General features: G+C 39.2%; 1 protein-coding gene, 1 long non-coding RNA gene and 17 other non-coding genes across 19 annotated transcripts; 12 read left to right on the top strand and 7 right to left on the bottom strand.

Annotated features, from left to right (window-relative positions):
• Positions 1-16,569: 16,569 nt before the first annotated feature.
• On the bottom strand, positions 16,570-17,582 carry LOC120733180. Its single transcript, XR_005695751.1, has 3 exons — positions 17,411-17,582; positions 17,191-17,279; positions 16,570-17,051 (listed from the first exon to the last, which is right to left on the bottom strand). It is a non-coding gene; the product is annotated as an uncharacterized LOC120733180 (long non-coding RNA).
• Positions 17,583-26,262: 8,680 nt separating this feature from the next.
• trnad-guc lies at positions 26,263-26,334 on the top strand. Its single transcript has one exon. It is a non-coding gene; the product is annotated as a tRNA-Asp (tRNA).
• A 639-nt stretch (positions 26,335-26,973) lies between these two features.
• Positions 26,974-27,045, bottom strand: trnaq-uug. The gene has a single exon. It is a non-coding gene; the product is annotated as a tRNA-Gln (tRNA).
• Positions 27,046-27,850: 805 nt separating this feature from the next.
• Positions 27,851-27,923, top strand: trnav-aac. The gene has a single exon. It is a non-coding gene; the product is annotated as a tRNA-Val (tRNA).
• Positions 27,924-28,522: 599 nt separating this feature from the next.
• trnav-cac lies at positions 28,523-28,595 on the top strand. The gene has a single exon. It is a non-coding gene; the product is annotated as a tRNA-Val (tRNA).
• A 459-nt stretch (positions 28,596-29,054) lies between these two features.
• Positions 29,055-29,126, bottom strand: trnaq-cug. The gene has a single exon. It is a non-coding gene; the product is annotated as a tRNA-Gln (tRNA).
• Positions 29,127-29,277: 151 nt separating this feature from the next.
• On the top strand, positions 29,278-29,349 carry trnad-guc. Its single transcript has one exon. It is a non-coding gene; the product is annotated as a tRNA-Asp (tRNA).
• A 1,723-nt stretch (positions 29,350-31,072) lies between these two features.
• Positions 31,073-31,145, top strand: trnav-aac. Its single transcript has one exon. It is a non-coding gene; the product is annotated as a tRNA-Val (tRNA).
• Positions 31,146-31,743: 598 nt separating this feature from the next.
• On the top strand, positions 31,744-31,816 carry trnav-cac. The gene has a single exon. It is a non-coding gene; the product is annotated as a tRNA-Val (tRNA).
• A 468-nt stretch (positions 31,817-32,284) lies between these two features.
• On the bottom strand, positions 32,285-32,356 carry trnaq-uug. Its single transcript has one exon. It is a non-coding gene; the product is annotated as a tRNA-Gln (tRNA).
• A 151-nt stretch (positions 32,357-32,507) lies between these two features.
• On the top strand, positions 32,508-32,579 carry trnad-guc. The gene has a single exon. It is a non-coding gene; the product is annotated as a tRNA-Asp (tRNA).
• A 579-nt stretch (positions 32,580-33,158) lies between these two features.
• On the top strand, positions 33,159-33,231 carry trnav-aac. Its single transcript has one exon. It is a non-coding gene; the product is annotated as a tRNA-Val (tRNA).
• Positions 33,232-33,830: 599 nt separating this feature from the next.
• Positions 33,831-33,903, top strand: trnav-cac. Its single transcript has one exon. It is a non-coding gene; the product is annotated as a tRNA-Val (tRNA).
• Positions 33,904-34,362: 459 nt separating this feature from the next.
• Positions 34,363-34,434, bottom strand: trnaq-uug. Its single transcript has one exon. It is a non-coding gene; the product is annotated as a tRNA-Gln (tRNA).
• Positions 34,435-34,585: 151 nt separating this feature from the next.
• Positions 34,586-34,657, top strand: trnad-guc. The gene has a single exon. It is a non-coding gene; the product is annotated as a tRNA-Asp (tRNA).
• A 582-nt stretch (positions 34,658-35,239) lies between these two features.
• Positions 35,240-35,311, top strand: trnav-aac. The gene has a single exon. It is a non-coding gene; the product is annotated as a tRNA-Val (tRNA).
• Positions 35,312-36,448: 1,137 nt separating this feature from the next.
• On the bottom strand, positions 36,449-36,520 carry trnaq-uug. Its single transcript has one exon. It is a non-coding gene; the product is annotated as a tRNA-Gln (tRNA).
• A 151-nt stretch (positions 36,521-36,671) lies between these two features.
• On the top strand, positions 36,672-36,743 carry trnad-guc. The gene has a single exon. It is a non-coding gene; the product is annotated as a tRNA-Asp (tRNA).
• Positions 36,744-42,820: 6,077 nt separating this feature from the next.
• LOC120732867 (C-type mannose receptor 2-like) lies at positions 42,821-59,084 on the bottom strand. The gene is made up of 7 exons (XM_040030741.1): positions 59,037-59,084; positions 58,648-58,696; positions 57,587-57,943; positions 56,907-57,251; positions 56,394-56,485; positions 55,284-55,374; positions 42,821-43,281 (listed from the first exon to the last, which is right to left on the bottom strand). The coding sequence occupies exons 1-7, from the start codon at positions 59,058-59,060 to the stop codon at positions 43,262-43,264; spliced, it is 978 nt and encodes a 325-aa protein (XP_039886675.1). The 5' UTR covers positions 59,061-59,084; the 3' UTR covers positions 42,821-43,261.
• Positions 59,085-60,948: the final 1,864 nt, after the last annotated feature.

Below are 60,948 nucleotides of genomic sequence, written 5' to 3' on the forward strand. Positions count from 1 at the left end.
TGGACTCTTTAAAGTAATCGACATAATGAAGTAATAGATAAACAATTAAATGACAGGAAAGTTTCTATTTTTTTCCACAAGCTACTATAGAAATTCTGTTCTTTTTCTTTTGTCTAGAGTAAAATAAGTAAATAAATTATTTGTCTGGGCAATAAGACTGTTAGAACAATTTTTACTGTAATCTTTAAACATTTATTTATTACTATTTAAGTAAGTAATGTAGTGTGTTCTCATATTATGTTCTTTTTTATATATTCCCAAAGAAAACTTTTAAAGTCATTATTTTCTGACTTTATTCTCATTCTCAAAAGCATGCTATGTCATTCTTTTGTGGATTAACAAATCAGAGAAAACCGGGAACAGATATAATGAAAAGTGGCTTTAAAGTTGTTGGTTTTTTTTGTTTGTTTTTTGTTTTTATTTGTGTTGACCTATATTCCTCCTCTCGCCAGTGAAATCCGAAATGGGCTGTTTCCCAAAACTGACTCTCCTTCTCTTTGGTAAGATCCCCAAATTTGCATAATGGAAATGTGTGATTTGAATTGTAAAGTTGAAAAAGAAGCCATAGCAGGACATTTTCCATTACCTCAAAAACAGTGTGTCAAAAAAATCTTATGTTTCATTTTGTTAAAACTTTGAGGAGGTGCAAAGAGGCATTGAATGAACCCTACAAATGATCTCTATTCCTCAAAATTAAATATAGAAATCTAAAGCTATAATTTTGATTCTGTGCATAACATGAGCTACTCCCATGCAGACACTGCCTCAACTTTCACTCACAAGTTTTCATGAACAAGAACTTTACGTCTCTCTTCTAGTATTTTATGAGCATCTGCTCTCCTCCATGTGTCTGTTTCAATGGAGACCAGCAGAGCACACATAACCACGAGTTGAGTAACATTACTTTTATGGGGAACTTACATTAAAGGTAAAATGTGACTTAAGTTATTCAGCTACCTACAGAGAAAAGTGGCTTGTTGAAGTGCTTTCATGCAACTAAAAATAAAAACTGTTTTCAATTTAGCTTGCACGTCAATTAAGCCCATATGGGGGAAACATTGTCTCTTTTTATAGTCCTTGTCATTACCCTTGCTTCAGCATTTTGGATCAGCTGAAGGTTATGAAGAGATATTGTGTAAATGCAAGAAAGCATTCCAATATATTTGTTTAATATGCACACAGAAGGACATATACTGGTGAAAAACGATTTCATGATTCCTCACAGTGTTACAGTGTTGGCCATTGTTATTTGAACTGGAATCCATAAAAGAGACCAAAATCAAGTCTGCAGGAGCAACTCAGCGCTGAGTTGCTAAATTCTAAAACTGAATGTTAGCTTTCTGACTAAATAGGAAAATATGCCATGGTTGAAATAAACCTGAATTATTGTTTCATCTTCAAGTAATCCAGTAGTTATGACCCCAGCAACAAAGTAAAATATGCTAGGATATGGCAATTCAATGGCAAATATTGAATTCAATATTGATCTTATAATATTTGGGCATTACTGCAACATTACTGGCCTCCTTGTTTTTATATTAGTAGACTGGTACCCCTGTGTAGCCTGTAAATGTAGTTACAAAGATCGCACTAAGGGCTCTTTAATGTTTGTTTATCCTTTTCTTGTGTGTATTATGCAAATAATTAACTTAATACTACTTATACTATCTATTACCAATGTTAGGGTTTAGTCTCTGCTCCTGCTCAAAGTTCCCTCCTCGTAAGTACTACTACGTTGACAAAAAAATGAACTGGAAAGATGCTCAACAATACTGCAGAGAGAAGTACACTGACCTGGCCACCTTCGAAAGCATGGATGATATAAGCAGGCTAAATTCAACTTTTTCCTACGACTGTGCATGGATTGGACTGCAGGATGATCCCAAATCCTGGAAGAATACGCTAGGCAATGACACCAACTCCTGGAGATGGGCAGTAACTGGTGAAACGAGCAAAACTGTTTACAACAACTGGTACTATACCAATCCAGATAATTATCAAGGAAATGAAACTTGTGTAATGATGGGTCTTGAAGGAAAGTGGTTTGATAAAAACTGTGGCGCAAACACAAGTTTCGTTTGCTACAATGGTAAGAAAATATTTTCATTCATGGGTTTCTGACCTCACTAATGACTTAACCTGCATTTTTTACTAGTAGATTTCACAGAAAACATCACTGAAGATTTGTTGTATAAAACATAAGAAAACCCCTAACTCAAAAAGTTTGAGTAGTGATTTGAAAACATTAAATTGATTATCCAAAATTTTTACTCTTTCATTTACAATGTTAACTATTTGATATCCATAATAAATTCAGCATCATTTGTCATCTGCCATGATTACTTGAATGCTTAAACACTTTCTTTCCCGCTTACTGGCTTATTTTCTATCTGCTGCAGTTACACAGCAAAACAAGAAAAACTACATGTACATCTCTATTGCAAAAACATGGCCCTCTGCTCGAGAACACTGCATAAAACTAAGCATGGACTTGGCAGTGATCGAAAACAGTGAAGAGAACGCTGAGGTCAGTTCATTAAAACCAAACAGCAACTACATTTGGATCGGTCTGTACCGAGTGCCATGGACCTGGTCTGACAAGAGTCAGAGCTCCTTTAAAAACTGGCAAAGTTCCAGCCCAAATGACCCTCAAGGTAACCAGCATTGTGTGGTGGAGAATAACCTCCACAAGTGGGATGACGACATATGTACAATGAATTATGCTTTCATTTGCCATCAAGGTAAATGTTCAATAACACACACAAAACAAATAAACAAACAAACAAAAAAACATACCCTGACTAACAACAACTCCTGTTTCTCAGTTTGTCAAAACTTACTTTTATTTTTTGGTTACATGTTTCCTGCTAAGTTGCAAAGTTGAGGACGACAGTGAAGATTACGTTTTTGACTGATGTTGACTTAACTGACTCTGCAATTAATGTCCAGATACTCCAACAGGTAAAATTTTTGTTTTTGCTTCTGGAAAAATTTAAAGTAAAGCAAACAAACTACAAAGAAAAAGCAATGGATAAATATACTGACAGATAGCTTCAATAAAATGATGAAACCACCTACTTATCTTTCTATTCTGTCACAGCTAGGAGCCAAGCTAAGAAATCAAGGATTGACTGATTTCAAACTGCAGTGGAAGATTCAACCCAAGAAACAAGAGAATGAGGAAAACAGAGAAACTTAGAGGAACTAGGTGTGTTTTGGATCACTGCTCAGCTTTGTAACCCAAGTGTGCTTAAGATTCAGGACAGAAATTGATGGCCAGATATTCTCCTTCAGGATTTTTGAATTTTTTAGAAAAATTATTATTATTATTATTTTCCAATTTTAAAATACAAAAAGTCATTCAGATACCAAAGGAGAAAAGCAGCCCCAAAGGATTACACTACCAGCACTATTTTTGTTGATGTGATGTTCTTTTCAGAATCAGAATGGGTTTTATTGCCAAATGTTGAGCAGTTTACAACATTAGGAAATTGCTGTGGTACTTAGTGCAAAACCTACTGTCAGACAATGCTTAAATAAACATAAAAATAAAAATTAAAAGTGCTAAGTAGATAGATTTATACATGAGTGCAGGTGGTGATCAGTGCAAACATGGAATGATGCAGTGAACACAGTGTAGGATCACGTGTTAGTGGTGGGAACAGCTTGAACAGCTTTTCACTTGGAATAGCACGGTGAAAATCTTCCAAAATGTTCAACTTTTAACTCATTAGTCCAAATGATATTTTTCAAAGGTTTTGGGGATTAACATTTTTTGTAGCAAATGCGGTGTGTTGTGAGTAGTGAGTAGTGGTTCTCTCCTTGGGACATATTGGGACAATGCACTTTTGGAGTAATTTCGGTAGGCCAGCCATGCCTGGGAAGTTTCACCACTGTTCAGTTTTCTCCATTTGTGGATAATCAAGTTCATTTAAAAACAGTCCTTTGAACCTTGATAGCTGGATGTACATTGTCTAAAATTAAAAATTAATTATGCAAAATATTTAAGTGTGGGAAATATGCAAAAAACTAAGGAATGCCAAAGGGGGAAAATTAGTTTTTCATGGCACTGTATATGCAACATATGCCTTAAACTTTGCCACATTATCAAAGAGATGCTGATATGTTGCTGTTATTTAATATTGTCCCCTTTATTAATGTATTATATAAATTAAAAGAAATAGTTGGCAGTAAACACAAAAAGGTTATTATATTCAGCCGTGTTCATTGTTGATGTTTGAGGAATTTGTATCGTTGCAATAAAATTGTTTTAAAATTGTGGGGCTGAATTTACTATTTCAATGTCAGTAAATAGTCTGTAGGTAATCGGTCTGGTAAACCAATCACTATGATGACAAATAACACTATAACATGAAGTAATGCTTGTTGAGTAACTTGGGGTAAAGAGACCCCTGGCTGAATTGCAGCTTTCCAAGCTTCTTGCTGCTTCTCCCAATATTAAGAAGGTTTGGGGTCTCTCTATACTCCTGAAGGATTGAATATTCAATGCACCCTGCTTCCCTGTTAGATCCTTTCCATTAGCACAGACACAGAGATAAGGACATCTGTGGCCAAAGTGTACTCATACTCTTACCAAAGATAAGAACAAAATCAGAGTAGGTTAATTACATAGTATAACTGATGTGATTTCATTATTATTTTGTGATTATTCTTGTTTTTAATTCTGCTTTTACTTTGTCCTGCCAAATTGCTTGAATACATTTTTCAAAAATTTTCAATGACTTTTTAGCCCTTTGTGAAACAGTAAAAGAAAAAAAATGTATTATTACCAACACCACAAAACAACAACAACAAAAAAACAAACAAAAACACAAAACAACCCAACTTTCCATCATGGCTGTAGAAACTCACTGTTCTACTTCTATACTCACTTCCTCCGTATACTTCCATTCCTTAAGAATGGCTTCTTGATACTGACAACCACACTTCCCTGAAAACCATTTTTATGAGATTTCAGTGAATAGTCAGTGGATCAACTGAAGTGCCAGATGCATCTCTCAGGTCCTATTTCAGGTCTTAACTGCATTTTCCCCCACTTCTTAAGAACATATCTTTCAGATACTGTTCATCTCTCATTGACAGTATCAAGTCCTGCCATTCTTTTGTTCTCCACTTCTCCAGTTTTCAGATGTTAACTTTAAGTGTAAATATTTTAATTGACTGTTCTTCGATGTTTTAATTTACAAAAGTTCTCAGCAACAGCCGAGTCAAAGTTAATTCTTATTATTGCTTTTGTCATGGTCCTGAGTCTGCGGACTCATTGGTTTTTGTTTTGATTATTATCTTGTGTTTTAGATTCATTCTTGTTGGGAATTTCTTGCTCTCAGGTTTTGTTTCTGTTTTGTATTTCAAGCTCCTTTTGTTCTGTGTCTCTGTGCCTGCCCTGGTCCCACATCTTTCTGTTCCCTCCGTGTTGACATATCTTGTGTTAAGTTTGTGTCTGTGCATACCTGTTGTATTTCCTATTTTACTTTGAAGCCGCCTTGTCTAATGTCAGTGTGTTCAGTTTACGTTTCCCCTGTCTCATCAACTCTGATTTCTCCCAGCTGTGTTGCTTTCCTGTATCCCATTCCCTGATTGCTCCTGTGAGTATATAAGCCCTGTGTTTTCTCCTGCTTGTTGCTGGTCTGTGTTATTTCCCTGTGTTTCCACCGCATGTAGGTTTGAGGTTAGGTTTCTCTTTATCCTGTTCACTAGTGATGGTGAGATGAAGCCTCACATGAACTGAAGCTTTCCACCCAATTGGTCGACCAATGGTTCGAAGCATTGTGATGATTCATTTGCTCTACTGCGCCATCAAGTGGACAATTCAAGTGAAGCGGGCTCTGTGATTATAATGATGTGTAAACCTCTAAACTGAATAAATAAATTGTTTTCTTGGTTATTTATCCCGAATATTGTCTCAGTATGTGTGATACAAAAGAGAAAGTGGAAAGTATCAGGACAGCGTTTTGGTATGATTGTGTAACTGTTAGCCTCAGACAGTCAGTCAATAGTATAATTCAGATCATAGATCAGGACATTTGCATATTTGTATAACTATAAAAAGAAAGCTGACACTTTCGAGACTTTATCTAATGTGTAAGCATCACAGCAGATGCCTTTGTGTCAACATAGCTGAGGCTAAAACAGAAAAACGATTTTATAAAAATATTCAGCAGTAGATCAAAACCAAAAGAAAACCATCAAACAAATGAACATTACCTGATGCTGCTGAATTGAAGCAGAGCAAATAGAGGTTTTATTAGAGACACACCTTAACGTTTTGCAATTTTGCATAATGTTAAAAAGTTTAAATTATTTTAGTAGCCTATTGAACGGCAGAAATTAGGTTTTCTTTTCGGAAGTATTTAAATGGGAAAGAACAGCGGCTGACAAACAACGGAGGTCTTATGAGTAACAAACAAGCGAATAATGCAGAAAACAGATTTTTAGATGGGAAACTGTTCTTGAAGTGTGTGTGTGTGTGTGTGTGTGTGAGAGAGAGAGAGAGAGAGAGAGAGTGAGTGAGTGTGTGTGTGGGAGAGAGAAAGCTGTGCATGAAGTGTGATTTTATCCTGGTGAAAGCAAAACAGCAAAAGTCAGAGGAAATTCATGACGATGTTTATGTGAAGCGTAGTTTGGATCTCCTTTTTCTGCTGGTTCGGTCAATATTGTTTGAAGAGAAATAAAACCTGCAGCTTCAGAATCAGCGCAAAAAAGGCGTAAACACGAAGCACGGACCCGCCGACGGATTAGAATCAGTGAACTGTCGGCTTTCAGCCCCGACCGTGCCCGTGCTGTCTGGTGAGAAAGGCGACATCTCACTGATTCTGATCCGTCAGCGGTCCGCGCCTTGTGTTTAAGTCTTTGTGCAGAATCGGTGTACCTCCTCTCATTTACTGTTTTAGCTGTTTGGTGGTGGTTGAAATGTAGTAATATTTATATTAAAAATCGATTCAGGATTTTAATGAATCGATATCACGTTATCCAAGCTAGAATCGATTTTAATCGATAATCAAAACCCGCTCCTAGTACCTGTGTAATCATGCTTATGTACATCTGGATAATGACACAAACTAGTGTTTGGTGCTTCACTTTTAATAAACTAAAAGACAGAAATCAGATTATAGGATGTGTAGTGTTTGTTGATTTATATTTTGGTGTTTATCATTTGTGATATTTATTACTGTGTGCATACTTTATTAGGAGAGACAAAATTAAAAAAAAAAACCCATCTTTTCCTTTCTGGTTCCATCGAAGAAGAAATGCACAAGTAACTATGTAGCCACGTACGTAATTCAATTCCACAACACAGTGTGATGGGGGAATCAGCTGTTTTTTCTGCCCATTTTATTTCGAATCTGGTGCGAACCGGTGAACCAGTCCCTGAATCAGTCACGTGGTACGGACTGCCCGCGAGGCCTCGAACGTCACTGCATACGTAATCAATGCAAGCCTCGATACGCGCTTCACAAAAACGCCCCCGAGATTACCCGACACACGATTCGACGCTTCGACACACAGGACACATCACTACTGTTCACCTCAAAAAATAAAGCTCACTCTCACTCGCATCTACGTAAGTGCCTGTGTTTTCGGCCCTTACCACAACCCCAGACATCTGCCGTTGCAGCTGTGACAGCTTTGTTACATCGTCTGGGAATAACCATAGAGAACAAAAATACCCGTGGATGTCATGTTTTACTATAAGGAGACCATACATTTTTATTCCTTGAGAGCGAGAGATAAAACCTACAGCTTCAGAATCTAGCACTAAACACAAAGCACGGACCCACCGAAACATCAGAATCAGTGAGCTGTCTGTGCCGTCGGGTGAGAAAGACGACATCTAGCTGTTTGGTGGTTGCTGAAATGTTCTGAGGTTTAACCTGAGATTCTGGCATTTCAGGCAAAATAAATTAAATGCCCACCACAATACGAGAGCTCAGGTGATTCTTGGGTCTAGTGGGCTACTATAGCAGTTTCTGCCAGAATTTGTCGACAGTAGTGGCTCCTATAAGTCATTTGTGCAGTATAAATGGAGAGTGTCAACATGTATTTAACTGTGCCAAGTCTCTCCTTTGCAGTGCCCCTATACTGGCTCCAGGTTTCAGCAAGGCCTTCAACGTGTAGCAGTACTGCTACACGATGAAGCAGATGGCATCAGTCACCAAGTTGCCTACTTCTCAGCTAAGTCCAAGCCTCACCAACTTAACTACTCCACCATTGAGAAAGAAACTTTAACCATTTTGATGTTTATGTAAGATCCACCGCAACTCCTGTTATGGTGTATACCGACCATAACCCTTTGGTATTTCTGGAGTGCATGTACAACCACAACCAGAGATTGATAAGATGGGCTTTGCTTGTTCAAGAATACAATCCAGACATCAGACATAAGACAGGTCAGACTCAGAATGAGTTTATTGCCAAATGTTGAGCAGGTTTACAACATTAGGAAATTTCTGCGGTACTTAGTGCAAAACATACTGTCAGATGACGCTTAAATAAACATAAAAATTAAATTAAAAGTGCTAAGTAGATAGATTTATACATGAGTGCAGGTGGTGATCAGTGCCAAACATGGAATGATGCTTTGAACACAGCGTAGGGTCATGTGTTAGTGGTGGGAACAGTCATATGGTTATTGTTCATGAGTCCAACAGCAGAGGGGAAGAAACGTTTCTTATGGCGAGAGGTTCTGGTGCGAATGGACCGGAGCCTCCTGCCTGAGGGGAGCAGGTCAAACAGACTGTGGTCCAGGGTGAGAAGGGTCAGCTGTGATCCGAGCTGCACGCCACAGGTGTCCTGGAGGTGTACAGGTCCTGCAGAGATGGGAGTCTGCAGCCAATCACCTTCTCAGCAGAGCGCACAACACGCTGCAGTCTCCTGTTTGTCCCTGATAAGAGGCTCCAGCATACCACACGTTGATGTGATGGAGGTGGACTCGATGATTGCAGTGTACAATTGCATCATCGTCCGTGTTGGCAGGTTGAATTTCTTCAGCTGCCTCAGGAAGTACATCCTCTGCTGGGCTTTCTTTATGACGGAGGTGATGATGGGCTCCCACTTCAGGTCCTGGGTGATGGTGGTACCCAGGAAGCGGAATGAGTCCACAGAGGTGATGAGGGTGTCAGTCAGGATGATGGGGGGGGGGGGGGGGGGGGGGGGCTGGGGCTGTGTCCTGAAGTCCACAATAATCTCCACCGTCTTCTGGACATTCAGCACCAGGTTGTTGTGGCTGCACCAGGACACCAGACGTTCAACCTCCCTCCTGTAGGCAGACTCATCCCCGTCCGAGATGAGCCCAATAACGGTGGTGTCATCTGCAAACTTGATTAGCTTGACAGACTGGTGGGTGGAGGTGCAGCAGTTGGTGTACAGGGAGAAGAGCAGAGGAGAAAGAACACAGCCCTGAGGGGAGCCGGTGCTGATGGCCCGGAGTCCGAGACATTCTTTCCCAGCCTCACATGCTGCTTCCTGTCCGTCAGGAAGTCAGTGATCCACCGGCAGATGGGATCAGGCACATTCATCTGGGAAAGCTTGCCTTGGAGATGGTCTGGAAGGATAGTGTTGAAGGCAGAGCTGAAGTCCACAAACAGGATCCTGGCGTAGGACAAGAACTTTACGTCTCTCTTCTAGTATTTTATGAGCATCTGCTCTCCCTCCATGTGTCTGTTCAATGGAGACCACAGAGCACACATAACCACAGAGTTGAGTAACATTACTTTTATGGGGAACTACATAAAGGAAAATGTGACTTAAGTTATTCAGCTACCCTACAGAGAAAAGTGGCTTGTTGAAGTGCTTTCATGCAACTAAAATAAAAACTGTTTTCAATTTAGCTCACGTCAATTAAGCCCATATGGGGGAAACATTGTCTCTTTTTATAGTCCTTGTCATTACCCTGCTCAGCATTTTGGATCAGCTGAAGGTTATGAAGAGATATTGTGTAATGCAAGAAAGCATTCCAATATATTGTTTAATATGCACACAGAAGGACATATACTGGTGAAAAACGATTTCAGATCCTCACAGTGTTACAGTGTTGGCCAGTTATTTGAACTGGAATCCATAAAGAGACCAAACAAGTCTGCAGGAGCAACTCAGCGCTGAGTTGCTAAATTCTAAAACTGAATGTTAGCTTTCTGACTAAATAGGAAAATGCCATGGTTGAAATAAACTGAATTATTGTTCATCTTCAAGTAATCCAGGAGTTATGACCCCAGCAACAAAGTAAAATATGCTAGGATATGGCAATTCATGGCAAATTTGAATTCAATATTGATCTTTATAATATTGGGCATTACTGCAACATTACTGGCCTCCTTGTTTTATATTAGTAGACTGGTACCCCTGTGTACCGCTAAATGTAGTTACAAAGATCGCACTAAGGCTCTTTAAGGTTGTTTATCTTTTCTTGTGTGTATGCAAATATTAACTTATTATCTATTACTATCTATTACCAATGTTAGGGTTAGTCTCTGCTCCTGCTCAAGTTCCCTCCTGGTAAGTACTACAGTTGACAAAAAAATAACTGGAAAGATGCTCAACAATACTGCAGAGAGAAGTACACAGACCTGGCCACCTCGAAACATGGATTATAAGCAGGACTAACAATTACTTTTTCCTACGACTGTGCATGGATTGGACTGCAGGATGATCCCAAATCCTGAAGAAACGCTAGGCAAGACACCAACCCTGGAGATGGGCAGTACTGGTGAAACGAGCAAACTGTTTACAACAACTGGTACTAACCAATCCAGATATTATCAAGGAATGAAACTTGTGTAATGATGGGTCTTGAAGGAAAGTGGTTTGATAAAAACTGTGGCGCAAACACAAGTTTCGTTTGCTACAATGGTAAGAAAATATTTTCATTCATGGGTTTCTGACCTCACTAATGACTTAACCTGCATTTTTTACTAGTAGATTTCACAGAAAACTCACTGAAGATTTGTTGTATAAAATATAGAAAACCCCTAATCAAAGTTTGAGTAGTGATTTGAAAACATTAAATTATTATCCAAAATTTTTACTCTTTCATTTACAATGTTAACTATTTGATATCCATAATAATTCAGCATCACTGTCATCTGCCATGATTACTTGAATGCTAAACACTTTCTTTCCCGCTTACTGGCTTATTTCTATCTGCTGCAGTTACACAGCAAAACAAGAAAAACTACATGTACATCTCTATTGCAAAAACATGGCCCTCTGCTCGAGAACACTGCATAAAACTAAGCATGGACTTGGCAGTGATCGAAAACAGTGAAGAGAAGCTGAGGTCAGTTCATTAAAACCAAAACAGGAATATTGGATCGGTCTGTACGAGTGCCAGGGACCTGGTCTGACAAGAGTCAGAGCTCCTTTAAAAACTGGCAAAGTTCCAGCCCAAATGACCTCAAGGTAACCAGCATTGTGTGGTGGAGAATAACCCCACAAGTGGGATGACGACATATGTACAATGAATTATGTTTTCATTTGCACAAGGTAAATGTTCAATAACACACACAAAACAAATAAACAAACAAACAAAAAAACATACCCTGACTAACAACAACTCCTGTTTCTCAGTTTGTCAAAACTTACTTTTTTTTTTGGTTACAGTTTTCCTGCTAAGTTGCAAAGTTGAGGACGACAGTGAAGACTATTTTTTGACTGATGTTGACTTACTGACTCTGCAATTAATGTCCAGATCTCCAACAGGTAAAATTTTTGTTTTTGCTTCTGGAAAATTTAAAGTAAAGCAAACAAACTACAAAGAAAAAGCAATGGATAAATATACTGACAGATAGCTTCAATAAAATGATGAAACCACCTACTTATCTTTCTATTCTGTCACAGCGAGGAGCCAAGCTAAAAATCAAGGATTGACTGATTTCAAACTGCAGTGGAAAGATTCAACCACAAGAAACAAGAGAAGGGAAAACAGAGAAACTTAGAGGAACTAGGTGTGTTTGGATCACTGCTTCAGCTTTGTAACCCAAGTGTGCTTAGATCAGGACAGAAATTGATGGCCAGATATTCTCCTTCAGGATTTTTGAATTTTTTAGACAAATATATTTTTTTTTTCCAATTTAAACTACAAAAGTCATTCAGATACAAAGGAGAAAAGCCAGCCCCAAAGGATTACACTACCAGCACTATTTTTGTTGATGTGATTTTCTTTTCAGAATCAGAAGGGTTTATTGCCAAGTGTGAGCAGGTTTACAACATTAGGAAACTGCTGGTGGTACTTAGTGCAAAACCACTGTCAGACAATGCTTAAATAACATAAAATAAAAATTAAAAGGCATAGTAGATAAGAGTGCAGGGACAGTCATGATGAGCATAGTGTGACGAGACCTTCTTCACTTGGAATAGCACGGTGAAAATCTTCAAATGTTCAACTTTTACTCATTAGTCCAAATGATATTTTTCAAAGGTTTTGGGGGATTAACATTTTTTGTAGCAAATGGGTTTGTTGTGAGTAGTGAGTAGTGGTTCTCTCCTTGGGACAATTGGGACAATGCACTTTTGTGAGTAATTTCGGTAGGCCAGCCATGCCTGGGGAAGTTTCACCACTGTCAGTTTTCTCCATTTGGGGATAATCAAGTTCATTTAAAACAGTCCTTGAACCTTGATAGCTGGATGTACATGTCTAAAATAAAAATATTATGCAAAATATTTAAGTGTGGGAAATTGCAAAAAACTAAGGAATGCCAAAGGGGGAAAATTGTTTTCATGGCACTGTATATCAACATATGCCTTAACTTTGCCACATTATCAAAGAGATGCTGATGTTGCGTGATTAATAGTCCCCTTTATAATGTTATATAAATTAAAAGAAATAGTTGGCAGTAAACAAAAAGGTTATTATATTCAGCCGTGTTCATTGTTGATGTTTGAGGAATTTGTATCGTTGCAATAAAATTGTTTTAAAATTGTGGGCGAATTTACTATTTAATGTCAGTAAATAGTCTGTAGGTAATCGGTCTGGTAAACCAATCACTATGATGACAAATAACACTAAACATGAAGTAGCTTGTTGAGTAACTTGGGTAAGAGACCCCTGGCTGAATTGCAGCTTCCAAGCTTCTTGCTGCTTCTCCCAATATTAAGAAGGTTTGGGGCTCTCTATACTCCTAAGGATGAATATCATGCACCCGGCTTCCCTGTTAGATCCTTTCCATTAGCACAGACACAAGAGATAAGGACATCTGTGGCCAAAGTGTACTCATACCTTACCAAGATAAGAACAAAATCAGAGTAGGTTAATACATAGTATAACTAGATGTGATTTCATTATTATTTGGTGATTATTCTTGTTTTTAATTCGGCTTTTCTTGTCCTGCCAAATTGCTTGAATACATTTTTCAAAAATTTTCAATGACTTTTTAGCCCTTTGTGAAACAGTAAAAGAAAAAAAAATGTATTATACCACACCACAAAACAAACAACAAAAAAAAACAAACAAAAACAACAAACAACCCAACTTTCCATCATGGGCTGTAGAACTCACTGTTCTACTTCTATACTCACTTCTCCGTTATACTTCCATTCCTTAAGAATGGCTTCTTGATACTGACAACCACACTTCCCTGAAAACACATTTTTATATTGAGATTTCAGTGAATAGTCAGTGGATCAACTGAAGGGCCAGATGCATCTCTCAGGGTCCTAGTTCAGGTCCTTAACTGAGATGTTTTCATGAAAACTTGAGTGAAAGTTGAGGCAGTGTCTGCATGGGAGTAGCTCATGTTATGCACAGAATCAAAATTATAGCTTTAGATTTCTATATTTAATTTTGAGGAATAGAGATCATTTGTAGGGTTCATTCAATGCCTCTTTGCACCTCCTCAAAGTTTTAACAAAATGAAACATAAGATTTTTTGACACACTGTTTTTGAGGTAATGGAAATGTCCTGCTATGGCTTCTTTTTCAACTTTACAATTCAAATCACACATTTCCATTATGCAAATTTGGGGATCTTACCAAAGAGAAGGAGAGTCAGTTTTGGGAAACAGCCCATTTCGGATTTCACTGGCGAGAGGAGGAACATAGGTCAACACAAATAAAAACAAAAAACAAACAAAAAAAACCCAACAACTTTAAAGCCACTTTTCATTATATCTGTTCCCGGTTTTCTCTGATGTGTTAATCCACAAAAGAATGACATAGCATGCTTTTGAGAATGAGAATAAAGTCAGAAAATAATGACTTTAAAAGTTTTCTTTGGGAATATATAAAAAAGAACATAATATGAGAACACACTACATTACTTACTTAAATAGTAATAAATAAATGTTTAAAGATTACAGTAAAAGTTGTTCTAACAGTCTTATTGCCCAGACAAATAATTTATTTACTTATTTTACTCTAGACAAAAGAAAAAGAACAGAATTTTATAGTAGCTTGTGGAAAAAAATAGAAACTTTCCTGTCATTTAATTGTTTATCTATTACTTCATTATGTCGATTACTTTAAAGAGTCCAAAATTTAAACCTTCTGTCACATTTTTGAAAGATGTCAGTTAGGCTGGATTGGAGCTTCTGGCCCCCACGCCTTACACGTCTTACACGTCTGCCTTAGCCTCACAGACAGGTTTTTTGGGTTTTTTTTTGGTGTGGCAGCTACTTCAACCATTATCCCTGCCACACCAATTTTGTCCACAAAGAGCAAGATCAGTCTTAATCATGCAACCTTTCATTAGTTTCGATGTTGTGACTGATCAGTGTAAGTTTGTATTGTATTGATGAGGATTTTTTTTTCAATAGAAATAACAGAAAATAGTGAAAATTTGGAAATTAGAATTCCCAAATCATGTCTTCAAGTCAGTCCAGACCCCAGATTTATTCACCCTAAAAGCCGTTATCTTTGTATTTTTGGGAGTTTGAAGAAATGATCTTTCTTTTTTTCTGTTTATTATTAGTCAATATATAACTAAAAAGAGACAACCACTGTTCATTTATTAACATATAATATATGCAATAGAATAAGTGCATATTGTTCTATCTATAATTTAGGCAAAAAAAGGCACAATAACAAAATCTAAATGTTTTGAAACACTCAAATTCTGGAAATATAAAGATATACTTAGAAGTTTGGTCAAAACTGTTTTAAGGTTGAGATCTGAATGCTCCACGTATGAATACAGGCAATGAATTTACCACCCTTTAAATGGTTAGTCTTGGACCTTATTGGACCTGAGAGATGCATCTGGCCCTTCAGTTGATCCACTGACTATTCACTGAAATCTCATAAAAAATCTCATAAAAATGGTTTTCAGGGAAGTGTGGTTGTCAGTATCAAGAAGCCATTCTTAAGGAATGGAAGTATACGGAGGAAGTGAGTATAGAAGTAGAACAGTGAGTTTCTACAGCCATGATGGAAAGTTGGGTTGTTTTGTGTTTTTGTTTGTTTTTTTGTTGTTGTTGTTTTGTGGTGTTGGTAACAATACATTTTTTTTCTTTTACTGTTTCACAAAGGGCTAAAAAGTCATTGAAATTTTTTGAAAAATGTATTCAAGCAATTTGGCAGGACAAAGCAAAAGCAGAATTAAAAACAAGAATAATCACAAAATAATAATGAAATCACATCAGTTATACTATGTAATTAACCTACTCTGATTTTGTTCTTATCTTTGGTAAGAGTATGAGTACACTTTGGCCACAGATGTCCGTTATCTCTGTGTCTGTGCTAATGGAAAGGATCTAACAGGGAAGCAGGGTGCATTGAATATTCAATCCTTTAGGAGTATAGAGAGACCCCAACCTTCTTAATATTGGGAGAAGCAGCAAGAAGCTTGGAAAGCTGCAATTCAGCCAGGGGTCTCTTTACCCCAAGTACTCAACAAGCATTACTTCATGTTATAGTGTTATTTGTCATCATAGTGATTGGTTTACCAGACCGATTACCTACAGACTATTTACTGACATTGAAATAGTAAATTCAGCCCCACAATTTAAAAACAATTTTATTGCAACGATACAAATTCCTCAAACATCAACAATGAACACGGCTGAATATAATAACCTTTTTGTGTTTACTGCCAACTATTTCTTTTAATTTATATAATACATTAATAAAGGGGACAATATTAAATAACAGCAACATATCAGCATCTCTTTGATAATGTGGCAAAGTTTAAGGCATATGTTGCATATACAGTGCCATGAAAAACTAATTTTCCCCCTTTGGCATTCCTTAGTTTTTTGCATATTTCCCACACTTAAATATTTTGCACAATTAATTTTTAATTTTAGACAATGTACATCCAGCTATCAAGGTTCAAAGGACTGTTTTTAAATGAACTTGATTATCCACAAATGGAGAAAACTGAACAGTGGTGAAACTTCCCAGGCATGGCTGGCCTACCGAAATTACTCCAAAAGTGCATTGTCCCAATATGTCCCAAGGAGAGAACCACTACTCACTACTCACAACACACCGCATTTGCTACAAAAAAATGTTAATCCCCAAAACCTTTGAAAAATATCATTTGGACTAATGAGTTAAAAGTTGAACATTTTGGAAGATTTTCACCGTGCTATTCCAAGTGAAAAGCTGTTCAAGCTGTTCCCTATCTATCTACTTAGCACTTTTAATTTTTATTTTTATGTTTATTTAAGCATTGTCTGACAGTAGGTTTTGCACTAAGTACCACAGCAGTTTCCTAATGTTGTAAACCTGCTCAACATTTGGCAATAAAACCCATTCTGATTCTGAAAAGAACATCACATCAACAAAAATAGTGCTGGTAGTGTAATCCTTTGGGGCTGCTTTTCTCCTTTGGTATCTGAATGACTTTTTGTAGTTTAAAATTGGAAAAAAAAAAAAAAATAATTTGTCTAAAAAACTCAAAAATCCTGAAGGAGAATATCTGGCCATCAATTTCTGTCCTGAATCTTAAGCACACTTGGGTTACAAAGCTGAGCAGTGATCCAAAACACACCTAGTTCCTCTAAGTTTCTCTGTTTTCCTCATTCTCTTGTTTCTTGGGTTGAATCTTCCACTGCAGTTTGAAATCAGTCAATCCTTGATTTGTTAGCTTGGCTCCTAGCTGTGACAGAATAGAAAGATAAGTAGGTGGTTTCATCATTTTATTGAAGCTATCTGTCAGTATATTTATCCATTGCTTTTTCTTTGTAGTTTGTTTGCTTTACTTTAAATTTTTCCAGAAGCAAAAACAAAAATTTTACCTGTTGGAGTATCTGGACATTAATTGCAGAGTCAGTTAAGTCAACATCAGTCAAAAACGTAATCTTCACTGTCGTCCTCAACTTTGCAACTTAGCAGGAAACATGTAACCAAAAAATAAAAGTAAGTTTTGACAAACTGAGAAACAGGAGTTGTTGTTAGTCAGGGTATGTTTTTTTGTTTGTTTGTTTGTTTGTTTTGTGTGTGTTATTGAACATTTACCTTGATGGCAAATGAAAACATAATTCATTGTACATATGTCGTCATCCCACTTGTGGAGGTTATTCTCCACCACACAATGCTGGTTACCTTGAGGGTCATTTGGGCTGGAACTTTGCCAGTTTTTAAAGGAGCTCTGACTCTTGTCAGACCAGGTCCATGGCACTCTGTACAGACCGATCCAAATCTCAATCACTGTTTGGTTTTAATGAACTGACCTCAGCATTCTCTTCACTGTTTTCGATCACTGCCAAGTCCATGCTTAGTTTTATGCAGTGTTCTCGAGCAGAGGGCCATGTTTTTGCAATAGAGATGTACATGTAGTTTTTCTTGTTTTGCTGTGTAACTGCAGCAGATAGAAAATAAGCCAGTAAGCGGGAAAGAAAGTGTTTAAGCATTCAAGTAATCATGGCAGATGACAGATGATGCTGAATTTATTATGGATATCAAATAGTTAACATTGTAAATGAAAGAGTAAAAATTTTGGATAATCAATTTAATGTTTTCAAATCACTACTCAAACTTTTTGAGTTAGGGGTTTTCTTATATTTTATACAACAAATCTTCAGTGATGTTTTCTGTGAAATCTACTAGTAAAAAATGCAGGTTAAGTCATTAGTGAGGTCAGAAACCCATGAATGAAAATATTTTCTTACCATTGTAGCAAACGAAACTTGTGTTTGCGCCACAGTTTTTATCAAACCACTTTCCTTCAAGACCCATCATTACACAAGTTTCATTTCCTTGATAATTATCTGGATTGGTATAGTACCAGTTGTTGTAAACAGTTTTGCTCGTTTCACCAGTTACTGCCCATCTCCAGGAGTTGGTGTCATTGCCTAGCGTATTCAAATCAAATCAAATCAAATCAAATCAAATCACTTTATTGTCACATCACATGTGCAGGTACATTGGTACAGCACATGTGAGTGAAATTCTTGTGTGCGAGCTTCACAAGCAACAGAGTTGTGCAAAATACAATAATGTAAACAAGCAAAATACAAGAATGGCTACATCTGAAACTAATAAATATATGTACAATATATAATAGTATATGCATTCTTCCAGAATTTGGGATCATCCTGCAGTCCAATCCATGCACAGTCGTAGGAAAAAGTTGAATTTAGCCTGCTTATATCATCCATGTTTTCGAAGGTGGCCAGGTCTGTGTACTTCTCTCTGCAGTATTGTTGAGCGTCGTTCCAGCTCATTTTTTTGTCAACGTAGTAGTACTTACGAGGAGGGAACTTTGAGCAAGAGCAGAGACTAAACCCTAACATTGGTAATAGATAGTATAAGTAGTATTAAGTTAATTATTTGCATAATACACACAAGAAAAGGATAAACAAACATTAAAGAGCCCTTAGTGCGATCTTTGTAACTACATTTACAGGCTACACAGGGGTACCAGTCTACTAATATAAAAACAAGGAGGCCAGTAATGTTGCAGTAATGCCCAAATATTATAAGATCAATATTGAATTCAATATTTGCCATTGAATTGCCATATCCTAGCATATTTTACTTTGTTGCTGGGGTCATAACTACTGGATTACTTGAAGATGAAACAATAATTCAGGTTTATTTCAACCATGGCATATTTTCCTATTTAGTCAGAAAGCTAACATTCAGTTTTAGAATTTAGCAACTCAGCACTGAGTTGCTCCTGCAGACTTGATTTTGGTCTCTTTTATGGATTCCAGTTCAAATAACAATGGCCAACACTGTAACACTGTGAGGAATCATGAAATCGTTTTTCACCAGTATATGTCCTTCTGTGTGTATATTAAACAAATATATTGGAATGCTTTCTTGCATTTACACAATATCTCTTCATAACCTTCAGCTGATCCAAAATGCTGAAGCAAGGGTAATGACAAGGACTATAAAAAGAGACAATGTTTCCCCCATATGGGCTTAATTGACGTGCAAGCTAAATTGAAAACAGTTTTTATTTTTAGTTGCATGAAAGCACTTCAACAAGCCACTTTTCTCTGTAGGTAGCTGAATAACTTAAGTCACATTTTACCTTTAATGTAAGTTCCCCATAAAAGTAATGTTACTCAACTCGTGGTTATGTGTGCTCTGCTGGTCTCCATTGAAACAGACACATGGAGGAGAGCAGATGCTCATAAAATACTAGAAGAGAGACGTAAAGTTCTTGTTCATGAAAACTTATGAGTGAAAGTTGAGGCAGTGTCTGCATGGGAGTAGCTCATGTTATGCACAGAGTCAAAATTATAGCTTTAGATTTCTATATTTAATTTTGAGGAATAGAGATCATTTGTAGGGGTTCATTCAATGCCTCTTTGCACCTCCTCAAAGTTTTAACAAAATGAAACATAAGATTTTTTTGACACACTGTTTTTGAGGTAATGGAAAATGTCCTGCTATGGCTTCTTTTTCAACTTTACAATTCAAATCACACATTTCCATTATGCAAATTTGGGGATCTTACCAAAGAGAAGGAGAGTCAGTTTTGGGAAACAGCCCATTTCGGATTTCACTGGAGAGAGGAGGAATATAGGTCAACACAAATAAAAACAAAAAACAAACAAAAAAACCCAACAACTTTAAAGCCACTTTTCATTATATCTGTTCCCGGTTTTCTCTGATGTGTTAATCCACAAAAGAATGACATAGCATGCTTTTGAGAATGAGAATAAAGTCAGAAAATAATGACTTTAAAAGTTTTCTTTGGGAATATATAAAAAAGAACATAATATGAGAACACACAAATTACAGTAAAAGTTGTTCTAACAGTCTTATTGCCCAGACAAATAATTTATTTACTTATTTTACTCTAGACAAAAGAAAAAAAACAGAATTTCTATAGTAGCTTGTGGAAAAAAATAGAAACTTTCCTGTCATTTAATTGTTTATCTATTACTTCATTATGTCGATTACTTTAAAGAGTCCAAAATTTAAACCTTCTGTCACATTTTTGAAAGATGTCAGTTAGGCTGGATTGGAGCTTCTGGCCCCCACGCCTTACACGTCTTACACGTCTGCCTTAGCCTCACAGACAGGTTTTTTGGGGGGGGGGTTTGAAAAAAAAAACCTCATCAATACAATACAAACTTACACTGATCAGTCACAACATTAAAACTAATGAAAGGTTGCATGATTAAGACTGATCTTGCTCTTTGTGTAGAAAATTGGTGTGGCAGGGATAATGGTTGAAGTAGCTGCCACACCAATTTTAGCTCATTGGTCCAGGCTCCATTTTTCACCACTATTGCAGCACAATTTTGTTGAGTTGATTTCTTCAGTGTCTGACCAAATCCAGAGTGGATCAATAGAGAAGCCGATCTCCCCTTCTTCATCCTCAGGTGTCAGCATTGTACTGACATCATCATTGGTTTCACTGTCATAGATTTGCACCAGAGTTGAATGTTTGCTTATACAGTTGGTTTTGGCATCATTCCAAGTCCTCTGATTGTCATCGAAAATATACTCGCTGCCTGTTTAAGAAACAAGTTATGCACATCTTTGTAATGTTCCATGAATATGTAGATTAAAGTATATTTGCTAATGCTACCGCACGCCTCATCACTGTCTCACTGTACTCATGCATGCCCTGCAACAGCCTCATACACATCTGCCACTCCTGACTTTCACCTCCGTAACTATTTCACTTTGTCTTTGCTAACCTCGTCTGGTGACAGATATAATTTGTATACGTATATAACTCTACATTACTACAACTTAAAAGGGATTTTCCTTCAATGCTCCTTGGAACAAATTACAACAGGATCGGAAGCTGTACAACTTAACTGGACTAAAGGGTTTTAAATAAATTCTTAGGATAATGGAGAAAGCCTCATTGGATGACTATTCCTGTTCTTAATCTTCTGGTTTTAGTTGGAGATTTAGGTAACTGCCAATCATTCATCCGCTGATCATTCCAAACAGCCACACCTTTAGCTGTGAAGCACCTTTGTAAACGCCTTTAATGTTGATTGTTACATCAAGGAGTTTGTAGGGTGGACTGCCTTTTATTTTGACCACAGTTTTCTCCTGTTTATCTTAGTTGGGAGCAAAGTTATTGTCCTTTGGGTTGATTTTTTTGTGTGTGTGATTTCCAAATGAAGTTCTCCCAAGCATTGAAACTTGTATTGAAAAAATGTTCATTACCCAAAGCTTTTAAATGCAGTCCTTTTTGGTGACATCTGGAGGCGAAACATGAAGAGCAACCTCAGCTAAAATCATTTTGATGAATAAATGTTGTGGTCTTCATGTTGTGGTCTGGCCAACCCTAGACAGGCCATACTACACATCTTTAGAAGTTGTTCTTTTGTTGAGAACTTTCAATTTTATTTAAATAAACATTTGCACAGCCAGAAATTGTTTACAGAGGCATAATGTAACTACAATGCCTATGTGAAGGCTGTGAAATACATCAGTGAAGTGCAGGGCTGATGTTTGCAATTGTTAAGTTTGCCACTAGGTGAGAGTAGGACTCTTTCGATACTAACAGTTTATTTACAGGTGAAAACTGTGCACAACAAGAGTTGTGCAATCACTGCAGCTCCCGGTGCACCGGTTCCACAGATTTCCCAAACGGGGAGGAGAACAGAAGATAGGTTTCTTTCAAGGATTTGTTAGACAGTCTTTACTCATGAGCTGGGGTTTCACTGTCATTGAAAGATCCAGCATTGACTGAAGCATAGCCACTCCTGGAGGGAGGGGTAGAGAGCTAGAGAAGGAGAAACAGCTAGAAGTGCCAGGTCAGACCGGTGAGTACAGAGGGACAGTAATAATTATGATCGGAATCAGAGCTATCAAATGATTTTAAGCTTTTATTAAGATTTGATTATGGTGAGGAACATTTAAACCTCTTACAGTGTAATTAATCAATTTTAACTGATGTATTTAAGGATATTTTTATTTATCTATTTATTGTTTCATGAGGCTGTTCAATAACAGTGTGTCCATATAAATGACAAAATATTCATTATAACTGGCAAATTTAAATGATGTCTTGGGTTCTTCCTCACAATAGAGCGGAGAGTGAAACAGGAGACTCACCGATGTATTGGTGAAGCATCTTTTTTTTTGTTAGTCCTTTATTTATCCAGGTAAAGAATCTCATTGAGATTAAAAATCTCAGTTCCAAGAGAAACCTGGCATCATGGCAACAAAAGTCACACACCACATAAGTATATAACATTTAAAACAAATACAATATCCCATACCAACATGTGTAAAATATACAATAACAGAGTACATTAAAAACAATCACACTGAGTAAAAGTGATGTGGACTCTGTACTGATCTGTTGTGGTGAAGGCAGAGTATAGTTTGAAATAAAAGCTGTCAATTTACATGTTGATCTATATTCCTACCCTCACCTATGATACCTGGATAGATGAATTCAATAGAATAAATATTCCTAAATAGCTAAGTCACTATATCACTCCAATGTTTTCTCTTCTTGGGGTATCAAATAATTTGTTTTTATGTTTTTTACTTTTACTTAGTGGCAGGGCTCCCTTTTGAGAAAGGGGTGAAATGAACCCCTCACTGCCATCCTGTTCCAAAATTCTGTTAGCCAGGCCTTTCCATCTAACTGGACTTTCTAATTTGTCTTTCGCTGTAGTGAAAGACTTGAATGTTGTTGTAATGAATAATGAATAAATATTTTAAAGACAACATACAAAAAAAAATCCACGTTCACCTTTCATATATTAAAATAGAAGTTGTAGTCTACTGTTAATGCAGACTGAATCATCAGCAGAAGAAAAAAAATTAAGAAGATCAGTGGAGTCCATGTACCAGTAACACATGGATTCCACTTTCACAAGTACATGATTTCAATTCAATTCAATTTTATTTATACAGTGCCAAATCAAAACAACAGTAACCTCTAGGCGTTTTATATTGCTAGAGGAATATAGATCAACATGTAAAGGTAGACCCTACAATAATAAATACAGAGAAAAACCCAACAATCATATGACCTTGTATAAACAAGCACTTTAGTAATAGCAGGAAGGAAAAACTCCATTTTAATAGGAAAAACAGGGCTCAGGGAGGGAAAACAGGATAAAAGACATGCTGTGGAAGAGAGACAGAGATTAATAAAATGTATGATTCAGTGCAGAGCGGTCTATTAATACAGTGAGTGAGAATGGTGACTGAAGAAGAAATACTCAATGCATCATGGGAATCCCTCCACAGCCTACACCTATTGCAGCATAACTAAGGGAGGATTCAGGGTCACCCAATCCAGGTCTAACTATATGCTTTACCAAAAAGGGTCATTTTAAGCTGAATCTTAAAAGTAGAGATAGTGTCTGTCTATGGGATGATATGGTACTATAATCTTTGAATTTACTATATTCACACCTCCAGTTGATTACTCTTGAGATTGTAACCCTTTGAAGTAAGGTCTTGCTAAATTTGTGGAGCAGACAATGAGGCAATAAGTAATAATCGTGCAATCTACAATCAAATGATCTGTAACAATTTCAACAAGGGAAATAAAGATATACTCACAAATGCAGTAGTGAATTGTCAATGCAGAAGTCTCCCAAGACACAGACTCCAGCCTGTTCTGGCTAATATACACTGAACTTCCCATTATTTTCATATTCAAAGTATGTCCTAGCTAAAATTTTAATTTTCTGGTTCATGATGTAACATGATTTATCAGTCACTGTTAAATGTTGTAATTTCATTATTAACGTTTGAAAGAGTTAATTTCTGTGTGTTTGTTGAAAAATATATCAGATATGAATTATTATCATTATTATTATTAATTATTTTAATCAAGGTCTTTTTATTGAAAGAGATTATAATACAATCACAACAACAAATTCAACATACAAGCAGAGGGGCATACTGCTTATAAACTGCCAGAATTAAAGGGGAAAAGAAAGGCGAGGGGGTAGGCAGGGTGACAAAAAATGTGACATTTATAGATGCGCACAATTGCACAGAGACAGCTATTGTCCATCTTTCCATTTGTCAATAAATGTCAGAAACAGTTGCCAGGTAGTGTAGAAGCTGGACGTTTGACGGAGAATCTAATCTTTTCCAGTTTAAGATACTGCATACCGTCTGTGATCCATTTTGAACATGAAGGAAGCGAGGAGTCTTTCCAATGTAACAGAACAAGTCTACTAGCTAACAGATTACAAAAGCTATCATTTTCAACTTATATTTGTTCCCCTGTGGGAAGGTACCAAATAGACCAATAAAGGGACATGGATCAAATGGCTTTCCTAAAATGTTTTGAAAGAGTAAAGAAAACTATTTGCCAAAACTGATGAAGCATTGAACATGTCCAGACTATATGTAGAAGGGTGGCTAGAGCCTACTTACAATTATCACAGGTAGGATCCAGATCTGGTTCTAAGTCTGGACAATTTGGTCTTTGACCAGTGTAGTCGATGTACAATTTTAAACTGAATAACAGTATGACTTTGGCAAATTGAAGATGAATAAATCCTTATTACAATTTTCAGCCAGTCATCCCCTGAGATTTCAACATTTAAATCCTTTTCACACTTTACTTTCTGATGATTAAGAGTGGTTGAGCTGTGTTGGATTAGTTTATTATAAATGTTACCAATAATTTGGTGATGATCAAATGCGACTTTAAAAATATCATCTAGCATTGAGACAGGTGGACGAGAGGGGAAGCAATTCGTATGTGAGGATACAAAGTTTCGTAATTGTACATATCTTTAAAAAATTGATTTGTGTATGGAAAACCTGTTTACCAGCTGCTCGAAAGAGGCAAATTTGTTGCTTATATAAAGGTCTTGTAATAACGTAATACCATTTTTACACCAAACCTGAAAGCTTTCACCTGACAAGGAGGGAGCAAGCATATGGTTTCTGTTAATTGGTGTAAAAAGAGAAAGACGATCTTAACATGAAATTTCCCACTCGTGGGACTAATAAAGGTATCTTATCTCATCTTAACTGATTCCAAAAATGAATTGAGTTTATCACAACTGGATTAGAAGTATAGTGAGAGACTGACCTAACTGAAGGGAGTTTGCCACACAGCAATGCTCGCAGAGACACCTGTCCACAGGATAAGTTCTCTAGCCAGTATGGAACAACTAAATCATCAATGCCATGCATCCAGTGGAGCAGTAGACTTGGACACAGGTTCATTTTAATTATATTAATCCTCCCACAGAGGGAGAGGGATAATAAGTTCAAGCAATGGATGACCTTTTTCAGAGTATCCAATATTGGTTGGTAGTTTGCTTTATAGAGATCTTTGTAACAGCTGGAGATCCAGATTCAGAGGTAATTAAACTTCTTATTATTGATTTTGAATGGTATTAGATTAAATGGGATATTTTTTGCAGCTGAGTTGATTGAGGTCAATTCATTTTTCTAAGGATTTATTGTGTTGCTAGACATTGAACCAAACCTTTGCAGAGTGCTTAGTAGTTTTGAGGTGTTTAGGGTGGGGTCAATTATAAAAAGCAACAGATCGTCTGCGTAAAGTGAAACTTTGTATTTCTGGCCTCCTCTGACAACTCCCGTGATACTGGTATCTTGCCATATCGCTGATGCTAAGCGCGATGACAAACAAAAGTGGAGATAGGGGGCAATCTTGCCTACTGCCCATATGGAGTTTAAACCATGATGTGAATCTGAAAAGCCACATTTTTTCAAAATATAGAAAAGGTAGTCCCACTCCACCCGATCAAAGGCCTTGTAAGCATCAACTGACTGTAGGGCTTCAGGTGTACTGGTAAGCGTTCTGGTAAGTTCTCTGTCAAACACCCATAAAACTGTAGTTCCTGTTAAAGTGATGGGGTTTTTACATGTGTCCTACCTGCTGCGAATCCCACCTTGACGTGACCCCGACAGAGGCTTACAGGTCCTCGTTAGTATAGTGGACAGTATCTCCGCCTGTCACGCGGAAGACCGGGGTTCGATTCCCCGACGGGGAGTGAGCAGTCTCCTTCTCTGCTCTGCCTTTTACCTGGAATGACCACACACCCGTTAATCGCACGCTACGTGCACAGAGTCCATCATTCAAAAAGACCCTGTAGAATTTCTCCACCAGATCCTAGTCGATCTAACAATCTAGTCCTATAATGGGTTTGAAAAAACATCAATTCCACCTGTGCACTCACAAGTCAAAAATGTCTTCTAGGCAAGAGCTCCCATGAGAAGAGAAGCTAGTCCAAGAGAACTCTGCTTGTCCAGCGTTTTCTCTGCTTTACTTGCGTCCCTATTAACAAATAAGTCTCGTGTGTTTGTCTTCTGTAGGTTGTGTGCTAGCCTGACAAAGAACATCAAAGAGCTTGTCAACCAGAAGCTCAGAGGCGGCAACAGAGTTAGAAGTGAGAAGAGTACAAGGGGAATTGTTGCCTTGAGTCACGGTGGCCAATGAAAGATACAGCAGGACGCTGAAGTGGAAAGTGCAGTACAGAGCATGAGCGAGGTTTGGTGCAGCATGAAGACCACGCGCAGATGGGATCAGCCAACAGGAGTGGAATTGACTGGGCCACTAACTTGTTCTTTAAGTCATTAGACTCTCATGCTAGCTTGTGCTAATGCGGCGCAAAGGGCTAGAAAGCCAAATGAGGCTCCACTGAGACTTGAACTCAGATCACTGGATTCAAAGTCCAGAGTGCTAACCGTTACACCATGGAACCCTGCTGAAAGCAGAAAAAAGTTCTTTGTCAAACACCCATAAAACTGCAGTTCCTGGTAAAGTGATGGGGATTTTTACATGGCCGACGACAGTTTGCGTGTCATACCTGCTGCAAATCCCACCTTGACGTGACCCCAACAGAGGCTTGCAGGTCCTCGTTAGTATAGTGGACAGTATCTCCGCCTGTCACGCGGAAGACCGGGGTTCGATTTCCAGACGGGGAGTGAGCAGTCTCCTTCTCTGCTCTGCCTTTTACCTGGAATGACCACACACCCGTTAATCGCACGCTACGTGCATTTTTTTTGCACAGAGTCCATCATTCAAAAAGACCCTGTGGAATTTCTCCACCAGATCCTAGTCGATCTAAAAATCTAGTCCTATAATGGGTTTGAAACAACATCAATTCCACCTGTGCACTCACAAGTCAAAAATGTCTTCTAGGCAAGAGCTCCCATGAGAAGAGAAGCTAGTCCAAGAGAACTCTGCTTGTCCAGCGTTTTCTCTGCTTTACTTGCGTCCCTATTAACAAATAAGTCTCGTGTGTTTGTCTTCTGTAGGTTGTGTGCTAGCCTGACAAAGAACATCAAAGAGCTTGTCAACAAGAAGATCAGCTCCCATTTGAAGAGATGCTATCTCGAGATCACAATTTGGATTGTCAATATAACCATAAATGGGGGAATGCTTGAAAAATGACACAAATGGGAGTTCCCCGCTTCTCACTAGTCCTACATGATCTGTCATAAAAGTCCTCAAATTTAAGAAGGCATCGAATTGCCCCTCTAATGAGGAGAGGGCATGCACGCTCCGTTTCCGTAGTGTAGTGGTTATCACGTTCGCCTAACACGCGAAAGGTCCCTGGTCCGAAACCAGGCGGAAACATGCTTCTTTGTTTCCCGATACAAAAGTGTCTGCCTGCAGGCATTGCTTTATCTTATGGGGTTGTACTGCTGTTTGGGACAAAGAGGAGAGAAAGTACTCAAATCTTGTACAGGGCTCTGACGCTTGTAACCTTTGGATGCTCATGTTGCTAAAAAGTTGTCTATAGCCCAAATTTCAGGAAATTTCACACAAATCAACATGTCTCCAGTCACCATATTTACTGAAGATGCAGGCACAGACTAAGCTCTTGGAAATGAGTGTCTCTAGCTGGCCTGCCCAGCACTTGGGCCTATTTTCAGCCAATGCACAACGCCATCAACCGCATGGCCTCTTTAGGCAACAGTTCTGCTGCTCGAGGTTCTGGGCTTCTTAGGGCAGCATATGTCGAGCTGCGCTTGCTTCAGAGAAGTCCTAAATGTCAAAAGTTTAAGTGAGCCTAACATCGAGTCTATAGTTCAGATTCCTTGCTAGCGAGCGTCTGTCTCTTCTCCACGGTTCCTTCCGTTCAAGGGCATGATAGTAACCTGCCATCAGATTTGTCAGATTGGCCAGATTACTGATTGAGACACATTCCAAAGCAAAGCAAGCCATCGCTCACCGTTTCCGTAGTGTAGTGGTTATCACATTCGCCTCACACGCGAAAGGTCCCCGGTCCGAAACCGGGCGGAAACATGGGTGTTTTGCTTCTTAGGTCACAAGGGAATTGATGTTCACTGTTTAGACAACTCTGCTTGTCCAGCATTTTCTGTGTTTTACTTGCGTCCCTACTGAGAAATAAGACTCCTAGTTTTGTCTTCTATAGGTTGTGTGCTAGCCAAGCAAAGGACATCAAAGAGCTTGTCAACCAGAAGCTCAGAGGCGGCAACAGAGTTAGAAGTGAGAAGAGTACAAGGGGAATTGTTGCCTTGAGTCACGGTGGCCAATGAAAGATACAGCAGGACGCTGAAGTGGAAAGTGCAGTACAAGAGCATGAGCGAGGTTTGGTGCGGCATGAAGACCACGCGCAGATGGGATCAGCCAACAGAATAGGAGTGGAATTGACTGGGCCACTAACTTGTTCTTTAAGTCATTAGACTCTCATGCTAGCTTGTGCTAATGCTAATGTGGAGCAAAGGGCTAGAAAGCCAAATGAGGCTCCACTGAGACTTGAACTCAGATCACTGGATTCAGAGTCCAGAGTGCTAACCGTTACACCATGGAACCCTGCTGAAAGCAGAAAAAAGTTCTTTGTCAAACACCCATAAAACTGCAGTTCCTGGTAAAGTGATGGGGATTTTTACATGGCCGACGACAGTTTGCGTGTCATACCTGCTGCGAATCCCACCTTGACGTGACCCCGACAGAGGCTTGCAGGTCCTCGTTAGTATAGTGGACAGTATCTCCGCCTGTCACGCGGAAGACCGGGGTTCGATTCCCCGACGGGGAGTGAGCAGTCTCCTTCTCTGCTCTGCCTTTTACCTGGAATGACCACACACCCGTTAATCGCACGCTACGTGCATTTTAAATGAGCTGGTCCCAGTGTTTTCTGGCATTTTCAACTCCTCACTGCAAGCATTTCATGTGCCTGCCTGCTTCAAGTCCTTTACCATAATCCCTGTCCCCAAGAAACCAAGGATCACTGGACTAAATGACTACAGACCTGTGGCTCTGACATCTGTGGTCATGAAGTCATTTGAGCGCCTGGTTCTCTCCTACCTGAAGACCCTCACGGCCCCCCTCCTGGACCCCTGCAGTTTGCATACAGAGCCAACATGTCTGTAGATGATGCTATCAACATGGCTCTACACTTCATCCTGCAGCATCTGGACTCCCCAGGAACCTACGCCAGGATCCTGTTTGTGGACTTCAGCTCTGCCTTCAACACCATCCTTCCAGACCATCTCCAAGGCAAGCTTTCCCAGATGAATGTGCCTGATCCCATCTGCCGGTGGATCACTGACTTCCTGACGGACAGGAAGCAGCATGTGAGGCTGGGAAAGAATGTCTCGGACTCTCGGGCCATCAGCACCGGCTCCCCTCAGGGCTGTGTTCTTTCTCCTCTGCTCTTCTCCCTGTACACTAACTGCTGCACCTCCACCCCCAGTCTGTCAAGCTAATCAAGTTTGCAGATGACACCACCGTTATTGGACTCATCTCGGATGGGGATGAGTCTGCCTACAGGAGGGAGGTTGAACGTCTGGTGTCCTGGTGCAGCCACAACAACCTGGTGCTGAATGTCCAGAAGACGGTGGAGATTATTGTGGACTTCAGGAAGCACACAGCCCCACTCCCCCCCCCCATCATCCTGACTGACACCCTCATCACCTCTGTGGACTCATTCCGCTTCCTGGGTACCACCATCACCCAGGACCTGAAGTGGGAGCCCACCATCACCTCCGTCATAAAGAAAGCCCAGCAGAGGATGTACTTCCTGAGGCAGCTGAAGAAATTCAACCTGCCAACACGGACGATGATGCAATTGTACACTGCAATCATCGAGTCCACCTCCATCAACATCAACGTGTGGTATGCTGGAGCTTCTATCAGGGACAAACAGAGACTGCAGCGTGTTGTGCGCTCTGCTGAGAAGGTGATTGGCTGCAGACTCCCATCTCTGCAGGACCTGTACACCTCCAGGACACTGCGGCGTGCAGCTTGGATCACAGCTGACCCTTCTCACCCTGGACACAGTCTGTTTGACCTGCTCCCCTCAGGCAGGAGGCTCCGGTCCATTCGCACCAGAACCTCTCGCCATAAGAACAGTTTCTTCCCCTCTGCTGTGCCCTCCACAAGTCAAAAATGTCTTCTAGGCAAGAGCTCCCCTGAGAAGAGAAGCTAGTCCCAGAGAACTCTGCTTGTCCAGCGTTTTCTCTGCTTTACTTGCGTCCCTATTAACAAATAGTCTCGTGTGTTTGTCTTCTGTAGGTTGTGTGCTAGCCTGACAAAGAACTCAAAGAGCTTGTCAACAAGAAGATCAGCTCCCATTTGAAGAGATGCTATCTCGAGATCACACATTTGGATTGCAATATAACCATAAATGGGGGAATGCTTGAAAAATGACACAAATGGAGTTCCCGCTTCTCACTAGTCCTCATGATCTGTCATAAAAGTCCTCAAATTTAAGAAGGCATCGAATTGCCCCTCTAATGAGGAGAGGGCATGCATGTTCAGTTTCCGTAGTGTAGTGGTTATCACGTTCGCCTAACACGCGAAAGGTCCCTGGTCCGAAACCAGGCGGAAACATGCTTCTTTGTTTCCCGATACAAAAGTGTCTGCCTGCAGGCATTGCTTTATCTTATGGGGTTGTACTGCTGTTTGGGACAAAGAGGAGAGAAAGTACTCAAATCTTGTACAGGGCTCTGACGCTTGTAACCTTTGGATGCTCATGTTGCTAAAAAGTTGTCTATAGCCCAAATTTCAGAAATTTCACACAAATCAACATGTCTCCAGTCACCATATTTACTGAAGATGCAGGCACAGACTAAGCTCTTGGAAATGAGTGTCTCTAGCTGGCCTGCCCAGCACTTGGGCCTATTTTCAGCCAATGCACAACGCCATCAACCGCATGGCCTCTTTAGGCAACAGTTCTGCTGCTCGAGGTTCTGGGCTTCTTAGGGCAGCATATGTCGAGCTGCGCTTGCTTCAGAGAAGTCCTAAATGTCAAAGTTTAAGTGAGCCTAACATCGAGTTCTATAGTTCAGATTCCTTGCCTAGCGAGCGTCTGTCTCTTCTCCACGGTTCCTTCCGTTCAAGGGCATGATAGTAACCTGCCATCAGATTTGTCAGATTGGCCAGATTACTGATTGAGACACATTCCAAGCAAAGCAAGCCATCGCCTCAGGTTTCCGTAGTGTAGTGGTTATCACATTCGCCTCACACGCGAACGGTCCCCGGTCCGAAACCGGGCGGAAACATGGGTTTTTTGCTTCTTAGGTCACAAGGGAATTGATGTTCACTGTTTAGACAACTCTGCTTGTCCGCATTTTCTCTGTTTTACTTGTGTCCCTACTGAGAAATAAGGACTCCTAGTTTTTGTCTTCTATAGGTCGTGTGCTAGCCAAGCAAAGGACATCAAAGAGCTTGTCAACCAGAAGCTCAGAGGCGGCAACAGAGTTAGAAGTTGAGAAGAGTCACAAGGGGAATTGTTGCCTTGAGTCACGGTGGCCAATGAAAGATACAGCAGGACGCTGAAGTGGAAAGTGCAGTACAAGAGGATGAGCGAGGTTTGGTGCGGTATGAAGACCACGCGCAGATGGGATCAGCCAACAGAATAGGAGTGGAATTGACTGGGCCACTAACTTGTTCTTTAAGTCATTAGACTCTCATGCTAGCTTGTGCTAATACTAATGCAGCTGTGGAGCAAAGAGCTAGGAAGCTAAGTGAGGCTCCACTGAGACTTGAACTCAGATCACCGGATTCAAAGTCCAGAGTGCTAACCATTACACCATGGAACCCTGCTGAAAGCAGAAAAAAGTTCTTTGTCAAACACCCATAAAACTGTAGTTCCTGGTAAACTGATGGGGATTTTTACATGGCCGACGACAGTTTGCGTGTCATACCTGCTGCGAATCCCACCTTGACGTGACCCCGACAGAGGCTTGCAGGTCCTCGTTAGTATAGTGGACAGTATCTCCGCCTGTCACGCGGAAGACCGGGGTTCGATTCCCCGACGGGGAGTGAGCAGTCTCCTTCTCTGCTCTGCCTTTTACCTGGAATGACCACACACCCGTTAATCGCACGCTACGTGCATTTTTTTTGCACAGAGTCCATCATTCAAAAGACCTGTGGAATTTCTCTCACCAGATCCTAGTCGATCTAACAATCTAGTCCTATAAGGGTTTGAAAAAACATCAATTCCACCTGTGCACTCACAAGTCAAAAATGTCTTCTAGGCAAGAGCTCCCATGAGAAGAGAAGCTAGTCCAAGAGACTCTGCTTGTCCAGCGTTTTCTCTGCTTTACTTGCGTCCCTATTAACAAATAAGTCTCGTGTGTTTGTCTTCTGTAGGTTGTGTGCTAGCCTGACAAAGAACATCAAAGAGCTTGTCAACAAGAAGATCAGCTCCCATTTGAAGAGATGCTATCTCGAGATCACAATTTGGATTGTCAATATAACCATAAATGGGGGAATGCTTGAAAAATGACACAAATGGGAGTTCCCCGCTTCTCACTAGTCCTACATGATCTGTCATAAAAGTCCTCAAATTTAAGAAGGCATCGAATTGCCCCTCTAATGAGGAGAGGGCATGCACGCTCCGTTTCCGTAGTGTAGTGGTTATCACGTTCGCCTAACACGCGAAAGGTCCCTGGTCCGAAACCAGGCGGAAACATGCTTCTTTGTTTCCCGATACAAAAGTGTCTGCCTGCAGGCATTGCTTTATCTTATGGGGTTGTACTGCTGTTTGGGACAAAGAGGAGAGAAAGTACTCAAATCTTGTACAGGGCTCTGACGCTTGTAACCTTTGGATGCTCATGTTGCTAAAAAGTTGTCTATAGCCCAAATTTCAGGAAATTTCACACAAATCAACATGTCTCCAGTCACCATATTTACTGAAGATGCAGGCACAGACTAAGCTCTTGGAAATGAGTGTCTCTAGCTGGCCTGCCCAGCACTTGGGCCTATTTTCAGCCAATGCACAACGCCATCAACCGCATGGCCTCTTTAGGCAACAGTTCTGCTGCTCGGGGTTCTGGGCTTCTTAGGGCAGCATATGTCGAGCTGCGCTTGCTTCAGAGAAGTCCTAAATGTCAAAAGTTTAAGTGAGCCTAACATCGAGTCTATAGTTCAGATTCCTTGCTAGCGAGCGTCTGTCTCTTCTCCACGGTTCCTTCCGTTCAAGGGCATGATAGTAACCTGCCATCAGATTTGTCAGATTGGCCAGATTACTGATTGAGACACATTCCAAAGCAAAGCAAGCCATCGCTCACCGTTTCCGTAGTGTAGTGGTTATCACATTCGCCTCACACGCGAAAGGTCCCCGGTCCGAAACCGGGCGGAAACATGGGTGTTTTGCTTCTTAGGTCACAAGGGAATTGATGTTCACTGTTTAGACAACTCTGCTTGTCCAGCATTTTCTGTGTTTTACTTGTGTCCCTACTGAGAAATAAGACTCCTAGTTTTGTCTTCTATAGGTTGTGTGCTAGCCAAGCAAAGGACATCAAAGAGCTTGTCAACCAGAAGCTCAGAGGCGGCAACAGAGTTAGAAGTGAGAAGAGTACAAGGGGAATTGTTGCCTTGAGTCACGGTGGCCAATGAAAGATACAGCAGGACGCTGAAGTGGAAAGTGCAGTACAAGAGCATGAGCGAGGTTTGGTGCGGCATGAAGACCACGCGCAGATGGGATCAGCCAACAGAATAGGAGTGGAATTGACTGGGCCACTAACTTGTTCTTTAAGTCATTAGACTCTCATGCTAGCTTGTGCTAATGCTGCTGTGGAGCAAAGGGCTAGGAAGCTAAATGAGGCTCCACTGAGACTTGAACTCAGATCACCGGATTCAAAGTCCAGAGTGCTAACCATTACACCATGGAACCCTGCTGAAAGCAGAAAAAAGTTCTCTGTCAAACACCCATAAAACTGCAGTTCCTGGTAAAGTGATGGGGATTTTTACATGGCCGACGACAGTTTGCGTGTCATACCTGCTGCGAATCCCACCTTGACGTGACCCCAACAGAGGCTTGCAGGTCCTCGTTAGTATAGTGGACAGTATCTCCGCCTGTCACGCGGAAGACCGGGGTTCGATTCCCCGACGGGGAGTGAGCAGTCTCCTTCTCTGCTCTGCCTTTTACCTGGAATGACCACACACCCGTTAATCGCACGCTACGTGCATTTTTTTTGCACAGAGTCCATCATTCAAAAAGACCCTGTGGAATTTCTCCACCAGATCCTAGTCGATCTAACAATCTAGTCCTATAATGGGTTTGAAACAACATCAATTCCACCTGTGCACTCACAAGTCAAAAATGTCTTCTAGGCAAGAGCTCCCATGAGAAGAGAAGCTAGTCCAAGAGAACTCTGCTTGTCCAGCGTTTTCTCTGCTTTACTTGCGTCCCTATTAACAAATAAGTCTCGTGTGTTTGTCTTCTGTAGGTTGTGTGCTAGCCTGACAAAGAACATCAAAGAGCTTGTCAACAAGAAGATCAGCTCCCATTTGAAGAGATGCTATCTCGAGATCACAATTTGGATTGTCAATATAACCATAAATGGGGGAATGCTTGAAAAATGACACAAATGGGAGTTCCCCGCTTCTCACTAGTCCTACATGATCTGTCATAAAAGTCCTCAAATTTAAGAAGGCATCGAATTGCCCCTCTAATGAGGAGAGGGCATGCACGCTCAGTTTCCGTAGTGTAGTGGTTATCACGTTCGCCTAACACGCGAAAGGTCCCTGGTCGAAACCAGGCGGAAACATGCTTCTTTGTTTCCCGATACAAAAGTGTCTGCCTGCAGGCATTGCTTTATCTTATGGGGTTGTACTGCTGTTTGGGACAAAGAGGAGAGAAAGTACTCAAATCTTGTACAGGGCTCTGACGCTTGTAACCTTTGGATGCTCATGTTGCTAAAAAGTTGTCTATAGCCCAAATTTCAGGAAATTTCACACAAATCAACATGTCTCCAGTCACCATATTTACTGAAGATGCAGGCACAGACTAAGCTCTTGGAAATAAGTGTCTCTAGCTGGCCTGCCCAGCACTTGGGCCTATTTTCAGCCAATGCACAACGCCATCAACCGCATGGCCTCTTTAGGCAACAGTTCTGCTGCTCGAGGTTCTGGGCTTCTTAGGGCAGCATATGTCGAGCTGCGCTTGCTTCAGAGAAGTCCTAAATGTCAAAAGTTTAAGTGAGCCTAACATCGAGTCTATAGTTCAGATTCCTTGCTAGCGAGCGTCTGTCTCTTCTCCAAGGTTCCTTCCGTTCAAGGGCATGATAGTAACCTGCCATCAGATTTGTCAGATTGGCCAGATTACTGATTGAGACACATTCCAAAGCAAAGCAAGCCATCGCTCAGCGTTTCCGTAGTGTAGTGGTTATCCCCTTCGCCTCACACGCAAAAGGTCCCCGGTCCGAAACCGGGCGGAAACATGGGTTTTTTGCTTCTTAGGTCACAAGGGAATTGATGTTCACTGTTTAGACAACTCTGCTTGTCCAGCATTTTCTCTGTTTTACTTGTGTCCCTACTGAGAAATAAGACTCTTAGTTTTGTCTTCTATAGGTTGTGTGCTAGCCAAGCAAAGGACATCAAAGAGCTTGTCAACCAGAAGCTCAGAGGCGGCAACAGAGTTAGAAGTGAGAAGAGTACAAGGGGAATTGTTGCCTTGAGTCACGGTGGCCAATGAAAGATACAGCAGGACGCTGAAGTGGAAAGTGCAGTACAAGAGCATGAGCGAGGTTTGGTGCGGCATGAAGACCACGCGCAGATGGGATCAGCCAACAGAATAGGAGTAGAATTGACTGGGCCACTAACTTGTTCTTTAAGTCATTAGACTCTCATGTTAGCTTGTGCTAATACTAATGCAGCTGTGGAGCAAAGGGCTAGGAAGCTAAGTGAGGCTCCACTGAGACTTGAACTCAGATCACTGGATTCAAAGTCCAGAGTGCTAACCGTTACACCATGGAACCCTGCTGAAAGCAGAAAAAAGTTCTTTGTCAAACACCCATAAAACTGTAGTTCCTGGTAAAGTGATGGGGATTTTTACATGGCCAACGACAGTTTGCGTGTCATACCTGCTGCGAATCCCACCTTGACGTGACCCCGACAGAGGCTTGCAGGTCCTCGTTAGTATAGTGGACAGTATCTCCGCCTGTCACGCGGAAGACCGGGGTTCGATTCCCCGACGGGGAGTGAGCAGTCTCCTTCTCTGCTCTGCCTTTTACCTGGAATGACCACACACCCGTTAATCGCACGCTACGTGCATTTTTTTTGCACAGAGTCCATCATTCAAAAAGAACCTGTGGAATTTCTCCACCAGATCCTAGTCGATCTAACAATCTAGTCCTATAATGGGTTTGAAAAAACATCAATTCCACCTGTGCACTCACAAGTCAAAAATGTCTTCTAGGCAAGAGCTCCCATGAGAAGAGAAGCTAGTCCAAGAGAACTCTGCTTGTCCAGCGTTTTCTCTGCTTTACTTGGGCCCCTATTAACAAATAAGTCTCGTGTGTTTGTCTTCTGTAGGTTGTGTGCTAGCCTGACAAAGAACATCAAAGAGCTTGTCAACAAGAAGATCAGCTCCCATTTGAAGAGATGCTATCTCGAGATCACAATTTGGATATTCAATAAAACCATAAATGGGGGAATGCTTGAAAAATGACACAAATGGGAGTTCCCCGCTTCTCACTAGTTGCACGGAAGTAGCTGACTATGTAAGTAATCTGGACGCTACAGCTTTAAGCACCTGCGCGCGCTCCCAAGGACGGTAATCACGATCACTGTCTAGCACAACACCTGGAGCTAAGTGGGCAAAACAATCGCATGAGTGCTGCTTTTTGACTGAGGAAGAATAAAGTAGTTGTGGTAAGCCAATCACATGACCACTTAAAGACAAAGCAAGAAGGTGATATATTCCAGTTTTTAAATTGTGTTGATAAGCCACGTAAAACCAGAGTCATGATAAACAATATATATGCTGCGTTTTTTCCGCGTTTACTGTCTAAGGACAGCGCTAGCAAGCACTCTCTGCTTATGAGAGAAAAAAAAACAGGAAGTTTTAGGAGTGATGGCGAGAGAGACAGAGAGAGAGAGAGTTTTGAGATGTGAGAGATTTGTGACCTTTAGCATGTTTGGAGTGTGTAGTTAATGTGTTGTCTTGTGTAGTTAGTGTGTAGGGTTGTGGATAGTTTTGTGTTGTGTGTCAGAACAATGAGGCGACTGCTGTCTCCAGGTCGAAACAGGAGTGATACACCTGCTGCTGTCAGACCTGCAGGTATCAGGCTGTGATGTTCTCCTTTATAGTGGACATAAATTATTTTTTTGGAGTGGCACAAATAATTTGTGTGGCATCTTATTGAATGCAGAACAGCTGATTGTTCTGTAAATAGTTTGAAATGGTTATTTTAAAAAGGGTAAAAGGTAAATGGATGCAAATAACTTTGTTTGCAAAACTTGTGCATATGATTTTAAAATTGACAATTTATATTTTTATTTACAGTTATGAAATATGATTCATTAAACATGTTTGTGATTTTAGATCAGTTGTGTTAATACAGTATGTCAAAATGAAAACATAACTGTAAATTCAGACACGTGAGGTTGTGCCGAAAAGAATGATACCAAACAAGACAAAGTAAATCGTTTTTAAAGGTAAAATGTAGAGGGAAAATCAAAAGTAGTTAAAAATGGCCAATTATACCCTGGACCCCAGAGGGTTAAACTTTTTTTTTTAAGTAACGCAATAGCTACTTTTCAAGTAATTAATTACTTTTAGAATATTGTAACTCAGTTACTAACTCAGTTACTTTTTTGAAGAAGTAACTAGTAACTATAATTAATTACTTTTTCAAAGTAACTTGCCCAACACTGCTGAGGACTACCACAACCACACACAAGATCCCAGTTGCAGACTGTGCAAAAATGCTCTTGAGGTAATTCAGCAGATAACAGTAGGGTAGAAGATGTTAGCAAACAGGACACATGGAACGCCATAACCAGGTCATACTCATACTCAAAACAACTAAAACAAGATAAAATCCCATGGCACTTGTAACAGTCACAATGGTTTGGTGTCTCTTTAAGTTGTTTAGTTGAGTTAGCCTGGCTAGCTTGTACAATTAGATTTTCCAAAATAAAATGGTTTGAAAATGATAAAAATGACACTGCAGTACTGAGAGGAAGTAGAATTTGGGGGGAAAAAAGGAGAAAAACTTGATAAGCAACAAAAATTGGACTTTGTTATAGTGCAAATATTCAAATCTGTAATTTGAACTTGCTACATATGATGAATGATAAAATGCTATGATGCGTAAAGACACAAAAGTATTTCCAAAAAGGTTTGTTTTTTAACAAACCCTGGAAATTTTATTTTAAAAATGTATTTCCATGTATTTCCTTTGTATTTCCATGTTTGTGCAAAGAATATCGCACAATCTACACAGACCTCAGTTTACAGGATGTTGAACCTCTGGGGACATCTGTTTGTGGAGGGCAGTAAGGGAAGAGAAATTGTCTCATGATGTTAGGACCTTCAGCGCGAAAAAGGATACCTTTTGAAGGTACTGCATGTAAATGATGAAAGTCTGATGACAAAACACAATTAATAAAATCTCCCAAATTCAAATTTGGAGCTGTTCCAGAAGAGGGTCCTGACAAATCAATCAATCAATCAATCAATCAATCAATCAATCAATCTTTATTTATAAAGCACTTTTCATACAAAAAAAAAATGTAGCACAAAGTGCTTTACATGGTTAAAAGCAGCCCACCCCACCCTCCAACTCACTCCCTACACTCTCATTAACATAAACGATGTGAATACACGCATATCCCCCCACCCCCCCACACACACACACACTTAAAGAGTAAAATTGGGCTCAGTACGCATGAGCCAAGTGAGGAAACGCTATAACAGGGAGCTGTCTGCACCGGGAGACCGCAGCCTCCAGGCTGGGCACACAGCAGGAGGGAGGCAAAGAAGCCCCCCAGCCAGGCTGAGAGGACCCCCAGAGCCCCAGCAGCCACGGTCAATCAAAGCCCCGGTGCAGAGAGCGCCCTCTGAGGAAACACTGGAGATATGACACAATAGGATATATACAGGGTAAAACAATAAAATAAATAAGAATGGGATACAATATAAATATAAATAGAGTAAGACGATTAAAAAATCAATAAGAATAAAATCAATAAATATTAGGTAAATCCTAAATTAATAATAGAATAACAGGATAGAATAAATAAGCATAAAATAAATAAACGTTAAATAAAAGCTAAATTAAAAAGGTGGGTCTTGAGCCTGTTCTTAAAAACATGTACGTTCTCTGCGGCCCTGAGGTCCTCCGGCAGGCTGTTCCACAGACGAGGACCATACCATTGAAAAGCTGCCTCTCCGTGAGTATGTGTCCTGACTTTAGGGACAATCAAAAGGCCAGTGCCAGAGGACCTCAGGGTCCGCGAGGGTTCATATGGTAAAAGCAGATCTGAGAGATAAGAAGGCCCGAGACCATTAAGACATTTAAAAACCAATAAAAGAACTTTAAAATGAGGGCTTTGTCTCTCATTCTAGTTTTAAATATCCTGGAAACTACATATAAGCTTGCAGTCTGATTGCATTTATTTGTGTATGTGATTCAACTCTCGAGCGATCGTGGCCCAAGAGTTGCGAGGTTGCCTTATTATTGGAAGGTTGCTGGTTCGAGCCCCGGCTTGGACAGTCTCAGTTGTTGTGTACTTGGGTAAGACACTTCACCTGTTGCCTACTGGTGGTGGTCAGAGGGCCTGGTGGTGCCAATATCTGGCAGCCTGGCCTATGTCAGTGCACCCCAGGGTGGCTGTGGCTACAATGTAGCTTCCATCACCAGTGTGTGAATGACTGAATGTGTAAAGTGCTTCGGGGTTCTTAGGGACTAGTAAAGCGCTATACAGACCATTTATTTATACAGCAGTAAAAGAAAGTTTTAAAAAAATTGTTTTTTTATTTATTATTATTACAATAAAAATGAGAGTTTGAACTGTAAAGAATTGAATAACAGCAATGAGGTAAATGTGGAAACATCCTTTGTTTTTATTTCATAAGTCAAGCAAGTAGTTTTTTTTTCTCTACCTGAAGTCTAGTGACCTCACCTGGGAATTAATGTTTACGTTCACCTATATAACTATATGAGTCTAGTTTGGATTGCATGGCTCAAAAACTAATTACATACCTTTATAAATAGGCTGCATCTGTCTTTAGTTTTGACAAATGCAAAGGAATAAATTACAACTAGTAAAAATCTGTAATTTTATTGAGTGAGCTGACCTGGAGTGAGCACTCCACCCTTTTGGATCCTTATCTAAACTCCCAGTTCAGTGACCAGACCCAAGAACAGATTTTTATAATGTTGTGTTTATTCTGTACTATGTATTTAGTTTTAACAACAACTAAACAACTACTAAAATTGGTATTGTTACAGAGTGACTTTACTTGTCTTGTGTGAGGGACTAAGCTCATAATACACACATATAGGAGAATTTATTTTCAGATTTCCTAAAATAAATAAGGAAATAAATAAACAATACAACTTAATTTGATAATCCTTTCATAAAACAGGTTATAGTATTTAAGAGGGAAAAATAGTGCTTACTAAATGAAAGAGAAAATAAATAGATTCATAGGGGCAAATGTTAGAGGACACTCACAAAACAAATCCTTGAAATGTTCCTTCTTAGTGTCAAACACATTCCTAATTGTGTAGATCAGAATTCCCTACAAAGCTGAATATAGTGGCTTGCAAAAGTATTCGGCGCCCTTGAACTTTTCCCACATTTTGTCACATTACAGCAACAAACATAAATCAATTTTATTGGAATTCCACATGAAAGACCAACACAAAGTGGTGTACACGTGAGAAGTGCCACGAAAATCATACATGATTCCAAACATTTTTTACAAATAAATAACTGAAAAGTAGGGTGTTCATAATTATTCAGCACCCTGAGTCAATACTTTGTAGAACCACCTTTTGCTGCGATTACAGCTGCCAATCTTTTAAGGTACGTCTCTACCAGCTTTGCACATCTAGAGACTGAAATCTTTGCCCATTCTTCTTTGCAAAACAGCTCCAGCTCAGTCAGATTAGATGGACAGCGTTTGTGAACAGCAGTTTTCAGCTCTTGCCACAGATTCTCGATTGGATTTAGATCTGGACTTTGACTGGGCCATTCTAACACATGGATACGTTTTGTTTTAAACCATTCCATTGTTGCCCTGGCTTTATGTCGTTGTCCTGCTGGAAGGTGAACCTCCGCCCCAGTCCCAAGTCTTTTGCAGACTGCAAGAGATTATCTTCCAAGGTTGTCCTGTATTTGGCTCCATCCATCTTCCCATCAACTCTGACCAGCTTCCCTGTCCCTGCTGAAGAGAAGCAGCCCCAGAGCATGATGCTGCCACCACCATATTTGACAGTGGGGATGGTGTGTTCAGAGTGATGTGCAGTGTTAGTTTTCCACACATAGCGTTTTGCATTTTAGCCAAAAAGTTCCATTTTGGTCTCATCTGACCAGAGCACCTTCTTCCACATGTTTGCTGTGTCCCCCACATGGCTTGTGGCAAACTGCAAACGGGACTTCTTATGGGTTTCTGTTAACAATGGCTTTCTTCTTGCCACTCTTGCATAAAGGCCAACTTTGTGCAGTGCATGACTAATAGTTGTCCTATGGACAGATTCCCCCACCTGAGCTGTAGATCTCTGCAGCTCGTCCAGAGTCACCATGGGCCTCTTGGCTGCATTTCTGATCAGCGCTCTCCTTGTTCGGCCTGTGAGTTTAGGTGGACGGCCTTGTCTTGGTAGGTTTACAGTTGTGCCATACTCCTTCCATTTCTGAATGATCGCTTGAACAGTGCTCCGTGGGATGTTCAAGGCTTGGGAAATCTTTTTGTAGCCTAAGCCTGCTTTAAATGTCTCAATAACTTTATCCCTGACCTGTCTGGTGTGTTCTTTGGACTTCATGGTGTTGTTGCTCCCAATATTCTCTTAGACAACCTGTGAGGCCGTCACAGAGCAGCTGTATTTGTACTGACATTAGATTACACACAGGTGGACTCTATTTAGTCATTAGCACTCATCAGGCAATGTCTATGGGCAGCTGACTGCACTCAGACGAAAGGGGGCTGAATAATTACGCACACCCCACTTTTCAGTTATTTATTTGTAAAAAATGTTTGGAATCATGTATGATTTTCGTTCCACTTCTCACGTGTGCACCACTTTGTGTTGGTCTTTCACGTGGAATTCCAATAAAATTGATTCATGTTTGTGGCTGTAATGTGACAAAATGTGGAAAAGTTCAAAGGGGCCGAACACTTTTGCAAGCCACTGTAACTAAGTCTCAGTAATCCAATTAAAAGACTCATCAGACTTGTCTCCTAATGGGCACTTTGCAAGAAACTGAGATACACCAGCAGGTTTAACAAAACAGCATTATTTGAATAAAATGGATCCCTGATGTATTACTTCAAAGTTACACATGTGGTGTCAAACATACTAACTTTAAATGCAAAACTAAAATGGTAAAGAGTTAAATGTTTACAATTCAGACTTTATGCACACAAATCATGCAGTTTCATGCCTGGACTAATATAATTAACTAATAACAACTTGAAAGAGTGAACAATTTAAAGTGATCCCTCTTTGACTGAACAGTGTTGTAGCACAGTCTTCTGGGACTTGATCTCACACATTCAAACAAGCATCTGAAATGAGACAAACCCATTTAAATATTCAGAGAAATTCTTATTCTGTGTGTGTGTGTGTGTGCGTGTGTGTGTGTGTGTGTGTGTGTGTGTGTGTGTGTGTGTATACCATCAAGTTTCTTCCTGCTGTTCTGCACAGGCTGTTTTGTCCATGTCAGTTTGAAGTCAGTCACACCCTGCTTAGCGAGTGTTGCTTGCAGCTAAATATGAAGAAAGAGGATGAATTATGTTAGATACCCTTACTGTAAGTCACCTCTGAAATACGTGATTTCAGAAGTGGAGAAATTCCCCATGCTATGCGATTTTTTTAACTATCATTGACAGTTAGAAAGGGTCCTAGCTGAATCTTAGTAAAATAAGCACAATAAAATGAGTAAACATTTTTTTTTCCCTACAAAAATAATATTATTTTAACTACAACCCGAGGAAGACTTGAAACAAACAAATTCTCACATCAAAAGACATGAGTTTGTCTTATTTAACCTCTTAACACCCAAACTCTTCCATGACATGCATTTTTAATTTCTCTTTGATATTTGGGCTGAAAGTAAAAAAAAGAATTTCCAGATTTTGTTTTTTTAACTGTTTTTTGTTTCTGAGAAAAATTAGATCCACATATGAGGACATATGTTTAAAATTTCGATAGAACAGTGGCAGTATGATGTCCTCTTAAGTGGATAGCAGGCCCTTGTAGAGCAGAATTTATTATTTTGGGTCAGACATCCCAAAATGTGATGTCCACATATGTGGACGCCAGGTCCTAGGAGGGTAATTGTCTATCTGATAGACTCCAATTTCCAGTGTCATTGCTACACAGCTTGATCTATCCATAAACCAGACTTTGCCCAATTAGTGAAATGTCTTAAAGATATAAAGGTGTGGATGATTTCCCGCTTCTAAATTCAGATAAAACTTTTACCTAAAAATCTTAGAAATATAGAATCTACCAGACGCTTACTCTGTATGGCATCACTTTAGCGTCCACTATTGGAAATAGGCCTTTCAGACCTAACATTTCTCTCTCCCATTTTTTTTAATCTCACTTACTGAGTGCTGCAGGATTCTGTCTTGGACCTACACTATTCATTTATTTCGATGGCTTGGTACAAAATCTAAATGCATCTGTCCATTTTAGTGCAGATGATACAATTATTTATTGCTGTGCTTGTACCATGGTCGTGGTTTTCAAACAGTTACAGCTAGCTCTAATTAATGTATACACTCACAGCTGTGTGGGCTCCGAATGGTTTTAAATGCAAAAAAGGCCATGTTGTTCTTAAGAGAAATAAGGGGGCCTGCAGTTTTTCTGTTTCTTGTATTTGCTCAAGGCATTTCTATTAAAACTTTGACCTCACATAAATACTTAGGTATTGTGACTGATGATAATCTTTCCTCTAGGCCACACCTGTTAAAGAAACTTGGGGTGAAGTTGGGGTTCTTTTTCCAAAATGGGTTGTGCTTCTCTTTCACTGCAACAAAAAAGGCTTAGTGCTACCACCTTTTTATCACTCCTGGATTACAGTGATATAATGTACCATGTCAACCAATCAAAACATGACATTTAGTTGTTTAGGGAGGGGGAAGTTTTAGGAGTAATGGTGGTGTTTTGAGATGTGAGAGATTTGCGAAATTTAGCGCAAATCTTGTGTAGTTAGTGTGTAGTGTAGTCAATAGTTTTGTTGTGTGTGTCAGAACAATGAGGCGACTGCTGAATGTTACAGGTGTTACAGGAGTGATACATCTCCTGCTGTCAGGCCTGCAGGTATCAGGCTGTTGTTCTCATTTATCTCATAGTGGACAGAAATTATTTTTTGGAGTGGCACAAAGAATTTGTGTGGCATCACATTTGATGCAGAACACATATGATTGTTCTGTAAATAGTTTTATATGTTTATTTAAAAAATGCCTTGGCAGCATTTTTAGGTAAACAGCTGCAAAAAAACTTTGCACAACTCAGTAACTTTTTTGAAGAAGTAACTATATAATTAATTGCCCAACATCGGTCATTATATACTGTATTTTGCAGACAGAGTTACAGGACTCTCTCCCAAACCACAGACTCATACTCATAATACAAGTCAGAGCTTTACTTTAAAAAAAAAGTTGTCTTTTCAAAATTGGAGTTCAAGTTATTTTTACTTCCAAGAGTGTTAACGTACTACACAGGTCATGAAAAGATTCTTTTAAATTTTCATTGTAAGTGGGCTAAAGCAGTTAATTAAAAGTAGTTTAACATAAATGTAAATGTTGAGATTTGATTATTTTAATAAACCATGTAACTTGGATGGATTCAATGCTGGCGTGATCACACTGCACACTTCTGCTGTTGCTCACAGTGGTCCAAGGGACCGCTCAGGGAGTTTGTGTGTTCGCTCAGACACATGAAAAATTAGAGGGAATATTGGACACAACACTGGCTGAGAGAATGGAGAAAGCTCTCTTACTGGTAATATTAATCAAGTGAGGCTAACTTGTTAACAAACACTATACCTGTTGCATCAGGGCAGCCTGGTTATCTGGATTTTCCAGGTCGACATCAGTTTGGATATTCATGCTCACCACTGTTTTCTTTGATTTGTAAACTACACAAAAACAAAACGTTTCCAAATAAATCATATGGAATTTGACAAGTACTTGGCTTAGAGGAAGTTATTAATAATATATAAGTATATTATTAGATTCAAATAGAATGTCTTAAACATTAACCAAAACCCTGTTAAAATATACAGAACACAGTCACAACATTAAGATGCCATGTTTGGAGAGATGCTATTAAGTGCACCTCTTTGACCTAAACGAATATCATAGCTTTTATTGTTCTTTTTTTAATATAAATTTGACAAATTTTCTACTTGTCTTTGCGCTGCATGCGGATAAAGTGACTACATTTTTTTTGGAAATATAAAGCTTAAGATATCTAGGTAATGTTTAGACTTGCTAATACTGTAGATTTATTCATGGGTTGAAGTTATTTTTGCAACTAGCATTGATTTAATACACTTTTAAATTTAAAAAAGAAGAAAAGCAAATGCTGCAGGTGCACTTCGTTATTTGTATTTTTGTGCTGCTGATGACTTTGTTGTTTACATTTTTTAAAAATAGTTGTACTTTAACTGCTAAAGAAAAAAAATCAAACTAGTTAAAGCCTTTAAGCTTTAGTTAGACTCAGCCTTCAGCAGATAGAGAATGTCACATGACCATCTTTGCCATTTATCAGGGGCAGAAAACAAGCAAACAGGCAAAAATATTTCTAGAATTAAACAAAGTATATTGTCTTCATTATATCTTGATTAGTGTGCAAGAAATATTTTCTGGTCATACCATCTCTGGAAATTCACTTGAGTGTTAAAACTAGGGAAATGTCATTCATACCTCCATAGCAGAAGAAAGGATATTGTTGAATGCATGGTTCGGTGGTCCAAGTTCCATCTTCCACCAATATAGCAGCGCAATCAAACTCATTGTTAGGTTGTCCTGTTTTCCAGTTCACGAATGTGCTGATTTGTTTGGTTTCTGACCAAACCCAGACTGGAGAAAAACTAAGGCCAATCCACAGTGGTTCATATTCTTTTAGATTATTATTATTTAGAAATGCATGCCTGACTTTATCAAATGTTTCCACATCCAGGATTTGTGCCAGAGTTGAATTTTTGTTTTCACAGCTGATTTTGGCGTCATTCCAAGTCACATATGTCTTATTAACAATGTAATCACTGCCTGTTAAAGAAACAGAAGTTATAGATTCCATTAGTAACATTATACATCTATTAATGATTTCATTTATGTTTTGAAAAATAGGCTATGCAGAAAAAAGCTGTGATTTAAATACACCATATAAATCATATGTCAGTACTGCATATATATAGTCTTCATATTTTCTTAATATTTATACTGAGTAGTTCAGGTTTGAGCTTCACTGGGAGCCTTATTCCAGTCTCAAACTAGAATATTTAAAAGTTGTATTTTTATGTTTATTATTTATTTCATGTTTTGAGCCTCATTCTGCTAAATTAGTACCAAGGGTCAATTTAATCTACAGGAGTAAAACCTTACAACAAATGATCTCTTTATACCTACCGTCAAAACAAATGAAGCCAAGCTTTTTTGTACATCTTACACTATACCATTCTTTCTCATCTGTGGACACACAATATCCAGGGCCAGTGTAGGATGGCTCGCCATGGCTCCAGCTATAATATGTGGGTGGTCGTCCATCCAGCCAGGCCCAACCTACGTCTATATGAAGTCCGATCCAGGCTTTGCCGGTGTATACCCCGGCTGGAGTGTTCACCAGTGCAGTGTTGTTCTCTGGATAAGTAATTTGGGCAAGTCCAAGGTACTCCTTGATGCAGTAAGCATTGGCCTCATCCCAGGTCATATTCTCATTCACAAAGTAATAGATGTTTGGAAAGGAAGCAGTGGGGACACAGAAAGCTGAAGAAGGAAATGGATTTTTATTTGAAATTTTACTAAGAAATACTGTTTATTTATTCAGAATGCTTGTATACTTGGAGTTCTATAGAATTTTACTTTCTGCAGTAAAAGAATTCCTTAAATAAGATTTCCTCAGTAGATCAGTGATGGTTCGACTTATTAATATGTGGACAGAAACCACTTTTCATTTGTACCTATGTCAGTGAATCTGAAAATTTCTAAACTGATAGTCACCCAGATTCCAGATTAATTTCGTTAATTTGTTACTTTTATTTAATTTAATTATATATGTATTTTTGTTGGAGTAAAGTCATAATGCTGGAGCAACAGCTCGCCCTTAAATATGAATTAATAAAACTTGCTCCATATTTGGTCAGTTATTACCTCTCTTTTAAAATATTCAAGGTAGAAACAATTTATTTTTGAAAAAAACAGTGAATTATTATATGCTGAAAGAGAAATTACCAAACTGCTGGAATCTTACCTGAAAGCAGGAGAAGGACTAGAAACACATCCATGTTCACTCTGATTAACTGTGGAGGAAAAAAAAGATTGTGTCATATCTGATTCAGCATAACGAATACACTGAAAGCTATAATAAATATAGAGCATTTTGTTAGAATGACATTGGTTAAAAAGTGATTAGAAAGGACAGTACATCAAAATGTTTCCCCCCCCCCTCTCTCTCTCTCTCTCTCTACATATATATATAAATATATACACACATACATAGAGAGAGACAGACAGACAGACAGACAGACAGATAATATAAGACAAGAACTTGCCACACTTCTTGAGTTACCAAACACACACAGCTGCTCGTCACTGTGTGTTCTTTTCTCTTTGAGGTTGCTTTTATAATATGATGCAAATAAGTGGAAAGTTTAAAGTTAACTTGTGACACACCCTTGATGACACTGTGAGGCTTTCTCGTGACCGTCCCATATAAACTGTGCTAACCTTAGAGCTTACAACTCCTTACAACTTCCATGATTTCTTATGAAATATAGGTGGTTCATCATGTTGTTTATGAAAGCCCAACAGCAGCTGCCCTTCCTGAGGGTCCTCAGAAGGTACAAGCTGAACTCCAACCTGCTGCTGACCTTCTACCACTCATCCATTGAGAGCCTGCTAACTTACTACATCATGGTACACACACTCACACACACACACACACACACACAGTTTTTCCCCATTTCCTCTATGAATCACTACTGTGCAATACCTAATTCTATGTGAAATTACATAACGCTATTTATTACATATTACTTTTTAAAACTGGCTTGTATATTTGTACATTTTATATATTTTTCCTCTGCACTATACAAATACAGGCCATTTACCATTTTTTACCATTTAATACTGCCAATATGTGTATAGTGCTGCAGAACTGTGCTCTGTATCTCATTGTACAACTGTATAGCGACAATAAAGGCATTCTATCTTCTATTCATATCTATTAAGATATGTGTTCAAAGCACCAACATAAGTCACATTTTGTGTTTATATTGAGTTTTACCAAAGTAAATTACATCAGTGGTAAACTTACATTGTAATTTTTTCATTGTTTGTTTTTCAGGTCATGAATCAGGTCGATTTTCTTTCCACACACTGAAAAAACATTTGGGTAAATTGCAAGGTTGTGCTGATGTGCATGCAAACCTCCACTAATGATTCATTCAAATGTTCAGACCACATAATGTCAACCTGTAAAAAATCTATTAAAAATCCATATTACCTTACCGAAGACAATGGCACCCTCGAGGCAGACATGTTTGCTCGCTCCACTCTCGAATGTCGACTTTCTTTTGTTTTTTGTGTTTTCTGTTCTTTTTGCACTGGACAAGTGTTGTGCACTGTTAACATACATGAGACAGGCACTACTAGACATCGGCAACTCACACAATCATCTGGATTCTACTATTTTCTTACCACCTGAGCTTTCAGCTTTACCACTGGAGCTTTCAGCCATCGTTCTCCCCGGCAGCCACCACAAACGCCACCACTCCCAGAAAGGCCACAAAGCACCGAGTCCAAGTGAGCCAACCTACCCCAGGAGAGTGCTTCGGAGATGGCGACGCAAACAAGGCAAGACTAAAAGCTCGGGCTAGCCGACCACCGCTACCCAGCCTCTTATTGGCCAACGTGCGATCCCTGGAAAACAAACTCGACGAGATACGAGCCAGGATCACAACACAGCGGGAAATTAGAGAATGCTGCGCTCTTATTTTTACCAAGACCTGGCTCTCAGACAAAGTCCTGGAATGCGCCATTCAGCTGCAGACTCACTCTGTATACATAGGAGACCAGACCACAGGAGTTCTCAGCTGTATTTTTGGCCATTGTTTACATCCTGTAAATATAGTCTATAACCAGCCTGCCTTTTAAAAATGTTGTTAATGTCCCCTAGGGAGAGAGACCGAGAGACACCACATCATAAAAGTGGACTTCCTCTACCCGAAGAGCCCAGGGTTACTGAAGTCAGACTGAACCCAGCGTCATGAAGTCATCAGTGCATTAGAGACATTTAGATGCTGCTTTTATTGTTGCTGGTGACTTCAATAAGTGCAATTTGCGGACTGTACTCCCAAAATATCACCAACACATGGCCATTCATACCCGTGACAAGAACACCTTGGATCACGTTTACAGCAACATACACGGTTCATACAGGGCGGCACCACATCCCCACTTTGGACAGTCTTACCACATCTCTCTGTTCATGTACCCGGCTTACAGACAGAAGCTGAAACAATCAAACCCTGTCATCAAACCTGTTAAACTCTGGACCCCAGAGACTGAGCCCATCCTACAGGACTATTTTGCTCGAACAGACTGGGATGTGTTTCAAACTGCAGCCACCATGGAGAACTGCTCTGTCAACATACAGGACTATGCTGAGTATGTGACTGGGTACATCAGCACCTGTGTTGACAATATTGTGCCCACCACACAAATCAGAAGGTTCCCCAAGCAGAAGCCCTACATCAACAGTCAGGTACGACCCATGCTGCGTACTCGCTCTCTTGCACTCAGATTAGGCAATGAGACGGAGTACAAAGCCGCGAAGTATCAGAATCAGAATCAGAAGACTTTATTTATCCTCAAGGGGCAATTAACAAACAATATTGAACATTGAAGATAATAATAAATGCACAGAATATACAGTATATACAGTTTTAAAATTACACAGTTTTAAAATTAAAGTGACTAAAGGTGAATAAATAACTGCAAGTGACTAAAAGTGAATAAAGTGTCAGTAGTGTAAGAAGAGGGTAGTTTATGTTTCTGGTGTGGAAAACGTTCTTACAAGCTGGAGTTAAAAACCAGAGTGGCTTTGGGGACAAAGGTGGCTATCCTCCTCTCAGTCCTGCAGGAAATGCAGTAGAGGCGTCACCCTAAGGGGAGCCATTGAAATGTGAGAGGGGTCGTTGATGATTTTGGCTGCCTGTCTAAGGGCCTGTTGGCTGAAAACCTGTGCCAGAGTTCTGACAGGCAGTCCAATGATTTTAGAGCACACTGATGCAGTGCGCTGCAGTCTCTTCCTGTTCTGAAGGCTGAGGGAGTGAACCAGCAGGTGATGGAGAAAGTCATGATGCTTTCCAGGAAGGCATAGTAAAAAGATGGATGTGCTGACTCCAAAGGAGTTGAGTTTCCTAAGGAGGTATTGCAGTTGGTGGCACCCCCTGAGAATCTCCTCTGTGTTGGCAGAGAATTTCAGGAGGTTGTCAAAGATGGTTCCCAGGTATTTGTACTCCTCAACTACCTCCACTGGCTTCCTGTTGATGGTGGTGGTGACTGAACCAGCCAGATCCCTCTGTCTACTGGAGAAGGTCACCATCTCTTTGGTTTTACTCACGTTCAATTCAAGTTTGGAGCTGTTACACCACTCTACAAACTCCTGCAGAGCAGGCCCATGGTGTTGTAAGGGGCCTGACAGCGGTGACAGCAGAACTGTGTCGTCAGCATATTTAACCTGGTGACAGTTGGGCTGTGTGGATCTGCAGTCATCGGTGTAAAGGATGAAGAGCAGGGGGGAGAGCACACAGCCCTGGGGGGGAGCCAGTGGAGGTGGAATGGAGACCGGAAAGAGACTTGTTGACCCGAACTTTCTGAGTCCTGTTGGTCAAAAAGTCCAATATCCACAGGATTAGCTGATCATCCAGGTAAAATCGGGTTGAAAGTTTAGTGGTCAGGATATGAGGCTGCAGAGTGTTGAACACTGATGAGAAATCAGCAAACAGAAGTCTGGTGGAGGAGTCAGGGAGCTCCAGATGTTTGTGGATGGACTCCAAGATGAAGATTTTGGCATCATCAACACCTCTGCATGCATGGTAAGCAAACTGGAGTGGGTCCATCAGGGGGTCAGTTGCTCTTACAATGTGCTGTTTTATGATCTTCTCCATGGCCTGAGTATGGACTGAGGAAAGCCATTACAGCAGCAAAGAGGCAGTACAGAGAGAAGCTGGATGGCTTCTATTCTTCTGCTGACCCCAGGCAGATGTGGCAATGCCTGCAGCACATCACAGAGTATAGGGCCACCACCGACATCATCAGCTCTCCAGGTGGTCTGCCAGATGATCTCAGTGTGTTTTACACCAACTTTGAGACCCCCCCACCTCCCAGACCTTCCAGACCCTCCAGACCACCCAGACCCTCCAGACCTTCCAGAACCCCCACATCACCTGACCCTCCCCCCCCGACAGCGGTCTCAATAGACCAAGACACAAGGTCCTGAGGAAGATCAACCCCCACAAGGCAGCAGACCAGACAACATCCGTGGACGGGCCCATGAAGCATGTGCTAACAAGCTGGCTGATGTTCTTACCTCCATCTTCAACTTTTCCCTCAGTCAGTGCATCGTTCTCACATGCTTCAAGACCACAACCATCATCCCTCTCCCCAAGAAAAGCCCAGACACCTGTCTAAATGATTACAGACCAGTTATACTCACTCCAATCATTGCAAAGTGATTTGAGAGAATGGCGCTGGCCTACATTAGGAGAAATATTCCAAACACTCTGGATCCCCTGCAGTATGCCTACCGGCCCAACAGGTCCACATCAGATGCCATCGCTAATGCCCTTCACTATTCCCTCTTCCACCTGGAAAATAATGACTCCTACATCAAGGTACTTTTGGTTGACTACATCTCTGCTTTCAAAACAGTCATCCCTCACAAACTCATCCACAAACTGTACACTCAGCCTGCTCACACACACTCACACTTCTGTCCTCGAGACGAAGGTTTAGAAGTGTGAAGTCCAGAATGTCCCAACTCAACATCTGTCATGGTCCTGGGTCATTTTGACCCAGTGTTCTTAGTTTTCCTGTGGTTTTGTATTTTGTTCCTTATGTTCATTGGATTGTTTGGTTTGGTATTTGGATTCCCCCTGTGTCCATGCTTTTATTGTGGTGTTTGTTCTGGTACTGTGTTCCCGTCCTTTGTGTTCTGTGTTCTCCTCATCCCCTCGTGTATTCATCCTTGTTCTCTGCCTCTCTCTCTCTCTCTGCCTCTTTCTCTGTGTACTGTGTTGTGTTTAAGGTCCACATCTTGGTGTCAGTATTTTCAGTTCCGTGTCCTCCCCGCTCGATCATGAGTAATTGTCCTCAACTGTGTTCCCCGTGTGTTCCCACTTCCCTCATTACCTTCTGTGTATTTATGTCAGAGTATCCCTTTGTTCCGTGTTGCGTCGTCCCTCTAGGTTGTGTGCGTTCCCCCGTGTCTTCCCAGCGCCTCAGCTTTAATTTCTCCCAGTATAGTTTTGTATGACTTCTTATGTTCCTATTAATAAAGACCTGCCTTTTGAGTTTATCCCCGCGTGTCTTGAGCCGTGCATTTGGGTCCTCTCTTGCCTTCACACAGCCGCCGCATGACAACATCTCCTTCTTCCCCACTAGTATCAGACTGAACAGCTGACCTACCTCAACTGCAATTTGCACATCAGGACACTTTGCACACTAAGTTAATTTTACACATTAAGCTTCTTTGTACATCATCTACCTCAACATCTGCAAACCTCACTTGTCTTCACTTACTTATTTTTGTACTTATTCATTTATCTTTCATTATTTTTTATTCTTATTTTTATTTATCTCAATATCTTGTCTTATTTTTATCCCTATTTATCTTGTTCCTTTAACCCAGTGGTTCCCAAACTTTTTGCTGTTACTGTTAATCTGACTATGTGCAGTTTTTACATGCTTACATATACATACACAGTAACTGTCCCTCCATTTAGAAAGACAGAGGCGTCATAGTGTAATTATTTTATGTGTAGTGTTTTTTCCTGTGTAATAATATTCAACATTGCTATTAATACATTTTTCAAAAAAAATGCCTCTCTGTGCAAAATGCGTTGAAAAACATAAAAAACTATGCTTTACTGTTTGTCCGTGATTTGGACAGGGGGAACAAATCGTGGCAGGATCAGCCTGATATTATTTGTATCCCACTGTAACTTTACTGTATAAAGAGCTAACATCTCAAAAATGTAGTTAGTCATTACAACAAGTGTTTGTGAACTAAAAATCAAGAATGTGGGATACTGTTTGTCTGTGATTTGAAGAGCCCAGCACGTGCTTCCGACACAGGGCAAACTAATTCTGTCGCGGAGACCTACCTCAGCAAAATATGTTTCATCATATTTTCTAGGCTTTGGCTTAGAATGAAGTTGGTTTGGAAACATATTTGGCGATACTTCATCTTCTGCTTTACGTTTCTGTGAACCTCTGCTTTCACCCTTACCTAACTTGGCATTTGTATATGGACAGCAAAGGAGGAATTTCATTGCACAGAGAAATGCTATTTCTTCTGTACACATGACAATAAACTGTTTGAATCTTGAATAAAATATGATAACCTGTCAGGATCCTGGGTCTCCTGACCCAGCGTTTTTAGTTCTTTGTGATTTTTGTATTTTTGTCGAGTACTCTGTGGTTTCTATTTTTGATCCCTTGCCCCTCATGTTCTGTGTAAAGTCCGTGTTTCTTGGTCTGTGTCTTCGCATGTTTGGAGTTTCTTGTGTTTTCTGTCACTCTGTATTGTGAATTATGTTCTCATGGTTGGTCTTTTGTTACTCCCTCCAGTCTAGTGTTCTTGTGTTCCAGGATTTCCCTCTGTGCATTATTTATCATCTCTAGTCTTTTGGTTCTTTGCCTTATGGTTATGTCTCTGTGTTTCTTAGTTGCTCTGTCTCCACCGTGTCAAGTTCGCGTCTCAAGTTTGCATCTCTCTTTTTGACTTGTGCAAAAAGGGGGGGAGAGCATTATATATAATATATACATTAGATGAATGTGCAGTAGTAGCATATAAACAGCAAGCAGGTCAATTCTGTACATTAAGTGAATTAAATAAGAATAGGCAATCTGACTATTTTACAGAATAGACAATATGAAGATATTTAAAATTAAAGGAATTTGAAATGTAAATTGTGCCGGTGGGTTTAGAGTGTCTGGAAGGGAGTCCTGTCTCAGTCACGTGTGTGTGTGTGTGTGTGTGTGTGTGTGTGTGTGTGTGTGTGTGTGTGTGTGTGTGTGTGTGTGTGTGTGTGTGTGTGTGTGTGTACCATCAGTTTTCTTCCTGCTCTTCTGCACAGGCTGTTTCGTCCATTTCAGTTTGAAGTCAGTCACACCCTGCTTAGCGAGTGCTGCTTGCAGCTAAATAAGAGGAAAGAAGATAAATTGTGTTAATTTTTATTTCGTAGCTTTTTTGGAGGGGGCACTTTTACGCCTGTCATATTTGTGTTTGACACTCACATTGTTTTCTTATCAGTACCCTTACTATAATTCGTGCCACCTCTAAAATACATGATTTCAGGAGTGGAGAAATTCCCCATATAATGCTATTTTTTTTTTTTTTATCGGTCATTAACAGTAAGAAAGGATCCAAGCTGAATCTTGGTGTTTCAGCTTGGATCCTTTCTTACTGTTGAAACATGTTTAAATTATACAGCTTTCTGAAGGGTGATGGTAGCTGTCCTATTTTACATGGAAGCAAACAGAGGTGAGAACATTTTTCACATTTTCTTTAAAACTAAAATTCATTATGACACATAAATACAAAGGATTTGGGGGTTTTTTGTAGTTTGACAAATGAAAAAGATGATGGATGAAACACAAACACTGAATTTTTTAAAAATGGAAACGAATGAGAAGTACATTTTGAAAGACCTCTATTTTTTCTCTTTTGAATATTTGTTACTGATCATTAATAGGACAAAACTATTTCTTATTGAATTACTTGATTAAGCGATGACCTAATCAATAGATTACTCGATTACTAAAATACTTTAAAGCTGCACCCTTAGCCTTTAGTTTAGAGTGTAAATCACAGTGAGATCGATGCTTTAGTTATCTAGTGGTATTAAATAAAATGGAATTGAATTAAATTTCCCTTAATCCATCTTTTCAACAAACCAGGATAAACATAGATGAAACATGGTGTGTGTGTGTGTGTGTGTGTGTGTGTGTGTGTGTGTGTGTGTGTGTGCCAAAAAGAAAACAAGAATAAAAACACAGCTAAAGATGGACACAACACTGTTGTGTCTCCATTCTCTCAGTCAAAGTTAATTTGATTGAATTATTCGCGCAAAGTACAAAAATGAATGTAACAAAATCTTATGATCGAGCAGGACTAACGTGTTTTGTTGTTTATGGCACACACACACACGGTATACCTGCTCCATCAGCGCAGCCTGGTTATCTGGAGTTTCCAGGTCAACATCAGTTTGGATATTCATGCTCAACACTGTCTTCTTTGATTTGTGAACTACACAAAAACAAATCATTTCAGAATAAATCGGATCAAATTTGACAAATACTTGGTTTAGAGGAAGTTATTAATACTATTTTAGCATATTATTAGATGTTCTTAGATTAAAATAGAATGTCTTCAGCATATACCAAAACCTTGTTAAAATTTCCAGAACAAAAACAAATTCAGTGCACTCCTTTGACCTGAATGAACCTCATAGCTTTTATTATTGGAATTTCTTTTCGTATAAATTTGTCAATTTTTTGTTAGTCTTTGTGCTAAATTTAGATATTTGAAATATGAAGCGTAAGATTTCAAGAATTAAATGAAACAAAGAAGTGTATTATTTTCATTATGTCTTGCTTTAAATATTTTCTGGTCGTACCATCTGTGGTAACTGACTTGAATATTAAAACTAGGGAAATGTCATTCATACCTCTATAGCAGAAGAAAGGATGTTGCTCACTACATGGTTCAGTGGTCCAGGTTCCATTTCCCACCAGTACAGCAGCACAATTATTCTTATTGTTAGGTTGTCCTGTTTTCCAGTTCACGAATGTGCTGATTTGTTTGGTTTCTGACCAAAACCAGACTGGAGAAAAACTAAGGCCAATCCACAGTGGTTCATATTGCTTAAGATGATTATTATTTAGAAATGCACGCCTGACTTTATCAAATGTTACCACATCAAGGATTTGTGCCAGAGTTGAATTTTTGTTTTCACAGCTGATTTTGGCGTCATTCCAAGTCACATATGTCTTATTAACAATGTAATCACTGCCTGTTAAAGAAACAGAAGTTATAGATTCCATTAGTAACATTATACATATATTAATGATTTCATTTATGTTTTTGAAAAATAGGCTATGCAGAAAAAAGCTGTGGTTTAAATACACCATATAAATCATATGTCAGTACTGCATATATACTTCATTATTATTTTAATGAATATCCATCAGGTTTGAGTTTCACCGTGAGCTTTTTTCCAGTCTCTAACTAGAGTATAAAAAAAGTTGGATTTTTATGTTTTGAGCCCCTTTCTGAAAAATAAGTACCAAGGTCAATTTAATCTAGTGGAGTGAAATCTTACAACAAATAATCTTGATTGATACCTACCATTAAAACAAATGAAATAAAACTCGTATTCACATATTCGACTATACCATCCTCTGTCATTTGTGAGCCCACAGTACTCAGTGTCAGAAGCCTGTGGTTCTTTGTAGTCCCACATGGAATATGTGGCTTGTGTTCCATCCAGCCAGACCCACCCTAAAGGGCCCATGAGTCCTATCCAGGCTTTGCCTGTGTATCCCCCAGCTGAGGTGTTCATCAGTGCAGTGTTGTTCTCTGGGTTAGTAATTTGGGCAAGTCCAGTGTACTCCTTGATGCAGTAAGCGTTGGCCTCATCCCAGGTCTTATTCTCACTGATAAAGTAATAGATGTTTGGAAAGGAAGCAGTGGAGACACAGAAACCTGAAGAATAAAATAGATTTTTATTTGACGTTTTACGAAGAAATATTGTTTATATTTATTCAGAATATTTGTATACTTGGTACTGCAGAAAATGTTACTTTCTACAGTAAATAATTTCCTCAGTAGATCCTATAATAGGAGAAATATGTCAGTGATGGTTCAACTTGTGGTGTAGATAGAAGACACTTTTTAAATTGCACTTATGTTAGTGAATCTGAACATTTCTAAGTTGATACGCGCTCCTGCGGTATGTGGAGTCAGCATTCTATCAAACCATGATTTCTCAAATTAGAAAACACAATTAGCTTTTCATTGAGAAAGAAGTGAAGTTAAGCAAGAAAAACATACAACACTATGAAAAAATGCAGGACAGTACTGCAATTGTAGATATATGAATAATAAATATATTAAGCCAAAATTTCAGTCTACAACTTTTCTGTCCCCGTGTTGTATTATTATTTATTTATTTTTACATTTAATTAATTCCTTACTTTTTATTCATTTAATTATAGTCATAATGTTGGAGCAACAGCGGTCTTCAAATATCATTTCATAAAACTCTATGCAATATTTGGTCAGTTATTACCTCTCTTTAAAAAAAAATCAAGGTAGAAACAATTTCTATTTGGAAAAGAACAGTGAATTATAATTATAATTACATACTGAACAAGAATTTAACAAACAGCACACTCCTGAAATATTACCTGAAAGCATGAGAAGGACTACAAACACATCCATGTTCACTTTGATTAACTGTGGAGAAAAGAAGTTCAGCAGAATTTATAAATTGAAAGCTATAATAAATATACAACATTCACTGTTAGAATGAGAGTGGTTAAAAAACAAAGCGATTAGAAAGGACCGAAATTCTTACAGGTATTTAAACATACCACAAAATGTTTTGTGTCTTGTTTTCTTGAACGTTTAACCTGACACTAACTAACTAGCTTTAAATATATAATATAGAAATCTCCTCTATATTTTTGCATTTAGTTAAGGGCCTCGTGTTAATGTTTATACCTTAATATAAAACTCTATTACTACAGCAAATTCAAAAAGAAAGTTGTATATATGTAGATAGATAAAAACTTACCACACTTCTTGAGTTACCAAACATGAACAGCTGCTCGTCACTGTGTGTTCCTTTCTCTCTGAGGTTGCTGTTATAATATAATGCAAATAAGTGGAAAGTTTAAATTTCACTTGTGACACACCCTTGATGACACTGTGAGGCTTTCTCGTGACCCTCCCATATAAACTGTGCTCTCTTTAGAGATTTACAACTTCCATGATTTCTTATGAAAGAATTCTCTTTTTCACATTGGTTATAGTTGATTAATATAAGTATTCACAGCAAGATGTGACGCCGACATAAGTCACATTTTTGTTAGAACTGAGTTTTACCAAAGTAAATTACATCAGTGGTAAAACTCCACATTGTATCTATTTAATAACATGTGAAAATTTTATTGAAATTGAGCACTGGAAAAACTTTTAGGAATGTTGCAAGCTTGTGCGGATGTGCATGCAAACCTCCACTGATTCCTTCAAATGTTCAGACCACATAATGTAAAAATCTATTACAAAATCCATTTTACATTACCAAATACGATAGCTGAAATGTAACAATATGAAAAGTCTTCAGAAGCATCACCTGATGTGTGAGGAATTTTGGAGGAATTTTGGAGGAAATTAAATTAAATTGGTTTGTAAATAGAGTTTGCATCATTATTTTTTCTTCATTAGGATTTTAAATTGAATCAACTTCAACAATTATTGCTATTATTTGTTTGTTTGTTTTTTAAAATTATTTGGGGGTCACAACCGAGTTTTTTAGTTAACATAAGTAGCATCCGTCCATTGTTTACACATACACGTAAAACTAAGAACTAACAACTAAGAATTTGTTGTAGGTTAAACAAGTTATTATAATAATAACTATGATTATGAACATGTAAATATTACATAAGCTCATAGCTGCTAAACATTAGTATTGTTATTGAGTGACAGTTTTATTTCCCTTAAACAAATAAAAGAATAACATTTTTTGATCATATTTGTCATAAAAGAGGCTCACAAGAATAAAAATAAGACTACTGTGATAGGACCATGATTGCACTTAATTTTTTACTTAATTGTAGGTCATGATAATTATGCATATATTTAACGAAATTATTTTCTCAATTATCATGAAAGTACAAACTGGAAACTCCAGAATTTTGTTCTATTTGGATAGCACAATCTACTAATATTGTTTTTAAGTACAATTTTTTTAATACAATTTTTCATATTTGAGCAGTGCAGCATGAAAGTTGAATGACTTTTTTTTTTTTTTTTTTCATTTTTGGGATTATTAATTTCATGCTGTAAAGTATTTTGTGCTTTATTTAGCAATTTTGTAAAATGTAACTATATATCATCTAAATATTTTTTTTATCAATTTAAACTGTTAAACTATTGAACATTTTTAATGTAATGGTCCCAAAACAGCTCTTGATTTATTTTGATGGCAAGAAAGATCAGGGAAAATTTTAGGCGCTTACATTTAGTTTGTGAAATATTAATTTTCAAACATGGTTTGTGTGGAAACAATGGCTTTAAAGTGGGCTGAAAGACCATTTTTCAAAAGAATGTATGCTAAAGTGTTTTATATGTAAAGCCAAAATTTCACAGCGCTCAGTATAAATGTTGACGTTTTGATCATGAAAGGCTTCCTTTTCCTAATCACTTAATTTCAATAAAAAACATCATGACATCCAGAAACTGTGTGGAAAAGACTTTCATAAGCACTCGGGACAGGAGCTTGTGACTGCAGTTAGAGAAGGCTCTTCAATAATGCAATGGAGGATGTTGCTGTCGTGGGTCTACTGCACTGAAACAACATCATGACAAAAAGCCACAAAAAGCTTATGTAGATACTTTGCCATATGTGTATATATCATGTTGTTGCGTGTGGGTTATAAAAGAAAACCACAGATGAAACCACAGATCTTTTAATTAAGGTT

This window comes from Simochromis diagramma, unplaced genomic scaffold (genome assembly GCF_900408965.1).
Source record: "Simochromis diagramma unplaced genomic scaffold, fSimDia1.1 OVJJ01000361.1, whole genome shotgun sequence".
NCBI classification, from domain to species: Eukaryota; Metazoa; Chordata; class Actinopteri; order Cichliformes; family Cichlidae; genus Simochromis; species Simochromis diagramma.

Coding starts and splice junctions, on each gene's coding strand:
- LOC120732867 (XM_040030741.1), bottom strand. CDS start 59,060: ATGTTTGGTAACTCAAGAAGTGTG. Junction 58,697..59,036: donor TTGGTAACTCAAGAAGTGTG/GTAAGTTTTTAT, acceptor TTTTCTCCACAG/TTAATCAAAGTGAACATGGA. Junction 56,486..56,906: donor TCCTTTCTTCTGCTATAGAG/GTATGAATGACA, acceptor GTTTTTGTGTAG/TTCACAAATCAAAGAAGACA.